A 72,089-nucleotide genomic window follows, 5' to 3' on the forward strand; every position below is an offset into this window, starting at 1 on the left:
TGCTCTCCCCGGGGCGGGTGAAGGGCTTTACCCGCACTTTTCCGTGCCCTTCTACCTGGGCAGCGCGGGCGGTAGACGGGGCGGAGCTGCGAGTGGCTCCAGGCTGCGGGCACCGCGCCATCCCGAGGGCCCAGCCGCCGCCGCGGCCGGACCGCGGGACGCCGGGCCGGCTGAGGGTGCCCGCCGCGCCCCCCGGTAAAGCGCGGCCGGTCCTCGGGGCGGGCGCTCCCCGCACGCCCCTCACCCGGTGGGCCGGCCCGGGTGCCCGCCCCGCCCCGCCGGTAGCATAGAAAAGCGGTGCCGGGGACCAGGAGCTGCTCGGAGACGCCGAGGGTTTTCCCCGCCGACCATGAAGAACCCGGTGCCACAGGCGGCGTCGCTGCTGCTGGAGAAGCTGATGCTCCTCGTCCACCTCCGGCCGCTGCCCGCGGGCTCCGGCGGGGAAACGCCGCCGCCCGCACCCGGCTACTACGACACCAGCTGCTTCAAGCGAGGAGACCTGCTGGAGGTGCCCCGCACCCTCTTCATCCATTTCGGCATTTACCTGGGCGAGAACCGCGTCGCGCATTTGATGCCCGACATCCTGCCCTCCATCACCGGCGACCGTCGGCAGATCCAGCAGGTGGTGACCAACAAGCGGCTCATCCTGGGCGTCATCGCCAGGACGGCCAGCGTCCGGGTGGACACGGTGGAGGACTTCGCCTACGGCGGCAGCATCCTGGTCAACCACATGGACCGGCTCTTCAAGGACCAGGTGCTGGGCAGCGAGGAGGCGGCCCGCCGGGCGGAGAAGCTGGTGGGCGCCACGGCCTATAGCCTCCTCTGGAACAACTGCGAGCACTTCGTCACCTACTGCCGATACGGAGCCCCCGTCAGCTTCCAGACCGACAAGGTACGGCCCGGCCAGCGACGGCGCTGCCGTTCCCCCGGCGACCCCGCTCCCCGGAGCCGGGCCGGCCGCCGCCGCGGGCCCCGGGCGGGGGTGCCGGTACCGGCCGCCGGCCCGGCCGCCGCTGGCGCCGCTCTCTCCGCTGCGGGCAGTGCCGCCGGGACGGCGGCGAGCCTGGCCTCAGCTGGCTTCAAGCGGCGAGGAAAGCGAAGCTGAATTGGTAGAACAATCAAATAAGCTTCTAAAATGCTGTGAAACTACAGGTTCTAGCCGGAGCCACAGGCAGTACCGGGGGTGATGCTGGGAGCGATGCGGTGCCAGCCCAGCTCTTCCCTCTTCCCCTCCCTCTGGGGAGCCCGTGTGAGAGCTGGGGCAGCAACCACTGCTCTGTCCCGAGAGCGGGAATTGCCTGCTCTGCAGCCAAAGCTTTCCTCTTTAAATCTCATCTTTTGCACTTGTTATTTTATTTTTTTTTTTTTTTTTTTTTTTTCCAGTTCTGTGAGACTGTGAAGATGATTATACGGGACCAGAGGAGCGTGCTCGCATCGGTGCTTCTGGGAGTAGCGTCAATAGTCTGCCTAGGTGTGGCACCCTCCACCACACTCCCCACCATCTTCATTCCATTCTTTCTGTGGATGGCTGGCTAACAGCCTTCCTGGAGGCTTCCATCCAGCGTCTGTATATAGGATGTATAGTACTGTATTTATGAAAGCACACATTACTCACTGGCATCATGTAACATTTCTTAACTTTGTGCACCATTTAAAAATGCAACTTTGTCTAGAACACAGTGCACAAGGCATAGCTTACTGTGTAAGCCAAATAACAGATTTCCTGAAAATCTTGGTATATTTTAACACACCTTAAATCATGGAAAAAGTAGGGTTGCGATGCAGTTCTGCTCCTTGTCTTTAGCCAAAAATGATTCTAATAACATCCTTCATATTCTTCAGTTTCTTAGCTGCATACCTGGGTGCCATAGCTATTAATAAAAATGGATGATGGAGTTCCACAAAGTGATGGAAATGGAGAACAAACTGCTTACCTCTCCCTTTTATAGATATAATGTATATTCAGGAATTACTGTCTCCATTCCTAAAATACTCCCTGGTGGAAATGCAAGTAAATTTACTCTTTTTTGAGAGCAAAAAAGGAAAAACCAACCCTGAGCTGGGTACTGCAGGAGCACATCTGGTCCTGCAGATGTGCTCAGTTAAAGTCATTTCCTTTTTGGGAAATGTTCACAAATCTGTAATTTGTATTAATTGTGTAAACACTTGCTACCTTATTGAACAACTTTTTAATTGGGTTAGTGATAAGGAAAGATGGCAATTCCTCACCAATTTCCTTGCCAGTGATAGGGGGTAATATGGCTAATATAAATGGCTACAGAGGGATTTAGGAGCTATAGGAAGAAATTTGCTTGCTTTATGTCAACTAGTGATGTACAGATATTGGGAAATTTCCAGCATTCCTGGGCACATGGCAGGGAGGAAGAGGACAGACACCCAATTAGTTCTTACCATTCCTCAGCAGTGGAACCTGTGTAGGTGCTGTAAAGTATCAGGGATCATTGGAGCAGTTTCTATGGTGGCTATATTGTGATTTTGGATATTGCCTTAAAACACTTTCTCAGTGAAAGACAACATGTCTTCCTATACTCATCTCTTGTAAGTATTCACTTTCAGCCAGTAGCTGGTGCTAGAAATGTTTTATCTTCAATGCTGGGGCCTTTCAGTTTATCGAGAATGTGTAAAGTTGGATTTGAAATCAAGTTCATGTAGGCAATTATTTAAATGCTAGAAACCTTTGCTTTTTTTTTTTTTCTTCTTAGCAAGGTCTTTTATGTATGCTGAGAATTGTTCAGCTTCTGGAATGCCTTGTGTGTGCATACCTGTGCTTACTTGTTCACGTGCTGTGCTTGCCTTCCTTTCTAGCTAAAGGCCAATATGATGGTATTTTCACCAAGGACTCAACCTCAGATTTACTTCTATTAATGGTGGGCAGTGTCCTGCCATCAGCTCTGTTGCCGAAACGGCCGCTTGTCCATTTTTAGAAAGACTCCTTTTAACTGTGCTATAAACCCCCTCCTCCTTCCCCTAGACCTTACAGATGCTTGAAGGTTGGATTTTTAGAACTGAGAGTCTACTTGGCTACTCTCTAATTGTCATCTTCTGGCTGCTCCATCATAACTGACCAAGAATGTTAAGACTGGGGTGAAATTCCAGCTCATAGGAAAGAGCAGCATGACTCCTGCTGCCATCAAATAAGAGGGGATTTCAGCCCCGCTTTCACTACATGTTCAATCGGCAGCCCAGCTCTGAGCAGCTGGATATTAATTACTGCTGGATCCTTGTAAACAACTTCTATTCTGCTTTGAAAGAATGCAATTGCTCTGTGTAACTGTTTCTGGTAAACTTTTGAAATGAAGGTTTTTTTCATTAACATGAGTTACTTTTTCATAGTGTATGCATTAGTAATATTTAAATAAACTCCAGTGTGGTTTTTTACTTGCTGTGAATAAGGCATGAACTGTAGTCATAACTGTAATTGTATAAATAGATTTTATTCATTTAAAAATGTCTACTGACCTCTTGAAATTGAGTATAATGCTGTAGCATTACTCTAAGATATCCCAGTAGGGTGCTGAACAGGCCATTAACATGCAGTTACATGGTGTCTGATTACAGGTGGGTTTTTCTTTTACCTTTTATTTAATTGGGATTTATAAGAATTCCAGTAATTCTTACGATCCACATATACAATAAACAGTGGGGTCATGACCAGTAACCGAATCCCATGTGTGACTTTGGAAGGCAGAGAAATGTTTGTGCTCTAGCTTCACTATCAAAGGACCAGTGCTCCTGCACTGCTAACACTATTGAGCAAAAAGCATCCAGATTGACTAAATTCATAGGTGTCTACATAAGAAATGAAAGCAGTTCCTCCTTGCAGGCTTTCAGATGTATTAGTAGAGAATTTTCTTTCAGCATATAAAGTTCTAAATTTACAAGATGAAATGGTCTAGAATGTCTTGCTGTATTCTTTCATCAAAGACAAGTAATTATGTGGGCATAGGAGCAGAAATTCAGCTGCATATTTAGGCATTTTTCCTACCAACTATAGGTCTAGCAAAGATCTGGAAATTTTGTTTAAGTCAGGCATGAGTAAAATCAGTCATACTCTGAGGAGAAAAACAAGACTAGCAGGCATGAATTTTCATGTTCAGCTCAGCGGGTGGTGTTTGTGCTCTGAAATATTTTGGTAAATGTCAGTGTCAACTTTTTTTTCTGTAATTACTTGAGTAAAAATAAGCACTAGCTGGAGCATTGCATTTCAGACTTGAGCTCAACTGTGATGCCATTGAAATGAAGGAGCTAGTTGTACTAAGAAAAACGGAAAACTGTGGAGCAATTCAGCTGTTGGGGAAATGTGTGTGCTTAGAAGTGAAATTGTTCATTGGTAACTCTAAGTGATGGTGATGGGGAGTGTAAATCCAGAGCCACAGCTCATTTTAGTGGGGGCTGTTTTGAAAAGCTGTGTGGTTAAACCAGAATACGTCATGAAGGAGTATAACCATCACTCTGTGCCACTGGAAAAGGCAAGTAGTGAAGACATCAAGTTTGAAGGATAGATGTTTCGCTTTAGGCTTTCCAAGGAAAACAAAAATAAAATGAGTAAGGTTCAAAATGCTTTTAGAAAACCCTTGTTTAAAAGAAATGAACAAAAAAGGTAAGTTACTAAATGAAGACATTAGAACAGTGTGCTTTCTGGTTTTCTGTTTGCATTTAATTTTAGCCTGGAACATAAATGATTACTCATTCTGCTGTGAACAGTCATCTGCTGCTTGATTTCACTCTGCATTCTCCTGTGCTAAAGGAGAATGCTACTTATTAATACCACTGAGGCTTTTAATGAAAACAAAATCATGGCAATACTTGTTAAAGTCTGAAGGGGTAGGGAAGAGGGAATTAAACTTGTATGTGGCTTGACATCGTCCAGACAGGTTTTAGAATGCAAACTGCAGCAACAAGAAATTAGAACTGTGATCTCTAGAAATTATATGGTGCTGTATTATTTTTTGCATGTTCTCACATTAAATAAAGCATCACATGCCACTGGATGATACAGAACCATGTTAGACAGTCATTAGTTAACAGCTCCTTTATCCACTGAAATTAAAGTTCTCGGGTGACTCGGAGCATTTCCTCATTATGCTTTGTAATAGCTTCGGACTTGATTCATCTGAGTACTTAACTGTCATGAATGAGCTTTCCGATGGGAAGTGAAGATAGAAGAGCTGAGGCTCTTTGCTGTAGTGCATTCCAGTCTCTTGTCTGCCTTACAAAAGTCTTTTAGAGCTGGTAGAATAAACAATCTCCTCTGCTCTACAAATGGAACACTGAAAGTATTCGAAGGCGCTTTTTTTTGGCATAATTTCTAAACAAAAAAAATTATTATGGTGTGTTCTGTGATGTAGCTTCAGTTCTGAAGGCAAGAGAATATTTAGGATGTGGTCCTGAGTGCTCAGAGGAGGCTTAAGTCAGAATTACATTGATTGCAGTACCACAGTTCTCTGTCACACAACTGGGGAGTTGGAGTTACTGGTTTTGTGTCTCACAGGGCAGACAACTTTCTGTAAGATTTTCTGTAGCTTTTTTATGTTTCCCCTGTTTATAAGAGAACTTCGTTTAGCTGTGTGGCTTTGTTTCAGAAGTTGCCTTTTCTGTACTGTGTATCTGTAAACTGCAAAACTGTCAGTGGCTGCTCTGTGATAGTATGATTTGGAGCAAATCAGCTGCACAGTGCCCTACAACTGCATCACAACACCTACAACTTGGTGCTTGGTCTGAACAAAGCACTGGGAATGTGACAGGCAGGTTTATTTTACTTGCAAGGGCAGGGCGTATTAAGTGTGGTGGAAGTCTAGTCAGTGAATGCAGAGTGTGTGCCTGAAGACTCAGATGCTACTTAGTTGGGTATGCAAGGCACAGTGTTGTGTCTGCTTTCCTGTGCCCAGCTGGAGTTTAGGAGGCTTGCAATGGTGTTGCAGGTTAGCACAGAGATTCAAAGGATTAACTTACCTTCCCTCAAACTGAAGTATGCCATCAATGCCACAGGCCGTAATCTAACCTAGTAAATAACATGGGTGGTGGTCCATCTTCTGACTATGTGGTGGTACACTGTGACTCGTGTGTAGCTGAACCACTCCACCGTTTCACCTCTAATGGCTATGAGTATCCCCTCCCGGCCTGCCTTGACCCAAGGCATGCTCCAAGAGAGCACCAGTTGCCAGGCGCTGTAACTGGAATCACGCAAACATGGATGACCGTGTACAAATGTGCAAACCTATTTGGTGACCTTGTTTAGCTGATAACCCTGGCCAGAATTTTAATGCAGACATCCCCATTTGTTACCCAAAACCTTGAGCCCTGTCCTGACTGAGCTGCACTTTGAATGGAAACAGCAATATCTGTTTACAAAGAGTGGAAAAAACTGTGATGATTACAGCATTTCTGGGGATTTGGGAGACCTGCTCCTAGGACCTTCTTAGTCCATCCTGCAGGACTTCATGATACTTTGGATAACGCTACAGAGTTGTTACCCTTCACCTTTTCTATTTTTAGTCTCACGGTTTGGATAGTGATAATTAATTTCTTATTTTAATCAAGTCAGGCAACATGTGTGACTTTGAGTTAGAAGGGCAAAATGTCTCTCTGTCCACTCTGTGTTGGAACAGGCTCTGTTTGGGATCTCCAAAGGAGGTTGTCATTTCTCATGGTCTATTGGCCCCAGTGACATTCAGAATGGGAAACAGATCTCTAGATGCAGTCAGACACTGATAAGATTGGGACATTTGTGGAAGTCATTAATAAAATTTTCAGGTAGAAATAAGAGAGACTATTAGGTTTGATCAGAGGTCTGCTTCTTTACTGCACTGTTGCTTTCATTATAACAATTCCTCTTAGGTAAAGCAGATAACTTGCTGTACCTCCCAAACTATTGGCTACAGTGTCTCCTTTTTAATTCTTTCCCATTTCTGTAACCAGGACGATAATAATCTCTCTGTTCTCTGGCTACCTCCAGGACTTGGTTAATATTTGCATAAGGTTGTAGGTTTTTTGCATTGGACATACACAATAAATTAGATGCATGGTTCCTCCCCAGAAGGCATTTTCTCTGCCTGTGAAACCAGAGTTCTGTGAGGCTAAGAAGGCATACTATAGTATGTAGTTAAGAATACATTCAAATGAGAGGTTATGCTCTGCTAAACTTGCCAAGCCACTTTATCTTCTGTTTGTGCACAGGCTGAGACCTAACTTAGATTTGCACCCATGTTCCTTGCAGTTTCGCAGGAAGTACTTGCACGTTTCCATTTAGTACTGCATGTAAACAGATGGAGGGGTGGGTCTGTTACTCCTACACAGTAGGAAAAAGTTAGTAGTTAGTTCAAATCAAAAGTGAAGAGATGTGGATGTGAAGATAATGAGGAGTTTCACATACTCCTGCTGGAAATACTAGAGTTAGATATTAAACAGAGTAACTTTCGCCATTTATATTTGCAGACTGGATTGTAGGCAGTTCCAAGTGAATATTCAGGAGAAGGGAGGCACCTGGTTTCAACCACTTCATTTAGTGTCTAAATGATGTGATTACGCGCTGTGTAAGTAGCCTGGAGCCAAAGTTGACTTGGTTGCCTCCAGAACCAGAAACAGCATGGCGGTGAAAAATGAAGCAGTGCGTTTAGCCCTAGGGGAAGGTGGCTGTTCAGTTCAGCACCATCTGTATCAGCTCTGTCTCTTTTGGAGCCTGAACAGACAATATTTCATGACCCTGTCCTGTATTGCAGTCATACCTGCTCACCTGAAGCGAGAGATCTGAATCATGCAGATACGCTCGAGACTGTTTCAATTCCATCCCAAGCCTCATTTTATTCATGGGTGAGGTTGCAGCTCTGACAGTATCTCAGGAGTCCCTTCCAATATTTCAGCTTTTGGACGAGGAGCCTGAAGGTCTCACTTAGGGCTGCAAATCATCTCACACTGTCCAGTGTGTAAGGTTGCAATGCCCTGAAGTATACATGAAGATGTAGCCTGTGATATCCACAGTCAAGTTACCACATCCCATTACTCATCTTTTCATCAACCTTGGGATGTAGACAAACCTCAGCTCTTCTGGAAATCCAAACATGTAATAAACTAGGACATGGCCTTAACGAACAGGTAAAAATAACATTTCTTCATCCAGTACATCAGCCATTTATCACAGATGATTGCATGGTAAAGACAGATGTTTGTATTCTTTTAGTTACTACTCCAAATTTCCTTCAGCAAGTAGGTTTGGTCACACTGTATGCAAGAAAGTAACTATTTTAGAATGACAATTTCATCATGTATTGACAGACAGGGTGTAGGCTGGGAATAACATCTTTTCAAAAACTTGCCTGGAGAAAGCACTAAGTCTTCTTGCCTGATGAACTGAAATTCCAACAAGGAACAGAGCATTTCTGTTTCTGATGTCTTTGAGCAATTCCAGTAACTAATACTCTTAAAGCATTGGGAACTGCACAGGCAGTAGAGCTGATGCATAGTCATGAATGTGTTTCAAAATTGTAATGAGGTTTTTATGACTTGCAAAGAGATTTTTACTAGCAAGCTGAAAATATCCACCCAAACCAGTTATAGAAGCTACTTTCCCTCAGTAATTTTCTAGTTTGCATTTTTCATTTTGGGGAATCTTTGCATTAAAAGCTCTCTAACAGACAGTACTAAATGCTGCAATTAAATAAAAATCTGTGCTTGCAACGACAGTCTGTTCTTATGGGAAAGACAGTGGATTTTTTATTTTAATTGTGAGCTCAGTGTATAACTGAGCAAGAAGGGAACCTGAGGTGTGAGCCAGGTATCTATACAAAAAATATTTGACCCTAATTAAAAACAAACAAACAAAACAAAACAGTAAGAGAAATTCCTTTTAAAAAAAGCTGCATCATTAGTAGTGCGTAGTTAAAAGTTATCCCATTACATCTATAATTAAGTAGTATTCCAGGCTTCTTTATTACAATAGCATCACTGGGTTATGTTTCTTTCAGCTAAAACCAACAATAGCTTTGTTACTGTCCTCACAGAGAGCAAAATTAAATATGAAATATTGCCACCAATTTGCTGACTTCTCCAAAATCTTGTACCTGTGAAAATTTAATAATGATGTTCAGAAATGAACCCCCAGTAATAATGAACTTTACATAGAAGTATGATTCAAAAAAATCAAACATGTCAATAACTTTGCAGCCTTTTCTTTTCTTTTTTTTTTTTTTTTTTTTTTTTTTTTTTTTTTCTCCCTTTGTAGTTTTTCAAATCTTTTCAGGCAGCTGTCTACAAATGGTTTTGCACTGCCACCATTGTTTCTTCCAAACCTTTTGTTGGCCTAGGCAATGCACCCTTCAGGTGGCTTCTGAGATTTTCTCTGTGAACAAAACTACTCCCATCATTATTTAGGAAAACTAGACTGTCAATCTAGAGCTGCAACAAGACAAGCAGATACTGTTAGCAACTTTACTACCTTTGAGCACTTTGAGCCAAATTTTTACCATCAGAGGAAAGAGGGAATGACCTTGGCAATATCTGAAAGTCAGTTTAGCAAAGTATCATTCTCCATCAATGAGCAACAGTGAACACTTGAATACAGGGTACAGGTGCAGATGGATTCTGGACATGTTCTCAGAAGTTTACAATTTACAAACTTCCAGCTTTAGGGCTTGCATTCATTTCATCATGTTTAATACTCTTACCCTGTGTGAACTTATCTTACTCCATTTTTAGTTTATCAGCATTACCTTTGACAGGCTCTATGGCAAGAAAAATTATGATATATGAAAAAGCACTTTTAAAAAATTTGTTTTCCTTACATTAGCTGTCCCTCCCCTTCTTGTACTTCAGGGAACAGTGAATAATCATTCGTGTTACTTTTTTTCCACTTAGAGTCCCACAGCTCAGATACTCATGTGAAAATCAGAGGTTTTTGCTGTTTCCACAAAGTTGTACTTTGGGAAATAGCTCATTTGGCACCGTCTTTCTAGTATCATGGCTTCCCTCCAAAATTTACTACACATTACTCTTCTTGGTCCAACAGTATCACCCTGGATCTTTAGAGCTGAACACATATATCCTTCAGTCATTACTTGGAATTTAATCATCTGTGCTAAAATTCCTTTTATTGTATTCTCAGTTTAGGACTAATGCAAGGCTCTGTTCCTTAAAACAAACAAACAAAAAAAACAAAACAAACAACACACACACAAAAAAACCACACCAAAAAACACACCAAACCCTAGCTTACTTTGAAAACAGCTCCATCACTTTTGTGTTGAATATTGCTATAAATTTTTTTTCCCTACAGCCTAATTCCTCAAAACACCCTTTCTTAATCACCTTTCAGTTCTCTCTCTGGCAAATGCCTGACTTTTAAATATATTTTAACAAGGCGCTTTTTAAAAAAAAATATTATTATTGTTATTATTAGCTTTTATGTTAGCAAGGTGATCCTCTGAATCTTTTTTCACCTGGGTCCTCGGGGCTTCCTACGTAATTAGCTTGTGTTCCTTGTCTGGATATGAGATATACTTTTTGAAGGGTGGCACTTGTAGTATTATTAGAGAGTGTCCAAAGAAGAGTCAGGAAGATGGTGAAGGGTCTGGAGGGGAAGTCATACAAGGAGCGGCTGAGATCACTTAGTTTGGCTTAGAGAAGAGACTCAGGGGAGACCTCATTGTGATCTACAGCTTCATTGGGAGTGGACAAGAAGGGACAGACACTGATCTCTCCTCTGTGGTGACCAGTGACAGGACCTGAGGGAATAGCCTGAAGCTGTGTCAGGGGAGGGTTTAGGTTTCATATTAAGGAAAAGGTTTTTCACCCACAGGGTGGCTGGGCACTAGAACAGGCTCCCCAGGGGAGTGGTCACAGCACCAAGCCTGGCAGAGTTCAAGAAGCGTTTGGACAATGCTCTCAGGCAGAGGGAGTGACTCATGGGGTGTCCCGTGCAGGGCCAGGAGTTGGAATCAATGATCCTTGTGGGTCCCTTCCAACTCAGCATACGCTATTATCATTCTATGAAGTCTTTGCCTTTGCTTGACCCAGCTCACATCCTCCTGGGCCAGAGGTGCAGTGAGGCAGGCAGTGTCTCCCCAGCGTCCAGTGTGGAGATGAGCGCCGAAAAACCCCAAATCGATCACCACCAACTCGCCAAGGTGTGAAGAGAGTTGCAACATCTCCCTGCTGCCAGGACAAGAGAGGAGAGGAGCTCCTCCAGAATGTCTACTGCCGTGGCTGACCAGGCGCCTTTTAAGATAACATACTCCCACCTAGTGGCTCTCTTAGAGTCAGGAAAATGCACCGTCTCCGGCAAGTTGTGAACTGTGGAACTCGCATTTAAAGAACGAGTAAGTCAGATATTCACTAAGTCGATGTAACTGCTCAGTAGGTCTCGAAATCTTGATTTTGAATTCCTGTTTCACCGCTGTGACATCTAACCAGAAATGGAAGGAACAGTTAAACTGCATAACACCGATTTGATAGTTAGTACTATAGTTATTACTATAGTATATAGCTGCCCACAATGTAATTAGTGATTCTTAGTTTAGTTTTTCACCACAGTATTTTGTCACTAGGCTTCATAGGAAAGACAATATCTAGATACAGAAAAGCATTTAAAAACTATTCTGTTGGCTGTACTTAATACCATAAGAAACCTCAAAGAGAAATTGCGGGATTCTATGCGTGTAAAAGTGACAAATATATAAAAATGTGTGTATATATATAAATGAAAGAAACACCCAAAACTACAAGTGGCATTGCTTCAGGCTTTCTTAATTTTGTCTCCAAGCAGAGCACTATATCCCTAATACAGAAAATTACACAGAAGCACTGTAAGTTGTTCAACTACAATTGGTACTGACAGTTGATCTTCTTGACTTAAAAGCTAGCTAGCAGCTTACGATGATTGGATTGCAAATTAAGAGGATGTGAACTGGATACATCGATGCCTTTTAGGATTATTAGTATAAGCAGGAATTCAAAACCAAGTATAGGCAACCTAAAGAAAGACTGAACTCTTTCCACTTTTCAAATTACTCAAAAGGTATTTTAAATATTTCAATTTAGGAAAAGTAGAATGAAATCTTCTTGTCCACTGTTGCACTCAATAGAATTTATTTCCAGAATTATCTAATATTCAAAAGCTAATGTGATATAAAAGTCTTCAGACTCCCTGATAAACTTCCACTTAATGTCTAGGTCAGATCTGGTATGACCAAAGACTTTACCGTTTAACACTTGTTGGGTTTCAATGCTAAGATACGGTCTAAGATTTTCACAGAAACTACCATAAATTCAAGTATTTTTGACAATATTTGCAGAGAAATAAAAAACTGAGCAGGGACTGTGTCTGATCTTTCCAAGCCCTTCGGTGAGGACTGACATACCAGTGGTGTGAGGAAGGAAGCCAGCTTCCTTCTTTGTGCTTCACATTCATATGTGAAGAAAACTCTGGTTTCAAACTTGTTGCAGCAGTAGCCATTTTCTTGCCAATCCTCTTCAGTTCTTCCTCCACTGAGGTGAAGAGGATATATCTCTGTTTCAGAATGCTGTTGAAACATCTGCCTAAAAAGCAGACTGGAAAGCATTCTGTGATGGTGGAACATGGAAAGATTGCAGTGGTGTAGGACAGGATTCTCTGTATCTCCTTGGCCCTTCCCTCCTTCCTGTCCTTTCCTCACTTTCTCTCTCCTGACATTCACCACTTCTTCCACCAATGCTTTCTGGTGCTACTTTTTCAGAAGTTCTCTTCTGCTCCTTCCCTCTCAGGCTTAGCTATATTGCCAGAAAACTGCCGTTTTGCTAAGTGATTAAAGGCATGGTTTTGTCATGAAGGGCCCATGTTTTTAGAAAGAGCAGAAAGCAATAGTTCTGGATGTAATGAGAGGAAAAACAAGAAAAGACATTTTATATAAATTGTTAATGCATATTTTACATCACTCCACACTCAGCAATATTGACTTAAAGTTGATTTAATTCAATTTACATCAGTGCAATTGATGACATTTGTACTCATTGATGTGAAGAAAGAACTAGCTCCAGGATCCATTTTTTCATTTTCATTGCATATCTTTTAACACTGCGTGTTAAAATCACGTGGCATGTGTCTCAAAGTGGTTTACCAAAAAAGGAACTCTGAATTACGTTTTTTCTATAATTAATATTCTGTTGCCCCAAGTGCTCATTTCAGCAACATTAGATGTTGTCATTTTATAATTAAAAAAGATTCCAACTTTTTAAGGCAGAAAACTGAACGAGAACAAACGGTGCTTTTCAAGAAAAAAGATCCTAGGATGCATTGTTAGGAGGATCCTAATAAACAAGCATTGCAGTGCTTGATAAAGTGAAACCCAAAACAAAATGAACTGATTGACTGAAATGAAGTCTTTCCAGACAGCTTACTATAATTAGATTTACAATCATATTATGTCCAGGTTTTCTAGAGAGAACTTTGTCTAAACTTCAAAGGATGTCTGCTTCCTTTTAAAGTGTTTCTACTACCTAGATATCAAACCTGTTAGAATGCAGAGAAATACTACATACCCTCTTTTACTGCTGCAGGCCATAGTAAAATTTACACAGAAAAAAAAAACCAAACCCAACAAAACAACAAAACAAAACAAAACAACCCCCCCCCCCCAAAAAAAAACCCAAACAAAAAAAAAAAACCCTACAAAAAACTAATGCTTCTATTAAAGTATATTAAAAATATATTACAACTGCAGTAATAGCCCACTCCAGGAATATATATGGTGGGACTTGCCAGCATTCCAATAAAACAGAAGTTAAATATCAAGGGCTTCTGTGTTACAGCTACCTAAAATAACTTAGAAGGGAAAGCACTGTCTGGTGCAGTGCTATAAAATAAAATGTGTTAGAAAAAGACCTCTTTCACATTTTCAAATCTAGCCAAAGGAATCTATGTGATAAACTTGGCAAGAGTCTGTCCTCATTCCTCATCCATCAGATTCATGAGAGTTTCAACTAGACATTAGTGAGGAAACTAACTCAGTGTTAATACGAGCCCTATAAAGCTTTGGGGCAAAGAGTATATTATTTGCAATTTAAGGTAATTTTCTAACCAGAACTGGTGCCAAATGCTTTTTAGTAAATTATGCTGTAATTCTTGTAAAATAATCCTGAAATAAGTTTCTGTTTATCAGGTTCAAAAGTTAAACAGCTATGTTAACTAAGGTACTGATTCAATAGAGCAATAAAGAAATAAATGTTGTGATAAATACCAAAACATGTTTTGGGCCAGGTTCTTTTTCCCATTCTTTCATAAAAGTTCATGAAAAACAAGTGAAAAAAACTTTCAGAGTGTAAACACTTTCAGGTGTGTAAGATCTCTTCTGAAGACCTGAAGTTATCTGATACAGTTCTTAATTTATTAAGATAAAAGATATTACATGCCCCTGTAAATCATGTCTTACTAGGAAAAAGAATCCAAATATTCAGCTCAGATTTTAGTATGAGTCACAGCAAAATCCAAGGAAAAATACAGGTTATAAACAGTTGTTCTTAGTAAAACCTAATTATAATGAACACTCAGATCGTCAAAGAGAAGCAGCTTGCACCTGTGGGCAGGGGTGCACTGAGAACTCTGATACCCAATTAACACATGGAGAACAAATAAAGAAAAGGATCATTAGTTTCTTTTAGAAAGGTAGGGTTGTTTAGCCCCTATGTTCACCTTTGACGTTTAATAAGAGATTATAAACATTGATTACTTTTTTGTTATTTTTGTATTCTCTTTAATTCATGCCACAAAGTGAAAAACCTGATTGCAAATTTGTATGTTTCCCTTGAGAACTTCTGCTGTACTCCAGAAATGGCTGTACATGGCAACCTATCCAGTAAGGTGTCACTTACATGAAATACAAAGGAAATGCTAAGGAATTGTGGGTTTGAGTGTTTTGTTTTTTGTTTTTGTTTGTTTGTTTGTTTGTTTTTTCATCTAAAAGAGATTGCCTGCATCCCTGGAGTATTTCCCACCACCAATAACAACTGAGGCACATGGAGTTTTTGGCCAGGAAGAGAGCAGTCTCTAATGCAACATGGACACACAGCTGCAGTCAAAATGCCACAAACCTTACTTGACTTAATATACCGCAAACTGATTCCTAAGAGAGGCTTTGTGGCTGATTCAGATGTGATGGAAAAAAAGTAACCAAACGGGCACCTGAAATGAAAAGGTGGTGAAATTTAATCTTGAAGGCAATAGCTTTGGTATGTTGGCCATTCAGAACTTTAAAATTGAGACTTACTATCTGTAAATTACACGATGAATGTAACATGCCATTATTAATAAAACACGACATGCATTTTCTTTGAAAAATAAGCAAACTCAAATGACTGAATGTCTAATATGACGATGTGGCAATTCTGTGGCAGTACAGATTTAAAATGAGATTGCTAAAAGCTCTGGAACATATTACTAATAAAGATGAATTTGCATGTCCTGAAGGTAAAATTGCAGGGATTCTCTGCCTCAAGTGCAGTTGAGCATGTAAACCTTAGGAAAGGGGAGGGGAATAAGTTCTTGGTGAAAATATACTGGTTTTGAAAGACTTTAATTTGCTAGATGGGGGAAACAGGCCTCAACATTATCATAACAACTTGAAGAACTAGCAAGCTAATCCCACACTGGCTATTAACCCTTGTACATTTGATGTGTGCCTTGCTATGTGAGCCCTAAGGAGTTGTGATGGGAGTTCAGGAGTAGTGCCAGAACCGCAGGGCCTCCAACTCAAATGGCTTGGCAAGCGGCTGCAGTTGTTGCGAGGCTCCTGGGGTTCATTTCTAAGAGACTCAAATATTAACTGAGCCAACAGGGATCGAAACCAGACACATCTTCTCCCAGTCAACGAGCAACAGGATGTATCCTTGAGCTGCACCCAGGGGAGGTTTCCGTTGGACATTAGGAACGACTCCTTCACAGAAGGGGTCACTTAAATATTGGAACAGACTGCCCGTGGAGGCGGTCAAGTCACCATCCCTGTGTAAGACTGGAGGCACCACTTAGTGCCATGGTCTAGTGGACATGACGGTGTTGGGTTGTAGGCTGGATCTGACTTTTTCAGAGGTCTCTTCCGACCTCATTTATTTCAGTGATATTTCACTTTGGTAACACTGGCCAACACAGACCTGAACAAGGGACTAAACACTCCCTAAAGGACGAGTGCATGCCAGAGCACATCCTAAAAGCCCAAATATGCCATTTCGGAGCAGATAAAAGCCGAAGGACGCAAAAAATGCACCAGCCAAGTTCTGAGAGCCGTGAGGGCCAGCTCGGGATGGGGCGGGAATGGAACGGCGGGGAGCTGAGGCGGCGCCGCGTGCCCGCCCTGAGGGCGGGAGCAGCGCGCGCCGTCCCAACGGCTCCAGCGGCGGCCGCGGCGCGCGCGCGCCGGACACGTCCCCACCACTCAACCGTCGCCCGCTTTAAAGAGCGCTCGCGTGCCGGGCACGTTTCCCCCGCTGCGATTGGCTGGCGCGGCCTGTCAATTGTGTCCGTGCCCGCCCTCCGCGCCCGCTGATTGGCCGGGTGCGTTGAGAGCGAGGGAAAGCTGCAGCCGCGGGGCCGGGCGCTTGAGGCGCGGACGGCGCCGGTAGCTGGGCGGCGTTCGGCTCCCGACGGGACAGCGGGGAGTCATGCCGTGGCCTCGTCTGCCTTTGGATAGTGGTGGGTTCGGGTCCTTTCCGTGCCATGGGGAAAGGCGGAGGCAGCGCGATGAGGGATGAAGCGGTGTGGAGAAAGGGGCCTTGATGTGTGAATCGGCGGGAGTAGCGCGGGGAGATTCCGGGGGTGTTGAGTTTATTCTCTTCCCTTTACTGTCCCACATGCAGTCGTGCCTCCTCGCGCCTGCGGCCTTTGTGCCCGGGGCGTGCCCCAGGTTGGCGTGCGTCCTGCGTGGGCCTCTTGGAGCTCCCGCGGTGCCCGTGTGGTGCCCGCTTGCTGCCCTTAGGGCTAACGACGTTCTGGCCCGGGGTTTGAACTCACCGAGACAAAGCGAAAATCAGTTTGCCTCTCCCTCGCTCTACCTTCGTTGACATCTCCATGCCTTGTTAGGCCTGAAGCTGCCAAAATGTTCCCTAATTAGGGAATTTCTGTACATCTTGTAGGCTGTGAAACACAGTAAGTGTAGTTCACTGCTGGAGGGAGATGGGACACCATTTCTAGCAGGTGGGAGCCATGCTATTTCTGCTCGTACCTGTCGGGGATAATTTTTTTGTGCTCTGCCCTGGTGCTTGTCTGGAATCTCCTTTTAATGAAGCCAGGAGTTTGTTAAAAAGTTGGCTTTTTTACTGCACTGTGATAGATGTAATTTAAACTTCTTGAGAGTGGTTGCTTGCGTGGATTACTGTCCCAAAATGAATACTGGCTTGATGAAAAAAAAAAAAAAAAAAAAAATCCCCACCAAGTCTTTTTTCCCTACAGTGGGAAAAAAATGCTGTTAATACTATTCTAATTAAAGGATTTGTGGAGTCTGTTAGAATGTCATGTGAAGGCTGTCGTGAAAAAAATGCACTTAGAAATAGTAATTACATTGATTCAAAGTACATTTGAAATGACAAAGCTGGGGCAGGAGTGGAGGAATAAGCTGCAGCCCCATCTCTGGATAGTAATATCATTGCATAACATCCATAAACATATTAGGGGAGCAGGCACTTCATCACTCCATAAAATTGTCTAATATATTTAAAAACTAGTTTTGTTCAGCAAATAATAGTGGGTAGTCAAGGAACGTTTGTGTGAGCTTCTAGCCATTTCTAAATGTTTTTCGTATGAAAATTAAACTGCTGGTGTGTCAGGACATTGTTTTTTGGATCCTAAGCCCGAAGACGAAGAAAGCTGAAGGTATAAGGGGCACTGAAGAACAAACAGTGGTACCTTTATTTTCCTGGTGGTGACTTTTTGGGCAGCATTTCTCGAGAAGCGGCATAGCACTTGGAAATGGCATTTGGACAAAGGATTGAAGTGATGAAAAAGATTGCTTGCCTAAGCAGACCTTTGGGCAGAAAATACTGGAAAAAAAATGAATTGGAGAAGGAAAAGAGGCAGTGAAAGTAACATCTGACTTGAGGGTTTTTTCAGTGGCTTGGCTAGTAAAATTGGTAATTGCCAAGTGATGTGATTGTTTTCCATCACCTGAGTGACAGAAACCTAAAGCTGTTGGGTGAGATCTTGGCGTGCCAGAGAAATAGGAGATAAGGCAGCAGCAACCTATTGATAAGGTTCAGTTTTTGAAATTGTGAAAATGGATAAAGCCATGAAAATAGGGATCCCAGAGGTGGGATTATTCCAAACCCTTAGTTTTGCCAGACAGTTCTGCCTAATTTTATTTTATATTGGTATTAATTAAATTATGTTCATGCATTCTTTGAGTTCTTTAACTGGGCATGGACTCAAGGTGTTCCTCCAGTATTGAATACAGTTTTGAAATAATTAGTATTTTTATAAATGTAGTGATAAGATAATGGAACTTGTCACCTCAAGTAGCTTATTGGTCCCTTACACAGCTGTGATGACATGGTTTATGAAAGAATTCATTCTTCTGCTTGAAGGGCAGCATTCTTAAAAATAGTTGTGCTACTTAGGTTGTGATAGCTGTGATAGCATTTAGGAGAGTTTGAATATAGATTATGTAGTTGCTGGGTAAAGTTCCAGATTATGCCAGCTACAGAGCAATGGTCTGAAAGCAAGTACATAGGTGATAGTGGTTGGATGTAGGATTGAAGCTGCATGCTAAACAAAGTTGCAGTAAGTAGGCAAGTACAGCCTGAGTGGTTTTTATGTATTTTGGTCGCTTCTGTAGGCATGTAACAATGTAGAATTTGCTGAATGAGTATTTACGATATTCTGTTGAAGCTGTTGCAGATATGCACGAGGAGAATAAAGCTGCGGCTAATGGATGTGGCAAAATCCGAAGGGGTGCTCAGAATGGGGCTGCCTTACTTGCCCTAATGGAGAAGACTGGATACAGCATGGTTCAACAGAATGGGCAAAGAAAATTTGGGGGTCCTCCACCAGGTAAGCATTTCTTTAGAGATTTCTTTTGAGACTGAAAGTTGGTGTAGCCTCATGTTGTGTATCCTGACAGTGACCAGTGGTAGAAAGCCTAAGGAAACACAACACATATGGGGAGGATCCTGATGTGTTTTACAGTTTCCAGCAATTTAAGATCTCTTGAGCTAGACTCTGTTGAGCATTTGCTTTTGGTGGACTTAAAAAGTCATACCTTAAAAACCAGCTAAAATTGACAGGTAGCAGAATAAATGTGGAGCTCACAAAGCCAAGTGCTTTCAATATGACTGAGAACACCCTTAAAAACATTTAGGGACAAAGAAGGGAAAAACAAGTTGGTGGTAGGGGCATAACCTAGCTAGTGTCTTCTCCTACTCCTTACCACTTACACTGGCCAAAGCTTTTTTTTTTACCAACTTTTGTTCTCTGCAGAAGCACCAGTGAAGATTAACTCATTTTGTTTTCAGAGACGACTATAAAATATTTCTTTTATTTTGAATAATTTTTCCAGTCTTGTTGATATCAGCAGTGTACAAGAATTTTGCTACTAAGCCTAGTTGTATGACACAGAATACAAGAACTCTTCTTTCTAGATCAGATTATGCACTTAGACAAGCAGGAAAAAGGCAAATTCTTTTACTGCTCTTTCAGTTCATTCTCACTTGTGGCCTGTGATCCTGTGCCTTTATAAGTTATGCTCATAAGCATGAACGTTATTTACTCATTGCTATATGTTGTTTAAGTTAGAGCTGCATCAAAATTTTTTCTCTGGAAGTTTTTCTTAAATTTTGTCTGTACTTTTATTAAGCCTATGCAAAATAGCAAAAGGAAACCCTGTGAAACTATTTTTAAAATGGCCGCGGAAAAATAACTGCAGGGCATCACTAACTTCAGCCTGTTCTTAAATTATTATACATCTTTTGCATAATCCTTTTAATTAGAACCTTAGATGGTATTAAGTGTGTTTGTTTAGCAAAGCTAGTTTTACTAACATTTTCTGAAATTAGGTAGGTTTGACAAGGTATCTGTTCTATCAACCTGTTACTGACATTAGGTATATATATCCTTCCTTCAAATCTCCATGTATTTTCGTAGGACATTGAAAATACTTTTTTTTTTTTAGGGTTGGAAATTACCCTAAGTTACTATAAATGGCTCTAGGCCAGGTGAGACTTAAATGTTTGAGGTGGCTTGTAGGAAGTTACAGTATCTTTTTAAATGAAGGGCTTCACTGTGAATTTTGCTTAAGATGTGATTTCTATAAACTTGTGTTGCTGTCAGTTCTCACTGTCAGCTCTGTTCTCAGCAGATGTGGCTGAAAATTGCCCTAAAAATTATAGATTTTTTTACCTGGCATAGTTCTTGTTTAGTGTATGCCGTTTATGAAAAATGTACAGTGTTTAAAGAAAAAAGATGAAAGAGAATTTTCAGTTTTATGTCTGCAGCCATCTAAGGAGTGGACCCAATGGTATCCCTAGGGATGTGAGTCATTAGAATTACATGGAAGTTTAAGATGGCATGGACAGTACCAGTAGGAGGATTATGACTAATGTTGACTGAACTGCAAAAATAGGAGTCCCATTTTTTTTATTGTCCAGCAGTGTATCAAGTATCCAGTCAAGGAAACTCTCTGGTCAGCTACTTATGGAATGATTTTGACTAACTTTCCATGTTTGCTCTTCTAAGTACATGTCCCACATTGGCAAGTGTGGCACAAACTGGTTTTCTTTAAGTCAGAAGTTGGAGGCTAATTCCAGTTGGCAGTAATGTGTTGTACTGCTGAGTTACTATTCAGCTTTAAAATTAGAAGTGGGGGTTTTGTGTGGCCAGTGGCTTTTACTTACTGAGAATCACTTCGATCAGTTACCGGGCTGAGAAGGATGGTGAAAGTTTGTCTAGTTAATAAATAAATAAAGCTGATAATTTAATTTCAGGACTCCTGCACAATCTTTTCTCGGTTGAGGTGTGCAGTTGCCTTTGTCTTCAGAGCTCCTAAATGGTTGGTTTATTGTTTCTATGTGGGAAGGCCCTGGCACGATGTGAGTGATGGCAGTACCAGCCTGCAAATGGTGTTAACTGCCATGTCCAGTCAGACCTCAGCTGAAGTGCTCAGAGATGTTTATAAAGATGAAAATGATAAAAATGTGGAATGCTGTATGGAACAGAGCCAAGCTTTTTCCTAGTTAAGTCATGGCAGTGTGGCTCCAAATGCATGTCAGTTCTGATGCCTTGGTAGCTTCCCTGTGTGCCATGTAGTTCTTTCTGTACAGTTAGTGTACAGTTTATAGATGAAAAATGATTCTGTGACAAGGCAAAAATCTCTCAATTCTGTTAATTTTTTTTACAAGTAAATTACAAGTTCTCTGACAATACCTTAAAGAAAAAGTGCTAATTACAAAATCATCTAAATATTATTTATTCTGAACTTCAAATCAAAGTACATTATTTAATTATCTTTTTGTCTTAACTTGTTGAGAGTAGTTATTTTTTCGCCTTGCCTTGTTATGCTTTGTCATTTCATACTAGTACTTACTAAGTTTTGTGTAAGTTTTTTTCTACCATCTTTGTTCTCCCGGCTTTTTCTCCTGTAGAAAACCTTTCTTGTCAAAAACTTAAGAAAAAGCTTTTAGTTATGATTTGAGTGTCTGCGTTTGAACATTCTACCTAAGTTGTCTAATTTAAAAAAAAGAAACAAAGCCAAACAAACATTTTTTAAATTACTTTTTTATTATTTTGGGAAAATGGAGTGCCATATTTGAAGACCATAGCTCCATAATATTAAATGCATAAATACAGCTTTACATTATCTGTTGAGTATGTCTTGCAGTATATATGGCAGAGATATAAAAGAATGTTTAAAGTCCTTAAGGAGAGGAGCACAGATGTTCTGCAGCTTTCAGATGTCAACCAAAGACTGACCTGTTCTGTGGATTTTTTTTTTTTTTTTCCTTCTTTTTGTCCTACCATCCACTGCTGCCTGTGAAAAAACTGTGGGCTGTTTTTAGAGTAAAAATGTTGCATCTTTTTGGTTGTTGCAGAAAGTTTTGCTCTGTATCCTACTTTCCTTAGGGAGTCCTATATTATTAGATGAATGAAGGTGGAAGCAAAATGTTTAGACTTTTTGAATGATGTCAAGGAAGAAAAAAAAGCACTGCACTGCCAAGAAGTGCAGAGAAACATTTTGTAACTTTAAAGCCTTGTAGTAGAAAATAAAACTGAAGTTCTTACCTAGGTATCTTTCTTAGGTATATCGGTTTTATTAATAACTGAAATAAAATTGTAAGGAGCATAAAATGATTGAGATAGAGGGTCTTGGTAAACCTGTCAGTGTTTTTGATAAACAGGTTCAGTGTGTTGTCATACAGATTCCATTGGAAAAAAAAGCCCAGAAGGTGGAATTGAAAGAAATGCAAACTGTGGGTTTCTGGCTTTTTTTTTTTTTTCTTTCAACATAAAAGAAATAAGATGGAATAGAAGAGAATGTGCTAGTTGTCAGTTGAGACAAAAAATAAATAATTCCCACATTTGAACTAGGTGTGAGGGAAATGTGCCTTTGTACTAAGATTGCTGTTGGATAATTTATTTTAAGGTTGGGAAGGTCCTCCACCACCTCGTGGATGTGAAGTTTTTGTGGGTAAGATTCCTCGTGATATGTATGAAGATGAATTAGTTCCCGTTTTTGAGAGAGCTGGGAAGATCTATGAGCTCAGACTGATGATGGAATTCAGTGGTGAGAACCGAGGCTATGCTTTTGTGATGTACACCACTAAAGAGGAAGCCCAGCTGGCCATCAAGATTCTTAATAATTATGAAATTCGTCCAGGGAAGTTTATTGGTGTCTGCGTAAGCTTGGACAACTGCAGACTGTTTATTGGAGCAATTCCTAAAGATAAGAAGAAAGAAGAAATACTGAATGAAATGAAAAAAGTTACAGAAGGAGTGGTGGATGTCATTGTCTATCCGAATGCCACTGACAAAACTAAGAATCGTGGCTTTGCCTTTGTAGAATATGAATCTCACAGAGCAGCTGCAATGGCTAGAAGACGACTAATCCCAGGTAAAACTCTTCTGTAATTACTTGAGTTTTTATGGGGAGTATCTATTTCCAGGTTGTGGGTGGATGAGATGGTGGATCATCCCCGTTTTTCCTTCTTTAAGGTGTTTTGAGAGTTACAAAACAAAACTGTAGCGTTGTCTTTTGGCTAAGGATGATTTTATTTTTTTATGTTCTGTTGTTGTGGGGTCTTTTCAACTTATTTTTTTAAGAAGCTGCAATTAAAGTAGTTCTGAGAATTAAAAAATAGACAGCAGTTTTATGTAATTTAGCTATTTACACCAATAGGTATTTGCATGGGCACACATTCAGTTTTCATTTACATGTATAAGGCTCTACACTCAAATTTTCCTAAAAGTGAGGTTAGAAAGGATAATGCCTTGAATGTGCCCCATATTTTCTGTGGGTTGTCCTGGGTGATGTTATGTTCATCACTATGAAATATGTGAATGTTTCATATTTAAAAAATATCAAAAAGTAGGTCTTTAATATTTTACTAGAAAATAATTTTGAAAGAAAGATAAAGAAAATAAATATGCAAAAGTATATACAAAATGCAAAATATCAAATATATAATAAATAAATTTCAATATAATATGTAATATATTTAACAAATAATTGGTATATTTTACATATATGTATGTGCAAAGTGGTTGGATCACTGAATAGAAAATAAACCTTCATGATATGCAAAATGATGTGTTGACATGAGTAACAAAGCAGGTTGGATTTTGTTGTTTCTTTTAGTTTGGGTTCTGGCGTCTGCTGCAACACAAGAGTAAGGGTTGTGCTAGAGATACACATTTAGATTACTATTTCCAGGTGTTGCCCATGCTTTTTCAAGTGGTAATATTATTGAAGAGGCTGTCTTTAGTTAAGTACATTACTTTGGTCTCCTTTTGTATGTGTGTGTGTATGTGCCTGTCACAAAGTCTTTGTTTTGACACCTTATGGTGTTTCATGAACCCAAAGGTAACAGAACGCATAATTTTTTTGTAGTCTCATTTACTTTAACAATTTCAAGTAACTTAAGCAGGTGTAGGCAACAAAACCCAGTTTCTTGTGGTATGCATCGTGTTTGCTTTTTGTAGAGATAGGTGGTAAGAATGAGTCTACTTTCCATTGCATGTTTCTTATTTATATAATGCTTCTTTGCTGTAGGAACGTTCCAGCCCTGGGGTCATACTATTCAAGTAGACTGGGCAGATCCCGAGAAAGTGGTTGATGAAGAAACTATGCAGAGAGTTAAAGTATTGTATGTGAGAAATTTAATGATATCTACTACAGAGGACAAAATTAAAGCTGAATTCAACAAGTTTAAACCAGGAGTAGTTGAACGTGTAAAGAAGTTGAGGGACTATGCTTTTGTTCATTTTTTCCACCGTGAAGATGCAGTTGCTGCTATGTCCGTAATGAATGGAAAGTGCATTGATGGAGCCAGTATTGAGGTAACACTGGCCAAGCCAGTTAACAAAGAAAGTTCTTGGAAGCAACATTTTAATGGTCAGATAAGTCCAAGTTCTGAAAATCTGTTGGGGTTTCCTAACAAAGAAGATAGTACTCAAAAATCCTTGGGGAAGCCAGCAAGTCTTTCAATTCGTCTTAATGGTCAGCACAGTCCAGGCCCCCCTGAAGTTGAAAGAAGTACATACCCCATTTTTCCAGGAATAAAGCTTACTCCAATTAGCATGTATTCTTTAAAGCTGAGTCACTTCAGTTCTGCAGTAATGCATCTGGATTATTTTTGCCATAAAAATAGCTGGGCACCACCAGAATACTGCTTGTATTCAACCACAAGTCAGGATGGGAAAATACTCTTGGTGTACAAGGTGCTTATTTCTAGTATTGCAGATGATTCCCAGAGTTACTTCATGCCAGAAAAACTCTGTACAACAGTAGAAGATGCAAAGGAATTGGCAGCACAGTTCACACTTCTACATCTAGGTAAGCATAAACATTTTTGATTATATATGAGGAAGTGAAGCTAGAGAAGTTACTTTTAAATTGTTCTTGGTACACATGTCTTGGTGCATATGTGTATTTTCTATAAAGTAGTCTACAGAAGACTTGGTTCTTGAGTCAGTTGGGTCTGGACCATTAGATGAGAGCACTGAGGAGACATCGTAAATATCTAAACAGTCCAATGCCAGGATCATTTTTCATTATATTTATCAACTGGAATGGTGTATAAGGAAGAATTAGATGACATATAAGTAAATGAGGTTTAAGGTCATCTGTGAGATGACTACGGTGGTGAAAATTTATTTGAAAGTCTGTTCTAGCATTTCATTTATATATGTTGCTTTTTTTAACATTAGAATGCAACTACTATGTATTACAAATATTTATATTATAAAATCTGGGGAGGGGAGGACATTGGGATTTTTTTGTTTGGTTGGGTTTTTTCCCTCACTTGTTCTAATTTTGGTGAATTGGAGAAGTGGTTGCAGTACGCTGTTAAAACAGTGTTGCCATTCTTCTCTTCCTAGTACTACTACTTAGCACTTGTTCTGCAGGTCTCTTGAGACATATGTAGGCTGTGGTGAGATTTCTCCTTTGGATGAGTTCACAGCAGACTTATTTCAGGCTTGACTATGATGGCTTTTTTTTTTTTTTTGCAGTGCATCACTAAAATGTAAACAAGCTTTTTCTTCTTGCTTGCATTCTTTCTTCTCCTTGTGTTTGGATTTGGCATGGCCAAAAGGTCTTAGAGGAAGAAGAACCTCTGAAGCACAAATTCATTGTCTCCACTTCAGCAGTGGTGTGCTTGTTTTACACCTCCAGAAGGTGATGCTTTCAGATGGCCAAAGTGATTTTGAATAATAAATGGCTAAGTATCTGTGTCTGGTTTTGTACACACAGCATTTGACTAGTTGAGTGTCTATTTGCGTATTTTTCGAGCTAGGAAAATTAGGGCCACACCTTTATAACCCATGTAGACCTGAACACAAAAGATAACATGGTACTAAACTCAAAAGAGTGGTGTAAGGCTCTCCTTAAAAGAAGAATAAAGTCAGTTGCAGGTTTTATGCTTGACCGTATGTCTCTGCCCAGTTCGGTTCTTTCGTTACCTATTTTCTCTCCCGTACTTCTCTGGGAAAAAATCAAAGGAGCAATTAAAATTAGATTAAGAGTAATTATTCACAGTTGTGGGCAAATCGTGAATGCAGACTGAAAAAAAGAATGAACAAAGTATGTGTTGAGATTTTTATCTCCTCAGTTATAATTACAAGTGCTACAGGGAAAAGGTTTTAAAGTGGATTTAAATTAATAGTATTCTAAATTATTTTAGCATTTGATTGTGCCATATAATCACAGTTAATGTGAACTGGTATTTAGCGGGATTCCCAAATACCAGGGTTTTTTTTTGGCAGCTATCTACCTAATGGCCTAGTGCTAGTAATGCTGTCTTTTTATCTTTGAATAACCTTTTTTTTTTTTTTTTTTTTTTTTTTTTTCTTTTTTCTTTTGATGGCCTCTGTGCATTCTGGTTTGTGAGGATTTGGGCCTGCTGAGAGCATACAGAGCCCTGATTTGAAGCAAAAATACAAGGCTGACTTTTGAAAGATACACATCTTTCATATTGATTAAAACCCCACTTTTTGATGTTGGCCTTGCTGTGATGCTGAAACGTAGCCCTAAGGAGTCTAAAAGTACAATTTCTTTTCCGTGTCTAATCTAAAGTAGTTGTTTCTCTTCCAGTTTAATATATATTCCGTGATGAAAGAAATATCTGCAGGTAAAGGAGAGTTGCTAGGTGTGACAGAATCCTTCTCATGGAAGTGTTGTGTAGTTTTATATGTTGAATGATGCTGATGCTGCTGTATGGGTTGTGGTTTTTCTTTGGGGTCTAGGGGTTTTGTCTCTTTGGGGTTATTTTGATAACTAGCAGTGATTTGAGAAAAGTCTGACTGTGTTTCTTGGAAGGAACTTCCTATAAACACAAGTGTATAAAGATGACATAGGGACTAATTCTTTCTGGTAAGTAACTTCTTTTACAGGAATCTAATTTTTTTGACCACTTAATTTTTGATGAAGTGTACAGGTTGAGTTGTGCTGTTTTGTTTTTTGTTTAAAGCATATAATTAGTCTAAGGTAAGTAAATGAGAAAGGGCTGCGTTGATTAATAATCTCAAGTCATCCTGGCTTTTTTTTTTTATGTGGTATGTATTTCTGTATTTACTTTCACACATTACAGAATACTTGCTTTTTACACAAGTTTATATAGTACTGGTACGCAGCAGTCCTGAACAGATAGCAGTACAGCAACTAACCACTTGGTGTCACCTGAATATTTTGAAAATGGTAGTTCTTAGAAAACACAGAAAAAGCATGCTGTGAGGGAAAGAGTAATAAGCTATATTATAATGTTACTAGATAAATTGCCAGATCAAGGGAGTGAAAATGCTCAGGCTTAGCTAAATGTGTGAAAATCATGTTTGGGGGTCCATTTGTGAGAAGGGGAGGAGAACTACATGTTGAAATTTCAGAAGGTGAATTTTGTCAGGGGGAAGAGTGGAGGAATAGGGAACAGAAAACACCTGAATGTCCTGTAGAAGAATTAATACCTCTACCATTAATTTGAATTGCATTTCTGAACAAATAAGTCTGTGCCTTCAGAAGTTGCACAATGCCTTAATGTCAGTTGCAAAATGGTGCTTGGCTGTTACAGGTGGCATCCAGTTAGAAATACATGTGAGGCTCCCTACTCTCACATGTGCTGGAGGCTGGCTAGATGTGAGGCAGCTCCAGCTGAGACTGTGCAGTTGTGTGATTAGCACACACTTGGTATTCCACCTGTGGTCCAGAAGCAGTCTTAGTGCGGAGTCAATCCCGAAACAGGAGGTGCTGTTGTCATTCAGGTCCTTCGCATCCGTAATGTAGGCTTGTAGCTTATGGAATCAAACTGGCTCATCCACGTCTGCAAAGTACAGGCAGAGGAAAATGTGAAATTGCATAGATGTGCTCCGAATTGTTGGAGAACTCCCAGCTCCCTTTCTTTAGTAAGAGTAAACATCTGAAGTCTGGAAAAGCAGAGCCTTCTTTTGAAAACTGTTTTTTATTTGGTTGGTTGGTTTGTTTTCACTTGCTACTGGTGGAATTCCACTGGTTTAAGGAAATACCAGAACATGTCAGAACCTATTTCTAGTCCTTAAGATAACACTCTCTATAGCAAAGGCTGAGTCCTGGGAAATTCTCTCCCTACTGAGTTTAGCTTAAGGGTGATGGGGAGAAATGGGAGACGTTTCAGTAAAGTTTCCTGCTTCAGGAATCTGCCAGGTTTTAAATGGATATTCCACTATAGGGTGTTTGCATTTCACACATGCTATTTCATGTTACGTGTCTGTGAGACACAACTTATGAAATTAGTTTTCTAGGTAGAAGAGAATATTTTAAAAGCATTTATAAGAAAAATATACTGTTAAATCTTCAAGAGAAAGCCTTTTAATAACTAACTATAGCACATAAGTAATAGTTTCTTTCCAGTTCCCCTCATTAAGTTTTATAGTAAATGATACTTAAATAGGTGGAGCAGGCATTGTATCTTACCACTGTGAATTCACTTGTTTAAACGTCTTGAATACTGCATGCAGTAGCAATTTACAAGTCACAAATAAAACTTTTATAACCTAGTTCAAGAGTCTGTATTTAGCATCTGTGTCCCAGAACAAATGTATCCACAGATTGCTGTTCTAGATTTTGGACATTAAAACTAAAGGTCAAGTGAGGTGGTTTTCACATTTTGTTTTAGGAATTTTCTTTACTTAAACACTGCCTTGGTTTCCTTTATCAAAATTAATTATATTGCTCTTGGAACAATCAACAGGTATTAATTGTGAGATATTTGAAAAAAATACAGATGATAAGTAGTATTTCATGGTTTGGGGGTTTTTAATGATCTTTAGAAAGGCTCTGAATGTAGCATAATAAGTTTTTTAACAGTATGAATTTAGAAGTCTGAATATATTTACTAGATGAGTTACACATAATGGTTTTTCTTACAGCCCCTGAGCAAGCATATATAACATTGCTGTCCCTGAATGCAGCATGGTGGGATAATAAAGGTGAGTAAGCCTCTCAGGATTGTCCACTGCAGCCTTTTGCCCTCTCAAACACTGTGTTAGCTGCACTTTTGCACTTTTGTTAGAGAAGTTGGGCTTTCCCCACAGACACAGCTCTAAGAAGGCTTGTGGAGGTTCTCTGTTGCTTTTTTTTCCGAAGGAGACCCTACCTCTATTGCCCTGTACCTGCTGATGGATCACAGTCTGATATTCTTGTTGGTTGTGCAGCACAAAGGAAGGTTACAGTTTTTACACCTAAAATGAGTCATTTTTCAGTCATTTCTTAATTATTTGCCTTTCCAGTTTTGGTTTAAATTTATGTATGGAAATGGGAGCTCTTACTACTCTGGGCACTTGGACTATTTTTTGGCTAGTCAGTTTAATGTAAAAGAGACTATTGTCTCCCCTGATTGATTTTCTTTTTTTTTTTTTGTTTTGTTTTGTTTTGTTTAATATGCTGTTGTGGATGAATTTACGTGCATATATCTGTCACTTCTGAGGCCTCAGTCTTTTTTTTTTTCTTGAATTGTGTGAGAATGGTTTTTGAAAACTTGCAAGGCAGTTTGAAAATGACATTAAATACATACTGTCTTAACTTTACTGCTGGAAGCTTCTAATCTCAGGCACACAAAATATTTCCCAAAGATTCAGTTATTTTTTGGCCGCTGCTAATGGACAGGGAACACAAATTTGTAGCTCTTAGCCTATGTAAGAGAACTTGGGAAAGAATAAGTAAGACAGATACAATGATATTGGACTATATTTATCTGTGAAATAACTTGTCTGCCTTCTGTAGGGTCAGTCCCTTCAAAACAGGATATAATTAACATGGTTTTTTTTCTACTCCACTGATGATCACAGTGAAGTTAGGTTTTGTTTAGGTAGTGTCTATCAGGCAGAACTTGGTGCTTAGTTGAGTGTAGACTCTGGCCTAAAGAGTTAAATATACAATATGAATGACTGCTGCTAGGATATGTGTGATTTATCTAGCTAATACTGCTTGGAACAATGATCTAATATGCACTTGAAAGCTGTCTGTGTTAATATTTTGCATTCTTTGAAAAAAATGGTTATTATTATGAAATTCAGTTTAAAGTGTGTGATTTTATATATAGAATGAGAAAATGTGTTCAGTACAGAAGAACGGGGTGTCTTAAAACTAGGAAAAAAAATCTTTTAGGAAAAAAAAGCCCCTTTAGCAGTTGGCTAAACACTTTCTTAATTATTTTGAGTTAGTGTTAGTGCTGCGGAGGAAAGGGAAAAACACAGCAGTGAATGCTTTCATTATACCATTATCTTAAGTTCTTAACAGTTAAGTCTATCTTGAAATGGATAATGCAGTATGCTTGTTGAAATCAGTCTCTTTTCATCCCCCTCTCCTTCTCTTTCTGCAGCCAGCTGCACACCCTACTTGGTTTGAATTTCCCCAAAGAAGAGAAGTTTGGAATTTACTGCTTTGGATCTTGTCATGAAAGGAAAAGGAACACCCCACTGATACATAATTACTGGAAATTCACATTCCATGTTTATTGATGAATAATTCTTCGAAGCATGTGTATTAAGCATTTCAATTTAAAGATTAGTGAAATTGAATGTTAAATTTTTTTGGTTAGTTTGATTAAATTTGGGTTTAAAAGATAATTTGTTTAAAAGATTTTTATTTCCTATAATAGTCTATACAGCAGTAATTTATATTTAGTGTTGAAATAATTTGCCAGAATTCCTACTCTTTTATTTTCACACAGAATTTTTACAGCTTCTATTTTATGTAATTTTAAACAAATGTTTAAAAAAATGACCAAAAAAACAATAAACACCATTCTGGCATCCTTGCCTTTTCATATATAGACATGCATAATACGAAACTTAAGTATCATCCTCAAGTTTGCTTCCATTAACTTGATGCAAAATTTTATAGGAAGAACATGTCCAATAAAATCTTTGCTTCTGATATAGCAGTACATCAATGGAAAACTGGTATTTTGAAGGACTTTCATCAATATACCATCAGGCTACATTGCTGTAGTTATAACACTGAGGTTCAATAACTTAGTTAATTCTTGGAGACAAAAACAGGCAAAAAAGAAAAATCTTGACAGATAGAGATTACATGTATTTTTATGTACAGCTCAGTAGGTTGTAGTTCCTGTTGTTAGCACCTCTCTGTTGGGACACACGTGTGCTTTCATATGCATAGTGGCCTTACTTTTATCCGGGCTCTCCCTTGAAACCAGCACCTGTGCTTGCCTGTGGAACAGCAGCTTGCTCCCTATAATCAGACCATGTTCTTCTTAAAAAACATTGTTTAGCATTAAACTGAAAACAGCTTTTGATTTTTAAAATGAGATATATGTAATTCATTTTGAATGACCCATCTTTATTTTTATTGTGACTATTTTGCATTTCTCAGTCAAGTGCTTTATTTATTGAATGACAAAAGAATAACAGCCTTTTTTTTAACCTTTTTAACAATCTGAAACTAACACTGTAGACCATTCTTATTTATAGAATTTTATACATAGTTTCAGTTCACTGACAAGGAATGGGCCAGGTGGTTAAAATATCTAAGTGCCTCACCTATGCAAGTATTGTTTGTAAGCTGTTGTATCTGAAAATGGTTTGTCAGAAAGGAATATTATGTAGACAGAAAACAATGCAATGGAAAGATTACAAGTTGAATAATTTTTCTTAAAAACAATCAACTGTTGTGGTCCAATATGTATTTTGGTTCAGTGTACTTCATCACCATATTAAATTCTCCTTTTTGCTGTTAATTTAGGTGCAGTTATAGCAGTTTCATTTTATTTGATATTAGCTACATAATAATTCTTCTACATGTTGCAAATTCTAATGTTAAAATAATGTGTTTGACTTCTGTACACGAATTAACATTTATATTAAATTTATGCTGTTCATATTTGGTCTGTGTAAAAGAAAAATAAATTATTATTTTAGACATAGTACCTTCACTAACTTACTTGGGAGGATTCACTTCGCTTTCTGTAATAACAAGCTTTGGATAGAGGCTCCAGTGCTTTGCTGAACAAAAGGAAGGGTAATTAAGTGGCTGAGTGAAGACTGGAAAAAAGAAAAGTAGTAATTCTTGAAAAGCAAGTTACTTGATTAGCTTTTATCGCATATGAGTCGTTAAAAGGTTAGGATTTCCTAGAAAACCCATGCATAAAGGGAACAGGGAACTTGTTTAATCCGTGTTTAAACCAAGTGGTTTCTAAGGCCAAGACAAAAATCAGTGTTTGAGATAGAATGATACAGTATAATGCTGATAAGACATGGGGTTGGTAATTTAAAAGTATTTTCCTGGGAGCCTGAGAATTCTAGTCTACAGACTGCTGAAATAAGCTTAATTTTATTTTTCAAGTGTCTTGGTGTTTACATTTCTTATGGAAATCTGGACCAAACAAACCTAGGTAAAATTGATATTGTTAGCTAATTAAGGGAGCTGTGGGCTAAGGTGCACAAAGATTGCATAATATTACAGTGAATACTGGAAGAAGAGCTGCAAACAAAAGTACCTCCTCTGAACAAAAGGAGGTACTGCCCACTACTGTAGAAAACCAGGGGATTGCATTTTTTTAGGTGTGTAGCATCCTCCTTAATAGGATTTCCAACTGAGGCACACCCCCCCGCCCCCCCCCGTTTTCCTAAAAACTAGCAAATCCCATCATTACTAACATGAGCATGTATCTTTGCAATTATCTGCAGTATTTCTAACGTGTGACAATACTAGACCCGTATCAAAGATTTCAGTGTAATGACTACTAGGTTGATGCCAGCCAAATACAGCCCTCGGGCAGAATTTGTCTTTGTTCTACAGCTAAGTGCAGTGTTGTAAGGAAGAAGCAGCTGAAGCAGCAGCAGTAGCACGCTGTTGCTGTAATTCAGGCTTTTTGCAGTTTATTTAGAATACATCATTAGAAATCTCCAATCAGTGTGCAAAATTGCAAACATATTTTTCATGCTTATAAAAATCTCACTGGAGCTTATTAACCTTTGGAAAATAAACCATCATGTATTTATTCTAAAAAGGTTGTGACAGAACACCGTGTTGCCTTTTTTTTTTTTAATTACTTTTGTATAATGTAAAAAGTAAAGTGGTGTATGACCCTGTTCTGTAACTGGTGTAGAAACTGAAAGTCCCTCAGAAAGTAGATGTCACTGACTTTGATGAAACAAGTTCTGTTACTTTGAGCTACACCCACTGCATCAAAAACTTGCCCCCTAAATAAGAAAAGGAGGTCCTTATTCTTACAGTTACCATTTTATCTATTTGCCTTTCTATTATTTTCTTTCTCCCTCTGATATTATTACTAACATGTTTTTTCATGGGAAAGAAACAGTAAATTGGGATTGGGGAACCAAGACTACTTGTCATCCAAAGTTAGCATCCTGTATAACAACGAACAAGAGTTAGTAAATTAATGGAAAATTTGTTAAATATAAAACAGCATTAAAGATCAAGTCACCTGGAAGATACTGGCTTAATGCACACTTTGGAGGTAAAAGCAATCCCCAAGAAGTCAGTAGTTCTAAGTCCTCTCTTTCAGCAAATTTTTTGACAGCAGTTGCTGTGTATGACAAAGAATGATCAGTTTTATCACCTCTTCACAGTGTTCAGTGGACAACCAGCGTAAAGAAAACAGGTAATGATCCATACAGCTTTCCTGCAGTTGGAGCCTGGACAGGCCCCAACCAACCAGAAGAAAGGGAAGCCCTGAAGCAGTCATTGAGAGCTCCTTTCTCTACCACCCAGTTGTTCACCATACAAGGAGCCCTTATGGCTAGAAATCGTTTCAAGTTGTCTGTGGCTAAACTTTAAGAGACAGAAAGAATAAAATGGCTTGATCACAGACTGCATAAGCAACCCTTACCCTCCTGAGGAGCCAGGCCCATGCTGCCATGAAAGCAGTGCTCAAGCCCCCAGGATGGCATCTGCTATCAGGAGTGGCAGCAGGCACGTGGGACCCAGATGGGACAGGCTCTTTCCAAAAATGCAGCTACTGCACAACTACCATGGAGGAGCATTTAACAATGCAATCACTGTCAAACAAGGTCAAATTTTTAGAATTCTAGAATGTAGATAGCTGCTCATGGGGATGGAAAGAAAGGCTTACGTACTGCTTGAAGGTGGGTGAAATTTCAAGAATTATAAGAGCACAAATATCTTCCATAAAATCCTGCTTCAGGCTTTGAGCATTTTTTTCTATGCTGTCAGAGGCTGTGGCTGCTATGGGAAGCTTCCTGCAGAGGGAAGTATTTATTCACTAGTGTATGAAAACAAAATTCATGCAAATACTGGTCCGTGCAGCAGCCAGGTCTTTTGGTCTCTGTTCTACAGATTTGACAGCGAGGGAGGGGAGAACAGTTCTTCCCATTTCCCAATCCCTTTTCACAGAGAGAATTTAGTACTTGAAACACATTCCTAGGGAAGGCAAGAGTAGGAGGTCGATTCAGACACATGAAGGAAGATGGAATTTGACTCTTCCCTACTTGGCGCTTTTTTTTTTTTTTTTTCCGCTTACGTGATAAAGATCACTCTGTTGTTTGTAGGTACCTAATTTAACATTGGCAACTTCATCATAATTAAGGAAGAATAGAATCTCTTGGGAAAGTGTATCTGGACAGGGGGTAGGAAGATATCACAACCAACCTTCCAGGGATTAAGTGGTTCTGACTGAGGAGGAGATTCTTCAGAAACTTCAGTAGTGAAGAAGAGCTTGTGTGCAAGCAAAAAACAGCAAACCAACCCAGGATTCCTACAGGACGACAACAGATTTGCAAGACTAAACAAAAAGGTCTAAGTGCCAAATTCCATTTATCTCTTCTTGAAAACTGAGGGTCATATTGTTCATGGAATCTGAAATGTTTGGTTTTTGATGTGCTGTTTTTATGCCAGAGATAGAGGTAGATCAGAAAATGGTTAACAGCTGGTTTGTAGCACAAGCTTTTTAAGGAGGGGTGGTGAGCAACTTTCAAAGTCTTGGGGTGAAAACAAGGACCACAGGAATATTGATGAAAGGGTTTGATTTTTTTCTTTAAACTAGACACAAATGTAAAAAAGGCAAACTCCTCCATCCTCCAAAAGCTCACCTCTCCTATCTAAAGCAACATTCATATCATAGAAAACTACCTGAATACTCTTTAATATATTTTGATTAAACTTTCACTACATATTTTTCCTTAAAAAAACCATACAGTTTTCAGCTACCATGAAATCATATTTATTTTATCCATTCATCCTAGTTAGGAATTTAAGCTATGGAAGCAGTAGATTACGGCCAGAGGAAACAGTTAACATCACTCAGTTTGTCCAGCAATCCAAACAAATCATCCCATTTCATATACGGTCCAGGAGCAAGCCCAGTAACAGCTGATGAAGGCCCATCTTCCAGAAAGGCATCAAAGTACACAAGGAGTTGAATCTTGCAATATAAATTGGATCAGTGTCCCAACTTTAAACAGGCACAGTACTTCACTGCAAAAATACTTGATTTCTCCAGCATTCAGGGAGTATTTCCTAAGCTCTTGTTATCCAGTCTGGCTTTGAGTTTAAGAAATTTTCCAAGCCACCTCTTAGTACCACTTGCTCTTCATACTGGCAATAGCTATCTGCTGTATTTTCCTGCTTTTCTTTTTCACCACCACAGGTGGCACTTAGATAAATAACTAGTGGATAACTGTGAATAATACTATAGGGGGACTCCAGCAAGCAATGGAGCAGATGGAGTTCAACTCTATTTAGCTCTGGTGAACCTGTGCAACAGAGTTCACAAGCTGGTCCTGGTGAGAGTTGGGTGTTAGCAGAGCTTACTCCCCTGATTCTGATTTCTCTCACCTGAAGGAGGGATGTGGCCTCCAATTTACAGGACCTCAGGGGCTGAGCTGCTGGTGGAAACACCAGTCTCAGGTTTCTGAGAAGAATGAAGCCAGGTGCTGTTACTGAAGAGTTCAGGATAAATGTGGATACAGGCATTCACAGGACAATATATACATCTAGCTGTCTGACAAAGTCATCTGGACAAATACTTGCATTAAAAAGTCTAAGAATATGAAATATTTTCATCCTAACACAGAAGAGGCATTCTTTAAGTGCTCAAATACTGTCATTTGTGTAACCAATTCTTATTTAGGCTCTTCTAATGCTAGGGAGTAAGGAAGGTGTAGTGCATGCTGTACTAGTTAGGGCAGGCATTTAGTGAACCCTCAAATGCTTCTGTATGCAGCTGGCCAACGAGTTAATGCTACAGTGTTTGGGAAGCTCAGCTTCCAGTTTTCTTCACCCATATTACAAACCCTGATAAAATCAAGCAGGCATGGCTGCTTTTAGGGCTGGTGTAAGGCTAGCAAAAGATTCCTGTTGCAGTAGAGAGTCTGCTGAATTTTGCTGTCCTTCTCTAGAATTCTTTGCTAGAAAAGTATGTTGTTCCACTTCATGCTGAATTTGTGCTTGTTAAATCCATTTCAACTGCATGATATGCCAGTATTTTGTAATGAAAAGAAGTTACTCTACTGTATGAAGTATGATTTCATTTTTTCTAAACTATTCTCTTAAGTTTTCATGAACCCACTGAGATAGGAACATGTCAGACAATTAAGGATAGTGAAAGCCTTCAGTGTGGAGGACACCCCAATCAGACACCCCACAAGGTTTCAACAGCCTCGTTATTTCATTATTACAAGCTAACCAGCAGTAATTTAAACTTTGCCTCCTTTTTTTTTTTTTTTTTTTTTTTTTTTTTTTTTTTTTTTTTTTTTTTACCAGCAAGAGTGAAAAATTTCTTTTTTATGTGTTGACATCCTAGTGTACTGTTTGCCAAACAGGAGTTCAGAAGAGATAGGAGAGGCATCTAATGAAGGAAAAATATATGTACTAGCAGCCTGAAGAGGACAACCAACATAACTCAAGGAAATTTTATGTCAGCGTGGTGTTAAAAACTTTATGAATGATTTTTGGGAAACATTTTATAAATTCTACTTTAATTAAAGTTTACTCATATTCTTGGTAGTTTAACAGTTAATTAAAGAAGAAAATAAAAGGCAGTTTAATTACTGTTGCATGAGAGAAAGCTGCAGAGAATATGAGAAAAGTAGGGATAAAGATCTAGAGTACCAGTAGGCATTTTCAATTGCATTACACGGATAACTATTTCGTAACATTGAAAACCTGTTGGATTATTAGGATTCATAATGCTAGGATAAGCAGATGTTTGACTATAAATGAGAATATCCTACCCAAACAATCTAAGTCACTGTAGATAAGACTTGGATATATCACATTTTCTGAAATTGAACTATGATCAGCTTTTTTTACTATATTGCACGTTTTCTCTTTTTGGCCTGATTTCCAAGACGCTTCACCAGGCTGAAATCTCAAACGGCCTTTCTCATCAGCTTCCTCTAAATTCTCCTCCCCTCATTCCTATTAATAATATTGTGGATCTTTCTTGGCATTTTTTCCCCCCTCAGATATTTTTCTGTGTCATAGATTCATTGAATACTTGGGATGAGAAGGGACCTTTCAAAGGTCATCTAGTCCACCCTGCCCTGCAACGAGTGGGAACCTCTTCACTTAGATCAGGTTGCTCAGCACCCCATCCAGCCTGACCTTGATACTTAATTATTCTTTCACAATAGGCTTCAATCTACTACTGTACTTAAGTGAAAATTATTTGATAGTTTTTCCTTGCCAACTGACATTGTTTTTTCCTTTAAAAAGAAAACCAAACCCCAGCAGAGTCCTCAAGCATATTTTTTTCTGATTCTTTAACTTAAATCAGTACCATTTTCTCTTAGTTACACTGTTTCGTATCAAAATATTCTCTCGTGTGTTTCCAGACTAATTCAAACAGACTGTGTCCATCTTTAAGAGTGCTTTTGAGATAAGGTACTGGAATATCACTTTGAATATGAGTTCAACATCACTAGCATATGGGCTCCTGCCAGTTCTGCTGTGCCTGTCGCTTGTTATGTTTTCTCATATCCTTGAGAGCCTGCAAGAGTGCTGTTGGAAGCTTACATTACAAATTTCTGCAAAATATCCGATGTAATCTAGTTCTTTTCATGGTGAGTAATCTTTTACAGATGTTGTTTTACAAATGAGAGTTTAATGCATCTACCACTTCTCTAAGTCTTTGGCGAGTGGAAAAATGTCCCACACAATCTTTGCATATATTTTGTATTAGTGTATGTTATAAACAGGTGCTGTGATAGTACAGTGTCTGTAGAATTATTTTAAGTGTGCAAACACAATTGATTAAGCACCTGATGAACTTTTAGTGTTCATTATCTGACCAGTTCTGGAAGGTACGAGGAGTGGAGGGATGGAGGAATGTATGAAACAAACTCAGGCCAAAGGCAGCCAAAGTCTCTATTGAAAATGAAGTAGGGGATTGCAAAGAGTTAGAATCAAAGTATAGAGGAAGTATATGAAAGGTCATGGTTAAACTGGTCTCCAGGTGGCAGAGGCATATTGGGTGAAAATCCCCAAAGTGAAGAACAGCTTTCTGAAATGAGATTTCAAGCAGAAAGACACAGACCATGCAAGTCCGGTTCACTGCTAACGGTCCCAGGCTGCATTCCCTAACCCAGGTCCCACACAATGGGTTTTCCCCAATGTTCAGGTTAGCTGCTCTCACTAAAAAGCTCTTGCTGCACAACAGAAATCCCTTCTCCAGAGAACCAACCTGATGAAGGACTGTCAAACTTTAAAGAATTTGTAACAGAAAGAAGTGGCCTTTTAGTTTTATGTTCTGAACTTTGCTCCTGTATAATCAGCCTCAAAGTGGTAGCCAATTGGAGTTTTTCAAAAGGAGATGTGGAGCTATGACAGTAGGACATATCTGTCCTGGTTATGGAAGAGGGGAAGCTTGGATTTCCTTTCCCTCACTGCAGACTTCCCTTCCATCTTGCAGAGCTTCACCTGCCTGAGCTGTCTCCACCACAGTGTAAATGCCTCTGCTGGTCTCTTGCTTAGCCCGGGCAAGAGCAGCAACACTCTCTATCTCCATCCTATCTCACATCCATTCCTTCATGATGTCCAATTAGTCAGAGCTGGATTTTATTTCCAATGTACAAATTGAGAATTCAGTGCACATTAAGACATGCTTCTTTTTGCCTCTGCATTTTCATTCTTTTTTAGCTTCCAGTCTTCTTGGACATGCCTGACACTTCCTGATGCCCAGAGGCATTAGACTACCCAGACCTGGTTAAGCACAGTCCTTGATGCACCACAGAGTTCAGAGAAAGGGGGAGAGAGGTTTCAAATATCTGACTGCAGGAAAGTTAGGGCGTTAAGGAGTTGGGATAATTCCAGATCCCCTGCTGAAAGAGAGAACAGAGGGCCTGCAAAAGTCTTGCCAGCCCTCAAGGTAGATCAGCCCCTGTAATTGTTCTGCTAAGCAGTGGAGAACCAAAAGGGTTGCAAACAAACAAGATTTAAAGCAAGCACCAACTCAAACCAGAAATAAATATTTGGTGTGCTTATTTGTAACACACATCTAAAGTCCTGACTTAAATGAGAAAATGAATGCATTATTAGGGCTACAAAGTTTCCTCAACCTGGAAATGTTCCAGTCATCAGTGAGAAAATTTTAAGGTTGCAGGTCAGACAGTAACATGATGCCTTTGCCTGAAAATATGAAAATGTTACCTCTGAAGAAAAATAATCCAAAACAAAGACATTCATATATAGCTTGGAGAAAAATGTCAAAGGAGTGGTAGCTCTAGAGGGACTCGAGAAAAGATTATGAAAGCTAAGCATGAGTATTTGCCATAGCACAAATTTAGTAAGAGATAGAGATAATTTTACAACTATTTTTTCCGGTAGATACACATCAAAATTTTGGAGAGCAAAATGAAGACACTGATTTCTTACACATCCCATCAAAACACAAAAGCCAATTCTTAAGTCCTATCTGAATCAGAACCTAAAGTCTTGAGCAATTATCCTATAACATGGGAAAAAAACCAAACCAAAACTAACAAACAAACAAACAAAAACTCCAAGAAAATAGGCTTGCTTGTGACTTCTGTGTTATGTTCTTCCAGAAATTTCTACTGGATTGTTTTCTGGAGCTAGAGGTTTCACACCTCATGCTGACTTGTGCTGAAAAAGCACATTAGACCTCAGCTGGGAAGAATGTGAGTGCAAGTCTGACAGGGGAAAACCCATCTTCTAGTTTCAATCAGTGTAGCTTTCAAAACCTTGTTAGTATTAAACTGAATTTCTGATATGACCACACTATTCCTATCAAAAAATCCTGATGGAAATCACGGGAAAAAATGTCAGTAGCTCAAGCTAGGCTTTGAAGGTAGCTGAGCTCAGCGACAGGACTAAAAGCAGCAGTTATGCGAGAGATAAAACACGGTATCATAATGAATCCTTGTATGTGCAAGGTACCAGACTGAGAGCAAGATGCAGCAGTCATTGCTCATATCATCCAATGGTGACAGGATAACAAATGGTAATTTAAATTAGGGAGACAATGAAAGCTCTGATTATTCAATCAACATACAGCTTTATGAAATGGAAGAGATCAATTTTTTTTTAAATGTTGGTTACTTTTGTCTCCAACTTTGCAATGCCTGATAATAAGTGAAGAATTTTAGAGGCTTTCAAGAAACAGACTCTCATGTGAATATGAGCTCATTTTATATATATATATATATTTTTTTTTTTTTCCCCCCCGCAAAGTACTTTTACTATCATAATCAAAGACACTCACTGTGATAACATTTCAGAATAGATTTTCACTGGACAAAGCCTTGTTCTGCAACTAAGTCATCAGTTTTAGCAAGTGAATGTCTATCATTCACTAAACCTAAAGGATGACAAAGTCAGTCTCAAGTCTGCCATAGCTTTGTTTGTCTGTGATGGATCAGAGCCTGCATGCAGTAGAACACCTCCAGAGCCAAAACTCAGTGTCAAATGTTTAAAATAATATCTGGTTTTGAAAAATGTGCACACCTAATAAACCTCAGACATATGCTTATATTTCCACACCCTGAAATATCCAGTTAAAGGGCAGAGAAGCAAGGCTTTGCTTGAAGATTTTTTTATGAGTTTTTTATTTTTTCTGTTGAGGGCAAGTTTAGTGGAAAAAGCCAAGGGACAGAACAGTGCTAGCAATATCCTGACCTACACAGGTGAAACCCAGGGCACAGAGAAGGGTGCTGTCCTCCTGAGCAGGGTCTGGGGATGCTGCTATTGCCAGGTCTCCAAGGCAGCCAAAGGCAGCTCTATGGAAATACCTGCCTTAGCGGGGAGCCCAGGGACAATAAATATGCAAAACCTCACAACTGCACAATGAATGCTCAAAAGGTAGGGATTTGGTTAACTTCCAGTTTTAAAACAAATTAAGACTGCCTTTCAAGTCACTAAGGCAGCCAGATTCTATCAGTTCTCACTGCATTTTGAATAACTCCCCTGGCTTCTCTACAGCAGGAACAACTTATTACACTGTAACTGCTTTGAACCGAGGTCTCAATACACAGGCACAGAAGATGAACTTTTAAAAGATTAATGAGAAAAGTAGTAATTCTAACTCTTTGGCTAAGGGATTCATCTGACCAAGAAAACAACAACAAAAAAACCCATTCTAAATATCAGACTTAACTGGGCTAGACAGATGGACTATAATTTTGCAGTAGCCTGGGATGTGAAAAATTAGGCACATCTGGGTGCTGGGCTGGGCTCCTTTGTGCTCAGAGTGCCAGCTTATTCTAGTCAGGGGCAGGAAGCAACTCCCAACAGATAGCCCCACAGCAGCAGCACCATCTCCTGTGTCTCTTGCCCCTCAGATTTCATCAGAAGTCTTTACCCAAGCCAAAAGGGTTTGATTGATAGGTTTTAGCACAGATGCTTCAAATTTCAGCCTTCAGATGTAAGCAATCTTGGCTAGTGATAGCTCTGTGCCCTTAATAATTTACCTACTAAAAGTGTAGTCTGGTGTAAATAGGTTACCAAAAACTTATCCAAGCTGTTGTACTCTGAGGGACAAAGCCTACCCCTGCCTCTTTTCCTTTCCCCAGTTTTCAGTCCACTGTCCACTCTACTCAGGCTTGAAGTCCATCCAGTTGTGGAAGAAGACAGCCACTACTACAACATGGAGGAGTTTACTCATGAGATGCAAGCGACAAGGAAAGAGGAGTAAGATTGCTTCCTGTGGCAGGATCCATCCTGCAGTATTTCTCTGCCTCCAGACACTCCCCTCTAACTTGTTTAGGGAATTGGAAAAGAACCTGCCAGCCTGACAGAACCATCCCAGTGGTGACAGCCATGTTCACTAGTGGAAGCATCCTATAGTCTAAGTAATATTGCCGCTGTGGAAGTGTTTCTCTGATGCCACACCTGCATAATGTCAGATCATCTATGCAATTGAAATAGGCTAAAATGTGTTCAGAAGAGAAGGGAAGACATTATTCTGTCTCAGGGGAAGGATTTCACTGAATTAAATTGGATTCCCCACAGGCATCATACTCATATTTCTGACTGATTCAACCTTCTTCCTTTAGTGAAAAAGGAGTGTAAAAAAACCTCAGCAAGTAAATAACTGTCATTGACTTCAGTGAGCTGATATTTCAATGTTGAAATTTTGATTGTAATATTTTTAAAGAGGTATTGGGTTAGAAATATGCTCTTTGGTGTTTTTTTGCTCCCCACCAAAAAGGATAGAAGCAATTGTTTTAAACTTCCCATGAAAAAAAAAATAAATTAGGAGAAGCCTACTGGAGAGTATTTAAAAGCACTGTTATTTTTATCAGTAGTCACTTGGAGTTCAGAACTAAATAGTAAATCAATAATTAAAACTATAAATAGTATGCATCTTTCAGCAATAACTTGTCAAATGTTGGCTACATTAGGAAAGACATTAAGTCACAGCCTGTTGATCTACACAGGGAACATCATGAAGTTAGAGTATTCAAGAATGGTAGGTCAAATGCATATTATTTACACAGGAAATGCCAACAAGAAGATGGAGGAGGTCACTCATCCCAAATTACCCCAGTATCACTCTGAAGTACTTCTCTATTATCAAGTGTCATCCTCAGCAAGATGTAGGCACTGATCTTGCCCACACAGAAATGTAGGGCATGACTGAGAAAACTGTGGGTCATGCAAAAAGGGATTCATCACGTGGGGGAAAGGGTTGCACATGAAGCAGGAGACCAGCTGTCCTGCTGGGTAGCTGCAGCACGCTGTCTGTGCCTGCAGAGGAGAGAGGGGGCTCAGTGGGGAGCTGCTGTGAAGGTCGAGTGCTGGAGCACTCCAGGCACGAGGAGCCCCAGAGAAAGCTGGGCATGCTCAGCCTGAGGCAGGACCTGGGGATAGCTGCCACCAGCCCTAGGATGGGCAGGGCTGGATGGAAGACAGGCAGGTCCTTCTCAGAGGTGCACAGTGAAAACACGAGAAGCAATGGTCGAGGGTAGGAGCAAGGGAAATTCCAACTAACGTCTCTTTCTCCTCCAGGGAAGATGGTTAAGGATGTAAAAGGATGCCTGGGGAGTATGTCAAATCTATCCCTGCAGATACTCAAAACTCCCCTGGACAAGGTCCCGAGTGCTTGATTTGACTTAGATGTTGGTCCTGTTGGAGCATGGTTGGACAGCCGATCTCCAGAGGTCCCATCTAACTTGAATGAGGACACACAGAAGAAAAATCAAATAAAATCCATGGTTATCCAGATGGAAGATGGCAATGGCTGGCCATTACCGGCATCACCAGCATTTCCAGAAGGTAACAAAGTTTAGAAATAAAACATTTGTGAAAGGTGTGAGATTGAAGAATGTTGTCACATCCTTCTCTTCAGTTCAAGCCACAAATTACAGGGAGGGGAAACTATCAGGCACCCCTTTGCTCCCAATTTGAGATACCTCCTAAGGTTGTTTCTCAAGGACAAAAGGATGTTCAGCACAGCAGGAGTCCTGGCAATGCATGTGGAGTAAGTCTGCTTTTCATTGAGCTGTGGGAAGAGAAACCTTTAAAATTTGTCTCATTTGACATCTTCACTGCATACAGTTTCCTTTCCTTCCTGTCCTGCATCTTCAAAACCCTCAGTAAACTGTATGAGTTTTGTAAGTAAAATATTTATTTGCTTTAACCTTAATCTGGCTTGAATTGAAATGAGTCTCCAGTGTTTAAAATCAAGATACTATGTAAAATTGCATTTTTTGCACTCCTCCTAATGTATCTGAGAAGGTATAAATTGCATTCCTGACTAAGTGCTCTGGGGGTTGCAGAGTTGGCTGTTTGTGTGGAATTTTCTGGTGGAGGACATAATGTAAAGAGCTTCAAGGGTGTCCCTGCAGTAGGCTGGCATGCCAGCAAGCAGTACACCTCAGCCCTGAAGGCTCAAAGACCTGCACGAATTTTTCGTAATAACTTGTTACGGCTTGGTGACAGCTTGGGGTGAGGAGAAATCAGCTTATATTTTTCATTCTAGTATGTCCAGCAAACACATTAGCTTTTCAGAGCAGTACATTTGTGAGAGCAAGCCTATCTGCTGGAGACTAGGAAAGGTCACTTCTGAGTCACATCACAATATTAGTTGCATTTACTACACTATAATTTGTGGCAAGTAATTGTACAAGTCTTCATTTGGAGAGCATAGCTGAAATCTAGTTTCTTCTTTCACAAGCTATACCAAAGAACATTTGTTTGATATCACCAGAAAAAAGGAATCTGTGAAGTATTTAAGGATTTGAATACAGAACAACAGCACTGCCACAAGCTAGAATTAAACAAGTTAAGATTATTTTTCTTCTGTCTTTTTTACATCTCCTGATATCATGCCTGATCAGAATCCCAGTGCGATCTGAGACATGTGAACAAAAGACTCAATCTAGCAAACCTAATTATGTCTTTTATTAAATACATAGTTAAGTACTGTATAGATCATTATTGGTTTGTATCTCAAAGAAACTTTCAGTCTCTTACTATGGAAATAAAATGAGACAGTTGTAACATTTTGGGCTTGATTTAGCAGTCCTTTGCTCTTTTCAAACAAGCAGCACCAGGGAGCTGCCAGAGTAGAAGTTTCACTTTTTAGGAAGACCACAAAACCTCTAAGGATGATAGTGAAGGGAGTGTAGCACCCAATTCTGTTCCCTCTGTGAGCCAAGTCCTCTTCCTCTTCCTGACCATCACTGCTTACTTACTATGACAAGGTTTGTCCCAGAGTTTAGCTCTTCCGAGTTAGGACCTTCTCACATTTTCCTACCACAGTTAAATTATGGCGAGTTTTACTCCTCTGTGCTTTCCTGAGAGGGTTTACATAGCTGTCTGTTCAGTGAAGTTCACAAGCAGTAATCTTGCTCCCACCTCCTTTTACTAAAAGAAAGGGCTAAACTTTTTTAAATTTTTTTTTTCCTAATACATACATAATTGATTCAAGCCCCAGCACCACTAGCTTTTATCAATATGTTGAAAATTTTTGTTGTGGGGTTTGCTTTGAGCTTTGGTTGCTGGAGCTAAAAACAATTCCTCTCTAACCAACTAAGGAATGTTTTCATACTGAACTAGTTACAAAGGAAACTTGTAAATATGCCTCAGAGGAACTCTGAGGAAGAAAAATAAAATTCTATCGAGCGTGCTGAGTATTATTTTAGTGCAATTTGAGGTGTCTCAGAAGTTTGTAATATTCAAGTGAGTGCATGGTTTGATGAACAGAGGACTCTCTGGGTATTTTTCATCCACTTAGTTTTCCTCCCACCTTTCCAAGACTGTTTCTATTTGTCTTTACAAGTTGTCTTAGCAGAACCATCTGTCAAATGTAGCAGCAGAGACACACAAACACAGGGAAGTTCCCAGGCTCAACCTGCCCCGGTCAGCAAGGGCACTACTTCCGACTCACCAAACCTATCACTCCCTTCAGTCTGTCCCAAGAAAGAGCAGTTGGCAACCCCCAGACCTTCTCCAGCAATGCTGCCCATCTCATCTCAAGCAATGCTCCCACTTTCTTAAGGAAAATCTCGAGGGGAGAGGTGGTAATGGTATATCAGATAAGCTGTTCTTCAGTGCAAACAACTTCCAGCTGTTTTCTTCCTTTGTGACTTCCTCAGTTTCCCCACTCCACAACTGGCTGTGCCCTTGTGTTTATACAGTCAGAAGCCTCCAGGGTATCCTGCTGCTCCAAATGTGTCACACGTGGATCAGAGCCTATTTGTGGCAGGTCCAGGAAAACTGGCGAGCTATCCTGGATAACTACTGAGGAGCTTTGTTCCAGGAAACCAGCTATCAATCTCATTTACTGGCACAGTGTTGCACTGTAGTGTTGTAAAAACCACTAAAATGAAAACTGCTTGGATGGAGTTACCTGAAGTTTGCTTTTCAGCTTGTTTCTGTACTCCTGCTCACTGAATGAAAGTATCGCAAAGGAAGCAGTAGCGATTTCATGCCACATTTGTACTGGGCACCCCTAATGTATTCTCCCCTTCCTCTGTTTCCCCAGCGACACCCATTTCAAGCCTCACCTCCTAGTGGCATTTTTAGTAATGATTTGCCAACCCTTAACTATGACACATGCCAAAACAGAGTTCTCACCATTTTCACCAATATTCTATTTTATCAAATGGTGGGGGCTGGTGACATCTCAAGTGGACAAATTTTTGCTGTAGTTACATTGCATGACTCAGTACTGGTGTAGAAATCCCAGATTTTTCTGTGCGTGTGATTGTTCTCTCGTCCTCACCCATCACCGCCAGCAGGATGCAAACAAATTTTTATCTCACTTCATGTTATACAATGCCTCCTGAGACACAGAACTGGCGTAAGGACCAAGTGAATACACAAAGTAGAACCTTAAGTACAGGCATGATGCCCTGTGAAATCTGCTGCAGCTATGGCATCCTTTTCCAGCACAGACATCAAAAGAACTGCACTGTGCTGGAGGCCAGCTTGGAAGAAACACTGACTGCATATAACCAACGCCAGGATAAGAGAGGGCAGAGGAGCTCTGGCTCAGAAAGCAGGAGTGATGCTGGAGCAGGACGTCAGTGGTGGTCCACATGGGCCCAGACACTCAGTGTCTCTTGGGATCAGGTACACAGCGAGCCTGATATTATTCGAATGAGGATTTATACTTTATTAGTAAAGCAGATGAAATGGAATGAGCATTAGAAGATCCCATCTAATCCTCTTTGGAAATGAGGTTTTTTTAAGATGTAAGACTTGTATATGATTTCTAACATTCAGAATTAAAGACAGTTATTTCTGATTAAGTTTTATTGCTACATTCAAAGTGAACTTACTCATGATGAATATTTTTGGTACTAAAAAAGACATAAAAATGCAAATCCAGGGATCTTCTTCAGCTTCTTAGTATTAGTGTCCAACTATGAATTGAACTGAGCTAAAATTGAGTTAAGGGTCACTGTTTCAGGAAAAAAGAATCCACAATTTAGGGAAGATGTGAGTGTTTTGTGTAGCACAAAACCTGTTATAACTCTCTTGGCTAGTTATTTAAGATGCAAAAACTATTATCTCAACAATCATTTTCAAAGAGAGAAAGGCTTCACATGAAAACAACTGAAAGAAAGACCTTAACTTTAAAAGTATATATTTACTGAAGTTTGTTCATTTTGGTTAAACTGATAGTTTAATAATAACAAGATAATAACAAGAGTTTAAATGGCAAGGTTAATGTTAACTTTTCCTTTTTTATGCTGGCCAGCATCTGCTATAGAACAAAGGGAATGTCTGCTGGGATTCAAATGTGCAGTAAAAATCCCTGTTTAGGGTTTATATCTTCTCACGCATCACCCAGCAGCAGTGAGTCTGAGGTGACACCAGGGAGAAATACAAAATACTGCAGCTTGCTCATCCACAGTGTGACATTACCAGAGACACCATTAAACAGCATTAATTTTCAAGTTTGACTTCAAGAAAAAAAAAAAAATCACCACCTACCCTTGATGTTAATTGGTCTTCTAGGGTTTTTAACTGTGTTTACTGAGCACAAGTTACAACTGAAGATTAGTTAATCTTAGCAGAAGTGAGTCATAGAGATCTGCTGGAACCAGCCAAATTCAGCACTTGACTATCTTCTTTGCTTATGGGAGGCTCTAGAGGAAAGTGATGGCCATTCACATGGCTATCAAAAAAAAGTTTCTGTTTCTGTTGTGTGACTGAGCTGAGAACTCCACATTTGCTCCTGTTCCCTGCCTATTCTGTGCCATCAGTTTGGACATCTGCATAAATAAATGCTTCACACTCACATTTACGCAAGCTCTTTTATTGCAGAAAAGTCTTAATGAAAACTTAATCTCTCAGGTTCGAGGTGGGGAGGTATGATGTTGCTGAAAACCTCCACCTTCAGACTAGTTTTGTGTCATAGCCGTCGACGGTCTTAGGTATTAAAAGTTTTGTACAAAAGCTGAATGCAAAGCATTAACTATCACCTCTTTGATTAAGAGTTTTATGAAACTATTCAAAACTACTGACTTCATTCCTTGGGAAGTCTTGCTTGGGAAGAAACTTCACATTCACTAACAAATTAATTATCTGGCTATTACTAAACACAAGTCTTCCCATTTTGGAAGACTCATGTTTAGTTATAGCCAGATAAGCTGTCACTTATACACTGAAACGAATGCCCAAACGGTGCCACTTTTAATCATGAAAACTGCCATGCAGCAGCTAATGAATGAAGAAAGCCAGACACTGGCCTACCATAAATGAATCCCCTGGCCCAAAACACAATTCCAAACATTACAAAGTTCAGCCTCATTTTCGACAGACCATTTCCAAATAAAGCAGAAGAGATGTGCAAACATATCTTGCTATAAATCTTTTTCTCTCCAGCAGTTTCCAGAAACTGTAATTCAAACAGGGACCAGCTCTAGGAGACCAGATTGAGGCAAAGTACAATTTTCATTTAAATCAGCAAGAGCTACTGGTGACTAGCATGCAGCATTAAACCACGTGTACTTATTAACGCCCTAAGAGAAACATGAATTTTAAAACAGATGGTAGAATTTGAAAGAAATTGAATCACAAAATAAGATCATTAACATAAATGCTTCCTCTTCTAATCAGCTACCACTGTGGTACTATCAACTGGAGTGTTGGGAAATATCATTCATTTCCTTGTCCCAAAATATAAATATATAAATTATTTCACTCCCTACTTTCCCCCTGCCCCCACACCCCCACACACCCTTTACACAGGCACTTTATTTTCCCTCAGTTAGAAAAAAAAATTGGAGTGGACCATTTTCTCTCCTTCCCAACAGTGAAGTTTTCTGCACCTACTGAAAAAACCCTAGATATTGACAGAGAAGGATATTCTGGGACGATATTTTAGACTTATTCCTCCTACACTAGAGTACAACCTGTCAGGTGCAAGCATAATAGCTTGGAAGAACAGCTAAAAAAGTACAACCATGTAAGGAAAAGAAAACCGGGCTTGGGCATTCATATTTATCAGTTCACATAGCAAGTAAACAACCAGTGCCTTGTGCTCAAACCATTGAGCTACAAATAAGTTGTTTTTTTCACCTTCTCCAACAGGATTTCTGCAGGCAGAATTCAAACCCCAGTTTAACCATATTATAGACCAGAGCATTGGTTAAAATGCTCTTCACTAGCAATAGCTTTGAAAACTGACTTGGTGGGACACAAGACAAGTAGGGACTAGAGCACCAGTAAAATCCAGTCATCACAAGATCCAAGGATGCTTAAAGTACAGTAGCATTCTGCAAGGCATATCAAAGCTACCTCAGAAAAAAGTCACATAAAAATGGCATTCCCTTACCTGACAGAGCTCTCAAAAGTGCACATCCATCATAAATCCCCAAGTGCAATAAGAAAATGTGCTTTTGTGGCTTCTTTTCCTTGAAGAACACAACAGCTCAGTGCAGGGTCCTGGCTACCCCGCCCTGTTCAGCTGTAAACTGTTAGTCCTGTCAGATCCCTGCCCAGGTCCTGACCTGCTCAACCCCAGCTGACAGCAATGAGTAGCTTGTCCTGTAGGACCCTTGGGGAACTTAATTTTGTTTTGGTGCTGGGGACCTGGTGTAGTGCTCTTTTTCTCTGGAAAAAGGAGCACACTCCTGAGACTATCACAAAGTTCCCAAAAGGGCTGCTAGGCCTGAGCTGTAGGAGCACCAGGTGCATAATTTTTGTTTTAAGCATGCTTAGTCTGAGCCAAAACTCTGTGAAACTGTTATAGGCATCACCTTCAATTTTTGGGCAAGGCAATCACATGTTATGCTCATTTCCAGTGTAATTCACGGGAGCTATATAGGGGTTTGATCTGCAGTAATTTAAACAGATTCTAATGGGCCATGGAATTTAAACCCAAAACTTTTGTTTCTCATTCTATCTAATTTTAGGTGCTGCCAATGCTGCAGCAGCCTAGAAATAAGTTTTCAGATAAAAATGCTTACTGTGGTAATTCCTCCACTCTTCTGGGTGGAAGGAGTAAGGCTAATATGTGTAAGAGGCCAAAAGATTTAGGCATACTATGTTGCAGGTACAGGGCTGAATTTCAAAATCATTACCACCTTCCCCTACATCAAGTTATCATCAATTATTTTTACACAGAAAAGAAATTGCTATCATTTTATGTAGAAATATCCATGTATTTGTTCTCCCATGAATAAAGGTACAAAACTTCTACTTATTATTTTCCCAGCTGGAAGCTAATCCACGCTAAATTTTTCTGCAGTGTTGAAAAGCTTCACAGATGATTGAGTTGCGGCTTCAATACACAGGATCTCTCAGTAGGCAAAAGAGTATCATCCTCTGTTTGTCATCAGCCTTTTTAAAGCTGGAAGAAGATCAAACAAAGAACAGCTGAACCTGTTGAGAGGTTCTTACAGCATTACTTTCCCCAGCAGTGTTAATAACTACCCTACAATTTTGTGCGGGTTTTTCAAGGCCTTAAGAGTTGGGGACTGACTTAAATTCAGCGGTGCTGTGCAGCAAATTCAAGTGAAATCGAGTATTCCCATTCATCCTGGGACGTCTGTGGAGCCTCTACATGCAGCTGTTTCCACTGACACCTGATGTTCAAGGTGGCCTAACAGGCTCTCACTGTCGCAGGGTCTACAAGGCAGACACCTGCTTAATAAGGACCTGCACTATTTGTTCAGGCAAACTCTTGTCCGGTTTGGTACGGGTATAAACTGAGTCTGGAGTGGATTTGTCGGGTTTTTTTCTGGAGCTTTCTAGCACAGTTTTGAGCCATTTGTTCCACTGGAGTACTGATGCAACAGAACAGAATGAGATGTTTGCAACCTAAATGTATGATCTTCTTTTCTCTTTTGTTTTCTAGTTCACATGAACTTCTGAACTGGTATCTTTTTCTTTTTTTTTTTTTTTTTTTTTCCCAGTTAGCCTAAGTGACTGTTTCATGGCACAGTGATTTGGAAAATGCTCATTTTATAGAAGCTTATATTTCAGTCATCTTTCAGCTCCAGAGACAATTATAACACTGAATGTTATAAAGCTAAGGCTGTTAACATACAGATGGCAAAAACTGTCGGTGCAGCAGGAAAGGAATAGTAAGTGTTTAATCCTACCAGCTGCTCTGAATCCTGTGCAGGGGCAAGAAAACACACTGAAATCTTCTCCTTGCACAAGACTAGCTGTGAGCTCCTGATTGCAGGAAGTTCCACAAATGTCCTTCAAGCTGCCTTGTTGAGAGTCCAGTCTCTCCTGTAATCTCTCTCAATGCCTTCCGGTGAGGGATCCCCTCTTTTAGGACAGCAGTTCAAAGCTTTCTCTGAGAATGGAAAGCTGAAGGAAACGACGTAGGATGATCTTGTGCTCCATGAGGAGAGCTGCCATCTCCCCAGGGCAGGTGTTGCAGTTCACTGCCTGGGGGTTTTGCTGTGCTCGACTTTGCCTGCACACGTTGACCTCTTAAACAGCTGTTTCTGGAAGAAAATAGCTCCCAAAACCAAACATCCAACCAAAAAAATCTTAAAAATATGACTCCTGCTTTCAATAAAGTTATACAAGGAACGGAATGAAACATTTGCTCACTGATCAAAACTGATTGGAGCCGTGATTAATTGGTTTTTGAATCCAAAATGGCAGGCTCGTTCCTGGCTAAGCAGAAAAAGCACAGCAGTTATCTCTCTTCTCCCAAACAATTATGATGGTAAGTTGGATGTGATATCTCATTTCTAAATGTTTTGCTTTCCCAATGTCCTGAGCTGACACAATAAGAATAACTTACACTGCAGAGGAAATATTACTGGACACAGCCTGAATCCTGTGCAGCTCAGGCCAGAAGTCTTCACTTTCCCTGAGTGCCTTGCTCCAGATGGAATTACCTGAAGTACCACTGCAGTTCAGACCTTGGGGAAAGGCACTAAGGAGAAATGAAGCATCTAAAATTGAGAGAACAGATTTTTTTGCATTGTGCATTTTCTTAGTGAATTACTTTATATTGCTGCATTACTTAATACTCTCGGTTTTCTGAGCTTATGAAGTGTGACTGCCATTTAGCAGTGCTGAGCTGTCCAGAGAGACATGCTATAGAGGGATTTATTGCAGTAAGATGGCAGCTTTTGTGGAAAATATAAAAATGGGTCCGTATTGATCTTCACAGGACATTTCAGACAGGGACCATTCAGGGGCATTTTTTGTCACACAGGGATGTTTGGAGTCAGCGTTGGTCTGAAAAATCTTCCTGCATTGTCAAATGTCACTGCACACCTCATTGCCATTATTATAATTGCTGCAGTTATTAGATTTATTCTTCCCATGAAATACAGAGCTGTAAACTGTATATGGATTCACAGTGCAGCCACAGCTACTGAGCTTCTCCTTCTGCTGCAAAGCAAGCTGTGTGTACCAAAGGCTGCCACTTCCTTCATGGTGAAAAAGTTATCAAGACAAAACAAATGAAAAAAAACTCCTTTCTTCTGGTAAGGCAGAGCCAAGGGGGCTGTCAAGAGCATTGTGGAAAATTATAGTAATAGGATAATGGAAAAATTACAATTTGTGGAGAATGAAGTGTATTACTTCTACATTTAAGAGTCCTGTGGAGAATAGAAACAGCTTTTCTGCAGGAAGATTTGATATAGTGCCAAAAATTTGAATTGACACCTTAAAATAACCTGCTGAAAGAAGGGAAAAAAATAACCTTTCTTATTGAAATCCTGTAGGAGAGTTAGCTTAAATGAGTACATTTTTGTAGTGCTGCCCAGAGTAATGGGTTAGGGAAAGGGTGACTATTAACTGTAGATTTTGGTCCAAGTTCATGGAAAAACTGGAGAGTTATTTAGTAGGATAGCTGTTCTTGGTAGTTTGTTTGGAAATTCTGTAATACTGACTAACACCCCCCCCCCCCCCCCCCCCACACACACACCCCCTCTAAGCTTCTGCTCACATGTGGGCAATTTTACTTTCTTTTACAATCTGAAAGTTCTGGATGAGAACTTTTCAAGAAATTCTGGAGGGGCACTCATTATTTTGCATTTATTAAGGCTGAGTTTTAAAGTTGCATTTCTGAAAAATAAAGATGAAACAATGCATCAGTTTCTGAATGCCTGAACTAGTCTCACACATTTTGATGTTTAGCCCTGAAGTACACCATCAATATATTCATATTTGTTTTTTTTCCAATAGAGATTCATATGTATGTTTTTAATGTTGATGACAACACTGAAAGTGTATATTTGCTCACAGTACAACTGAAAATAGTAATTACAATTACACAGGTTCCCTTTGCATTCAGTATATATGCTTCCGTTTGAAAAAAATTCTGTAAAGAAGTATGGGAAGAAAAATGAAGCTGGTAAGGTCTATCAACATGTGTTTCTGGGGAAAACAAACAAACAAACAAACAAGCAAAAAAACCCCCACATGTGAAATGGTACCATCCAGGTCTGATGAAGACTCAGCAGGTAAGTGGACCCGTAGTCTTTGAATAAGGAAAACCTAAAGATCTTTTGCTATCCAGATCATGCCTACCAGTATTGACACAGGGAGTTTATCTTCATGGCATTTGTTATAGAGGAAAATGATTGCTTAAGACTTTCATGTCTTAATCCACATGAAAATACATGAAAATTGAGAAATCTATCAGTGCAAAATTCAGAAAGAAGTTAACTCTGGAAGTGTTCTGTTAGTGTAAGCTGTTTGCCAGCTCTGCCACAAACAGTCCCAGCTCTTTCCCCAGACTGAGAAATGCCTCCAAGTTGTGTCCAGGACTGTCACACCTCTGCCGGTGGCTGCAGGGGTTTCGGTAGCTCTACACTGTGTCTGAAAAATCTTCCAGCAGGAGAGGGAAGTCCCAGGTGCCCCATGCAGCCAGACCATGGGCATGTGCTGGATTCTGCAGTCTGCAGAAGGTGTGGAAGCTCTGCTTCAGGAGATCAGTTCTGAGGCAGAGCCAAGCTGCACTTTGGTCCCATCACTAGCAGGAGATATCTGGAACTATCTGTGAGTGGCCAGCAAGATTTACTTCTGAAACCATTTCTTACATTCAGATGAAATCAAATTTTTGGAGAAGCCATGAGTGGCACTGAGTATAAACAGAAGTCAGCCATAGAGTGCTGTGAATCTTTGGTGAAAAAAGCCAATTTTGAACAATGTTCCCTTTTTCTTTTTTTATGACAGAGCTTCTGTTCCCCCCTTGCTGTGCGGTGATCACACATCCACATCAGATATCGTATATCAGACTAATGCTGGAGAGCAGAGTGGCTCAGGAATGGATCCTGGATTTTCAAAAGGTGCTTTGTCTCCTGACACCTGACTTGACACCCATCACAAAGACTCCTCAGCACTTCAGAAAATACACTGCCTGACATACTATGGGCAACAGCCAAGCATCATTATTGCTGTCTCTTGGTTACGATTAGAAAGTCTTTGCCAATTATTGTCACTTAGTAAATCTTCTAATAAATGTGTAGATACTTAATAGAATATTTTGGCCAGAAATTAATATGACTAATTACATTTTGCTACTTACATTTCCCCTGAGGTATCAGTATTTCCTGCTTCCTTCCCAAACTGTAACATAACACTGCTTCTACTGGTTATGTAATTTGTTATTAATTTAAATATTACACAAATTATATTTTGGTTTCTCTGGGGGAGAAAACATCACCCTCTTCTCTGGCATGGTGGAAAAACCCTAAACTTCAAAACCTTAAATTTTAAATGTGTTTATAAAAAAATCAGCATTAATATACAAGTTGGACTAGCTTTTAAAAGTTTGGTGAAAATGTTTCAGATGTAACGTTTCTTTATCTGTGTTGCCTTTGTGACAAGGTTTTGGTTCCTAGGGTGGGGCTGAAGGGGTGACTTCTGTGAGCGGATACAAGAAGCTATCCCTGTGTCCAGGGGAGCAGCCAACTCCAGGACAGACCCGCCACTGGCCAAGGCCATCACTGGTGGTGGTAGCACTTCTGAGATAAGGTGTTTAAGAAGGGGAAAACCCCATCAAAATATTCATGAGGGAAACATTGGGATTGACCCCAAATGCATCTTTGTCTGCTTTCTGTTTGCCCCAGGAGCCCAAAATCAATACCCCAAGCCAGGGCACTGCTGGGGAATTGCAGCATGTCACACTGCAGTGCCCCCCGCCACCGCTCCTCTGAGCTGCACTCTTGTACTTTGTGCGCACAGATAAAATTACACAGGAGGATTTGCCGGTCTGGCATCTCCTCTGAAAAACCTGCTGATGGGTTTAAGAGTGCAAAAACTTTGGCAGCTCTGTTGTTATCAAAGTGGAAGAGATTTGCTGGTGTGCAAGGGGACAATTTCTCCTGTGAGTGACTCAGCTGAGGCAAATTCACCTCAACAACAGACTTGACCCCAAAATTTCAGTGACCAGAGAAGTTGCTTATAGGTTTTGGTGTTTTATTGCTAGAACAGCTTAGCTGAGCTAAAAACCAAGATCCTAAAGACGGAATGAGATGATGCCTTCAACAGAGGTTGCATTTGGTGAACATCTCCAGCCACTGCTTAGAAAATCTGAAAGATTGATGTAACATACCATTTTTTCTGTTGTCTGACTGCTAATATGTGATGTCTGTTTGTTAAGGTCCATTGTTGGGGGAGACCTAAGGACTGTCTAAGGCTGAGTTCCTCTCTGTAGTGAAAAGTTTGATTTCTTTCAAAGTCCTGTGCTCTTGGAATGAGCTACTGATAAATGTGGGAGATCATAAAGCCTTGTAACACCATGAATATCTGTATATGAATATCTGGAAGTGACTTATTTGGACATACTATATAATGATTAATTTTCAAGGATTTGCTGCTGTGGCCACATGTAGAGTTGTGTCTGTGCTCACACAGTGCTTATAGCCATGATCACATTCTCTGTTCTTTGACATGCTACACCATGCACTTACTCTATCTTTAGCATGGGAAGGGCAGTGAACTCTCGTGTTTGTAGCATTTGGAAGATGGTTCGCAGTTTATTCATTCAAGAATTGGGAGGAGGAAATACAGAGGAAACACACAACTATTTCCTGTAGTCTCGCAGACTTTCATATAATTAAAAAACCAATAGTATCTTGCAGCCTGTGGGAGGGTTGACTCCTTTCAGGTCTAAGTCCCTGTTGACCATTTTGGCACAGCACAGGGTTACCTTTCCAGGGGTACTGTCAGTTCTTTGGGTTCTGTTACAGAAAATCTAGAAGTGCTACTATTTTTAAAAGGTACTGTACAAATAATATAAACACTATATAAATATGAAAATGTAGTGTTACCATTTATCACTCTGCAACTATTTAGCTCAGACTGCCAAATCAAATTACTTTAGTGTATGTTACCTTCCTACTAAGATCCATCTGAGGTCCTATGAAAATGCACTTCACTCCAACAAACCAAACAGTCTGTTGCCAAGAAACACAGAGAGCTCTTTTAATGTCTTTTTCTATCTTTATGCAGTTTAGACGAGAATAACTTAAATATTTGATTGAAACAGGTCATTAATCAACAGTTGTGTTGAAAAGTTGTCTCTATCTTTGGTAAAAGGATTTTATTTCTAGCATTTTTTAATTCCACAGAATTTAACTCTTAAAAATTTCTTGTCTTGTCAGCCCTTTTGATATGATATTCTGTAAGTAAGCAAAGGGCTTTAGTCTTAGTCCAAGGTACAGGCAAAGCCCAAGCCCCTTTGTTTGCCTCCCACAACTGCAAATAATTTTCTTTGTTTTAGCAACAGGTCTTATGTGAGGTCTAATCATTATCCAATCTAAAATATGGATCTAGAGTGCTCTGATAGTTCCCTAGTAACTGCTTGAGTATGTTCTTGACCCTGCAGTGGCATGAAACCTGCTCTTCACTCTCTTTTCCTCTCCCTCTTCTGAACTTCAAACTTCTGTAGGGTAAGAATGGATGAAATCCTCTAGTCACTCTTGCTGGTCATTAACAGTTGTGTGGGGAGTTCATGTTCCTTGCCCTCCAGGTTATATCACTCCCTGTCATTGAGTTTATCTGAGCCCTTCCGGTCAGTGGATTTGTGACTTGAGAAACGACTAACTCACTCTTGCAGGGATCTGTGGATGGATGGATGGATGGATGGATGGATTTCTTTGGCACTGGATTGCAGGAAGGGACTGTGTAGTAACTCATATTTTACTTTAGTTGTAATGGGATATATGCAACAAAGGGGTATAGTTTTCAGTGCAGCTCATAAATACTAAGGTTTTGTGTCTTATACCAAATAATAATGAAATAAAGAGATGGCATAAATATAAGTATAAATAAATATATAAATATATAAACATATTTTATATTTCTATATTTGTATACAAATATAGAAATATAAATACATTTTCTCTAAGTAAAAATATAGCTGTCTTAAATATACTAAGGTTTTGTGCCTATCTCAGATGGCTGAGATGGATCTGAGAACAGCTTGTCTTCTCTTTTCATGTTCTTTCTCTTGGAATTCCTTTTTCCTCTAAAGTGCATCTGTTTCGGCGTTTCATCAGAAGAAGAGGTGGTAGGTAGCTATAATAACTCTGAGTAGCTCATTTAATAGATCTTAATTTGAAAATTAAGATAAACTGATCACACAAAAAGCCATGTCAAAAACTTGGAGTGCTGCTGAAGAAAACTCAGATTCAGATGCCAGTCCCAGGAAATGTTGGTGTGTAGCATCCTATAAAGGCCAGCTGAAATGGTATTTATAATGACAGTATTTGCTAATGAACTTCTTAAACAGTTTCCTCCATGATTCTTCCAACATTTCTGTGAAAAAGAATAATCAACACAAAAATAATCATGTTTTTGGTACCTGTAGTGCAAAGAAAGCTATTTTCATAGAATCATAGAATGATTTGGGTCAAAACAGTCATCAAAGATCCTCTAGTTACAAGCCCCTGACCATAGGCAAGGACACCTTTTACTCAGTCAGGAGTTATGCCCTTTGTAAGAACATAGTCACTTCTTGAAACCTTCCCTTAAAACATTTAGAACTCCCATACAAAATCTGAAACTTTTCACTAGATACATTTACTTCTTTGAAATCACTACTGCTTCTAGAAAGCCAGTGGTGTAACTGTGAAGGGAACTAAGGAACAAACTTACCATAAAATAACACAGATTTGATGTGCAAGATTATTGTGCAAGGCAACAGAGATTTGATATAATATTCTCTTTGTTAAATGTTTTAGTCTCTAGGGTTGCCTTAGGTTTTTGTTATGTTTAATAAATGATGTGGACTTAGGCACTAGATGTCAGAGTTAGATAAACTAAAAAGTGTTCATACTGCCAGATCAAAATAAAGGATATTAAAATAATCTGCAATTTTGTTGGGGAAAAAACAAAAAGAAAAAAAAACACCAACGAAAAATGTCATCCATATCCCTGGGATGCAGAAAAGTGCTTGTATATCCAATATCCTAGTGGCAGCCCTTCTTTCTCTACAGCCTTTTGGAAAGGTTAAGTGTGTGGTAGCAGTGCACATGCTTTACTCAAAGACACAGAACTCAAGCAGAGCTTCTGTGCCAAAAGCCAAGTAACACTTAGTGGTGTTTTTCAGCCTGTCCCCTGTGGAGTTTAGTCCTTTTTAGCAGCAGTCAGGGAAGGCACTATTGTGATGGAGCAAAAGAAATCATTTAGTGAAATAATATTAATGCAGTTATTGTATTTCCCATGCAAGTTGCTGCTGGACTGAATTTTTCCTGCTGCCTCAGGTGTTTTGAAGTTGTGTCTGGAGCCAGAAAGGAAAGGTGGGAGCTACGACCTTTCATCGCATCAGTCCTGGTTGCACCATTGCCCACCCCTGTCTTTCCTCTCCTCTTGCTGGTATCCCATTGCCTCCATCACTGTCTTTTACTGAATAAGAGAATAGACAGTTTCAGTGTGGACTTGAGGGTTGTAGAAAACTTGAGTAAAATTCCACTTTGGTCAATAAAAAGTCTCTTCCTTGTCCTGTTGCTTCTGGACTGAATCCAGCCTTCACATCAGGAGGTTTGAGGGAAGGGAAGTCCAGGAGTGTGTGTGTGAATTGAACAGCTGTAGAAGAAGAAGAAAACACGATTCTGCTAAATTGTATTTTTGGAAGGCTTGAGAGCTGCTAGAAATCTTTGAGTGGTTTGAAGCTTGTTGTGCTGTCCATGGCTGGTCCCGTGGATTAGGGACACGGGTGAAGGTATAAGGTGAAGTGTAGATTATCGAATTACTCCTATCTAATACTAATCTGTACAAAAGTAAAAGCACTAGAAATTTGGATGATGTATCTGTAATTGTTCATGTATTGATATATGCATGAAAAACCTCTCAATTACTGAGAGCAGTGATGAGATATTTTGACAGAGGCTTTGGGCAAATCCTACTAGAAACACCCTAATTAATGGTTGGCTTGGTCCCATTATAAGAAGCCTTCAGAAAAGAGCATCACATGTTGCTCTGAGCACTGCTCTTTGTCCAGGACATAGAAAGTGAATATTGAGCCCAAGGTTAGTACATCTCAGAAATCATTTTGTAAATCACACAGTCCTGTTGTTCTAGCAGCTGCACTTCTATTTCATCTGGATGTGACTAGCTGCTGTCAGAAGCCTAACACATCTTGAGCATTTAATGGATTTCTTGGAAATATCTTTAGGACATTTTAACCATTTTAGCACCATGTGTTTTGTCCTCTTATGTTTAGACCTCCTTGAGATATACCATGGGGAGTGGCCAGGCCTGGTATCATGTTTCCACTGGAGATACAGGGACAGGTGATATTCCTGAGGGTCAGGTGTTTGATGGCATGCAAATGTCAGGTGCTGTTACAACCTCCCAGCTGTCACATCTGGAGTTCAGTGTGGTACTGCTTTTCACGGAGGGTTGGTTATCTGCATCGACAGTGCACTAAGCAGAGATCAACCCTCAAGCAAAATACTCTCGTGGCAATCTTTTTCTTCAAAATTTCTCACAAGGGACTTTCCACAGCTGGAAAGTCTTTTTTTTTGTGTATGACTGTAATTGGTCTGCTTACAGAACAAAACAGAATGGAAAAAAGGCAGGAAAAATTTTTCACTCCTTTTCCCACACTGAGCATAAAATGTACTGTCTGGCCTTGAACCAAGAGTCGAGAAATAACCCATTGCCGTGTAACATGTTCAGCTGGGGAAAGTGCCTTGACATTTAAAAGAGATGTTTTTAAATCATCTCCTATTCAACTCTGTAGGGACGCAGCAAAAGCTGGGCTCCTCCCCAGGGGAAGGCAAGCTGGGAGGTGAGGGCAGCAGTATGGTGAAGCCAGGGCAGACAGGGCCAGGCATTGCCACCATGGCAGAACTTGGTCCCACGGCACCAGAAGCAGCCAAGAGCCCTGACAAATCATTTCCAAACACCTGTACTAGATTTTTAAGCATCCAGATAGATCCCCAGGCTATGTGATGAGTAGTCTGTTATTAGATATTTTGTTGAGCTTCATGTGGTGGTAATCAATACATGCACTGGCTGTCAGTAGAAATCCTCAGGGAGAAATTGCCTGCCACTGGGGTCTGTAATGCGTTTCTCCACCAGGGAAAACACGAGGGTATTGGAAGAATTTTATTTTCTTCTTCTCACACCTGACATTTTTTAACTAGGAAGATGGATTTCAGCAGCAAGCTCTCACTGAGGTTAATGTTAGAAAGCTTATTCTTGATGTAAAATGCACAAAAGAAACTCTAGAAATGATTTATACTGTCAGTGTTTTTATTCCTGACATTAATCCAAAGTTAAGATACAATTAAGCTGCTTCTAGAAAAAACAGCATTCAGCCAGTTGTTGCTGTCTTCTTGTTTGTTCTTTTTTTCTTAGAGGAGTACTGATATTTATGAAATGTTTCAAAGGAGTGGCTTTTGCTCTGGCTTGTCTGATTTCTTCCAAGTCTGCATTAGGGATAGTTTATGTCACTGGTTTGTCTGCATTGATCATTCTGAGGTGCTTCATTTGGTCATCAGTTGACCTGTCCTTTGTTTACCATGTTATTTTAGGTGATATATTGAAGTGTTTTTCTGATATGGAACTGATATTTGTTTCCTTTGTGTGGGCCATTGTTGGAGTCCGGGGCATTCCTTTGGTTGCCCTGGAGGGTCAGGGACCTGGGCAGGGGGGTCTGGGACCCCAGCCCAGAGCCCAGGGCTCAGAGAGACACTGGATTATATTTCAGTCCGTGGGAGAGGCTTCTTGCACTGCAGGAAGCATTGCAGGCCACAAGAGTGTGAAAAATAGTAGTTTAGTATATCACAGGGTGAAAAAACAGTGTGTTTAGGATTTTTGGCATTGAAGTGATTGGGGCAAGATGGAGAATTTGGGGCGTTGTCTCCTTCTTCTTCCTTCTTGTTCCCTCACTCCATTTCTGCGGTGACGTTGGCACAAAGTAGTTAGTGAGGATTGGGTCAGAGTAAAGATGACCTTTTTAGTAATAGTGATAGGCATTGGCGAGAAATAGTAAATAAGAAATACGTAGCAATTAGTATAAAAGATAAGGACAGCCCAGATCGGGGGGAGATGTGAGAAGTCCAAGCCGCGGCAAACATCTTGTTGGAATGAGAAAATTGTAAGATAAGAGCTAATAGATGAAGTATGCAACCTTGAAAAATCTAAACCTGAAGACTCCGTCTCTTCCTTCGGTTTGGCACAGAGCTGTGCAGAGGGCAAAAAAGACTCTAAAACCACCTGAATGTCGGTGAATTTAAACTCCTGAAAAGGAGCCCCCAAAAGGCCATCACTGTAGGCTGTTAATTGCAGCACTTCTAATAGATTAATTGTTACATGTAAAAATACATGCGTACATATATACATATGTGGTTTAGTAATTGTTTAAAAATATAGCAACAAAGAGGGCTGAGATCCTAGATAAAAACACTGGAAAAAAAAAATCAATGAGTTAATGTAATCAATGCAGTATTGTAATTAAAATTTGAGTAGTCTTAGTGTTTACTAATACATGGTGTTGATTCTTACTTAGACAAACAGTTTTTCAATTAAAAAATCATTATGTAAGAATTAGTAGTATTAAGATAAATATATTCAGAGCAATAAAAAGGTGCTTTGATTACTGTGTAATTCTGAAGGAAATCAGCAGTACCTGTGAAGTATTTCTGGCCTCCAAAGGCTCTCTTTGTTTTCTCTCTTGAAAACCATATACACAGGTTCAGACATTATTAACAATACTCCCATGTTAGCATAAGTAATTTTACTGCCCTTGCTGTGTTCCGCTCCCATGTGAGATCAAGGAGCTGAGCCCGTAAGTAGAAATCAGTCTGGGCAGCCTCTCGTGCCAGCCTTATGAGACTCCTCTGAGGTGAGGTCCAGGGATGGCTACTAGCTTTTCAGAGTGGAGTGGTATTGACTCAGCACAGGACCATTTCTGCTTAGGTTTTCCCCTAATTACTACCCACATTTTCTGAAGAGGCAGCCTGACACTTCACAGGAGGAGGAAGCAGGCAAAATTCTTCAGTCTGAAGGTGGTTGGTATGTCAGAAGGCACTTTTGCTGTAGAAGCAATTGCTTCCACTTCGCTACAATCCGGGAAAGTGCTTATTCAACCATTCAAAGCTGGCTTCCCTCAGGAGCTGCTGTCACTTCAACACTCGAACAGGTAGGCAGTAATTAATCATGTGAAAGCAAGATAAAACAACAGGAAAAATTTTGGCCCATTCATAGCCTTCAGAACATTTAATGAATATCTGCATGAACCACATAAACAGCGTTCACAAAAGACAAGTCCCTGTAGGTGCTTCGCACAACAGTCCCTAATTTATATTGTATCTTTTGTGTCTATACATATCTCCAGCTGCATCCAGGACTTCTCTGTGCTCAAGTCATTGCTGTGATACTCTGATGCTGTTCTCTTCTATTAAGGTAAGGCTTTTGTTGAAGGCACGAAAATATAAGGGGGATCTGCTTCCATGGCTCAACTAGGACAGGGCTTGGTCCAGCTACCAGTGAAGTTAAGGAAAGACTGAATTAAACCTCTGGGGTTCCTCTTTTGTCCAGGATTATTTTTCAAATGAGCCTGACTCTCTGACCCCTCCATGAAAATGAAAGAGTAAAAAAGTGTTTCAGGTTAATCTTTAAAGTAAGATAATTCTTCCCCTAGATAAAATGTCATGTTTTATTTAAATACCCTGAATTCTCACTTATAAAGCTAACAATCAAATAAAACCACCAGAAACTACCAAATAGGTGAACTTCCATGTCCAGAAGTTTATTTTTCTTTATATGATCCAGAAACTGATCATATAAAAATAAAATTCTGGACATGGAAAATCATCATGAACTTTGAAAAGGTGTTCCAGGGCAAATCGATTAACTCCAAAAGACACAGCCTTATTAAATCATGGAAGCATCACGCCACTTTTTTCATTTCAATTACGCTGCTTCTTTATTCCAATTATTTTACATATTGTTGCAAAAATAAATTGTTAACAAGGCCATTCCCCTGAATGAGCAGTGGTAGAACTAAGGATGTTACTGCTGCTCGTTCTTACCAAAAGGTGTGGATCATACAAAACAGGAGAGGATTTGAAGAAGTCTATCCCTTGAAACGTCCTGGTACCTCCACTGGGTATCTTGAGTTTGCAGTGTCTGACCTTCAGCCTTCCTTTATTTCCTTGTACAAGCCAGGGATGCTCATCCACAGGTCTGAAAAGAGTGCATGGTTCTTGGAGAGTGTAAGTGAGGGTCCTAAGCTTGGCATGGACAGAGCTCCTCAGCTCTTGGCATGGACAGAGGTGCAACAATGCCCAGGCTCCTTCTAGAGCACTCCAACCAATTACAAATAATTAATATCAGATCAGGAGGAGACCTGAATTTTGTTCTCAAACACCAAAGTTTCAGAAAATTGGAGTGGGAAAAAAATGGAGTATAAATCTCAAACATGGACCAAGCTCTTCATAAAGCAGGTTTCAGACCTAAGTCACAAAGTTGAAGAATTTATTTCTGCCCAAAACACCGTTTTCTGCTGACAGAAAAAAAAAAAAAAAAAAAAAAAAAAAAAAAAAAAAAAAAAAAAAAAAAAAAGACTTCTGCAACAGAGTCTGGGGAAACTGGTGGGCATAATTGATTGCTTCCTTCATGCATATTGCTAGTGTCTGAAAGCACTGAGCCAGGAGCTGTGCATGCTCTTCACATCCACACAGATCCCATGAAGCACAGAACTGAGAACAAAGAGTTCACACAAGGAAAAAAAAAAACCCAAAACCCAGCGAATCCATTATAGCTAAGAGTACAGTAAAAATCAATTAGCAGAAGTGATTCCTTTGTAAACCCTCAGAATAATGATGACTTTCACATTTTTGAGTTTTATTGCTAAATTTTTCATTTGTAAGTGTACTTACTGGTTACAAGAACTACTCTTCTTAATTTTTAGGTGGCTGAAAAGAAAGATAATATTTGACAGTGAATAACAAGATATTCAAAGTAAAAGATAAGGGAGACAATGAACTGATCCAAGGAGGCATTGCTGCTGTTGAGGCATTGTTACCATCTTTATAGCAGCACCACTCAGCCGTGAATGTTCTTAGAATTAGTTCTTTTTCTGATAAAGCTGCACGTACTGAAATTTTTCATTTTTTCAGTGTAAGTGAGTTCTGTGATAATAAGGATGCTGGTGCCATGCTGCACTGAGCATACACTGCTTTGCCTGGTGAGGATTTGACCTTAAATCATCTCACACCAGGAGAGGGAAATGTCTATAAATGTGATTGACTTTTACATCTCTCTTTTTAGAATTATCTCTTCAGAAGCTAAGTATTATGATTTACTGTGCCAGACTGGGTTTGTTGCTTCATAGCTGTAAGATCGGTAGGGGAGTTTCACCCTATGGTTCATTAACAGAAATGATTTAAGGTTGAGATTTGTAGGAAATCTGTTGAGACCAAATAGGAAACTATGTGCACACACAGGAACAACAATCTTAAACATTGTCTGTCTCCTTGATCTTTATGCAGATTGCCAGTCTGGGTACTTGACAAAAATGGGAAGTAGATATCACTTGGATTAGTTATTTTCACAGCTTGTAGCGAATATATGTTTGCAAGGTACTTGCCAATGGAGATAACTATTTATTTCTGACAGTTCTGAAGAATTCCTAAAATACACTCTGAGTAACAAATAAAAACTATTTGTTAGAAAATGTTGGTGGTATTTTGGGTTTTAACCTTTCCTGTGCTAGAAATTCAAATATCTGTGCCATATTTTATTTTAAACTGCCACTTTACACTCATAAATTCTTACGCATTACGTTTCTCCCTCAGTCACAGAGGAAGCCTTTTTATGCTGCTACATCTTTTTCTCATTTAGAAGTGTGATATTTTGAAAATCTCATTTTAGAAGGTCAATGTGGGAACCAGAATAGCACAGACAGATGCATTTTCCTCATATTTTACTGGACACAGAAATACTTTCAAGGACAGACCTTGTTCAACTGCAAGGATTTTCATTCAATGAATGAAAATGTACTCCCTCACCCAAGCCATCTACCACTTTTCATTTTCCCACTATCTTCACCTGCCACCCACCCCTGGCATAGATGGACTATGTACCTCCACATCTTCTTACATGTTTGTTGTTGTTGTTGTTTTGGTTTTGATTTGGGGTTTTTGGTTTTGGTTTTGGCTTTGGGGGAGGGTGCGAAGGAGTGAAGGGGAATGAGTTTGGGTTGCTTGGGTTTTTTTCCCCTTCCTTTAAATTCTGACTACATTCCAATTTGGTTGTTACAAAAAGTTGTTTTAAACAGACCCACATTCAATGTCATGGATAGTGTAATGAATACCTTTTAGAAATTACACTATGAAACAAAGTGGACACCAAGGACTCCGCCTAGGGAAAAACTTCTGGGAATCCCTGCAGCAGCTTCCCAAGGGATATTGGATATGAGACGTAGCCTTGAAACAAAACCTGCACACTCTCAAAAGAATAAAGGTGCTCCAGAAAGCTGAGCAGGTGCTACACACTGCATGCTGCTACACTGCTCTCACAAGGAAAGACAGCAAAATCTCAGCCAGTGTGAGCAAGGAGTCTGTGGCTGTGGAAAATATTTACCACTGAAAGGGTTACTAATGTGCACTGAGTTTGAGGAGAACAAATATAACACAGAGGATTGTGATGTTTTGATGTAGACTTTTAACTATTGAATAAAAAAAGCTATACAACAAGAAATGCTTATATTACTTAGCAAAACTGTTCTTTGGTAATTGAACAGTGACTCACCTCACAGCAAGAGGTTTTGTCTGTGAAGTCTCACAAAGACCAACATATAAAAGATGCAATCAAGAAACACAGTGCACTGTAAGCTGAAACCTAAGTATGAAAGACAAAAAAAGTGTTATTTCTGATGATGTAGACAATATATTCCCTATTAGCAGCCTAAAGCCTCTTTCGAATGAAGGATTAGGTTACTCAGTCAGATGCAAGAGTAAATCACCCACCAGCACACATCTTCTGAGTTAACTGTGAATCAGGAAAAATAACATTTCTTTGAATACTAAGGTAGACTAGAACACTATCCATCTGCTAAAATAAATAGATAATTGATATGGTCCTTTACCTCCAGGAACCAGTATTGGCATCAGGCAAGACATGACATTGGCACAGTTGCCCTCATGCAACTGGCTGTACCTGGAACAGTGGTGGCAGACCTGAGGACAGAAATTGGTTCATTGCAATGGAATTACTGCTCAGCCTCCAATGTTTGGATCCAAGTCTAGAAAGAGCCTTGTTAATGTTGTGATAAGTAGAGAGCAGCCAGTGTTCATGCACCTTGTGTACCACATGAGTAAATTGGAGCATAGTAGTAAGGAGTAAGTCATAAGTAGTAAGGAAAATTCATGTAGATTGACAAAGTAGCATGTGCCTCCAGACTGATGTCTAAAGTCTTCTGACAGACATATCAATTATTTGGAGTGTGAGAACGAATGAATGCATTGCTCCTAAAGGCAACGACTGTTTTCAGTGAGGTCCAGAATCTATTTTCCATGTCAAAAGGTTGAGCAAGTTTCTGCTGTAGAATGTATGAAGAATTAATTTTTATATCCTTTGATGTAAATCCACTGTGCAAGGTCAAGAAGTTGCGGCTGATGCCAGCAGGAATTGGGACCTTTGATGGATGCCTGGATCAGCAGTACCCAAGGCTACCTTATAGCATGAGAAATGCAACCAATTGCTCCTGTCTGAGTTGCAGCTCTCAGGGGCTTTGTGGACTAAAGAGCTGTAAAGAATATGTGTAACCATATAAACAGTGGTGGTTCTAATAAAAGGGATTTTATAGACCTTCATCATTTTATTAGATTAGCATTTCCTTGGAGAGGAGTGAAGGAAAGTTTTTTTTTGTAAATAATAAACTGGAAAAAGAGGGATGAGCATGGTCAGCACATGCAGGGTAAGAGAAGGACATAAGTAGGATTTATACATTAGTAGTAAATGTTCTGTGGAAAGGATTAAACCACCCAGACTAAGTTAAAGCTGTATTCTTGACATTGAAGAGAGCACTTGGATGTGTGTATATGGAACAGGGCTTCATCCACAGACAAAAAATCTAATGCAGTGGATGAGAGAAAGACAGTGAAAGGGTTTGAAGAGGGACTTGAGATTTTTAAGACAGCTGAAAAGGTATTTAGTTTGGTTTAGGCTAATAGGTTTAAACAAGGACAATTTAAAATATATCCTTTGAATATATTCTTTGAAATATAAAAAACCCTCAAAAAAAGCTCCTTTTTTCAGAATAGTCTCATTGTCCTTTGGTTGAAGAAAAAGGTATTGAATGACTTTTGGTGATGAGAAACTCTCCTGGTACTTTTCCTGATATATTCCAAACTAAGGGAAGCCTTGAAAGTTTATCATCTCAGCTGTGTTTTATATTTTAATTTTGATATGTTCAAAGAAGTTCCAATAAGAAAGGAAGCTGGCTGGTGGTAGCTAACTACATAATAAATTTATTTGACAATGTTAATTAATGACAATGTTAATACCATAATCCTTTTAATTATTATGTATAAAAGAATTCAATATAAATTGCCTTATTTGCCCTACTAAATTATACATTAAAGTTGAATGTTAAAAACTTTAAAGATATTTTTAAATTTATTTCTCTGTCTACTAAAGGATAGGCTTAAGACTATTTTTCAGTTTATTTTCCTGAGGACAACAGTCCTAATTAAATGCTAGAACTGCAGACAATTGCACACATGCCTGTGATAAATTAGGTTCACTCTGAATCACCAGTTTTCCTTTTATTTCTTCCACATAACTTTTGCAGTTCATGTCCCCTATTTAGCCACTCATAGGCAAGATTAATGTTTTGCACTTTAGTATTAATTTTAATTTATGATGTCATAATCGATTAGTATAAGTCAAAATGTCCATCTGATATATACCCAAATAAGCACAGAAAAGTGTAAAGCACACAGAAACAACACAGGATTAATGGCTTTTGTGTGAGACCTCTTTAATACTGTTACACTTTCCTGAACCTGATTCTTGCAGTGAAGGAGGGTCTGCTCTAGGCTGGAGGAGAGAGTGGGGCTTGGAGTTACCAGCTGTGGTAGGTGTTTGTTTTGGCTAGGACAGGCAAGAGACCACTGGAACAGATCACTGAGCTAAAGCCTTCTGTTCCCTTTCCCAGAGGAAGTGGGCAGCAGGGAGTTTCTCTCTCCAGGAAGACCTGTTTTAAAGTGATGACAGATTAGCCATTCCCTTAAAAAAAAAAAAAAAAAAAAAAAAAAAAAAAAAAAAAAAAAGAAAGAAAGAAAAGTTGAATGAAAAGGAACAGCCAGAATATTCATTACCAACTAAACTCACGTATGTGAAAATTCTGCAAGATTTCATACTGCAAAAAGATCTTTGGAGTGGATACAACATCTGCGGGATTGCTTCTGTGTTGATTAGAGAGCTGGCCTTATACATAAAAAGAATGACCGGCACTAAACCTGGATGTTTGTAATAATTATAGTAAGGCAGATGTTTTAATTTTTGATGTTGTACTGAAGGATTTATGAGTTTCTTGCCATTCAGTTGCTGGACTTAATCCTTTGAATAAATTGCTTTTTGTTCTTTCTGCTGGTGCTTGATTTTCAGCAGTGGCATTTAGCTTTGTGTTTAAACCTCTCCTTTTCCCATCTGTTACTTTCCATAATGTTGGTTTAATTTTCAATTTGGCATTTTTAGTCTAGGCTAAGGCTACTCTGAATTTCAAATGAAGACAACAGAAAACAGATCTTCAGAACCTGAGTTTAATATCTGGATAAATGTTTATATCTTTGATTAAATGTTGTTTCTACAATATATTATTTGTTTCTGCTTAGTTATTACTCAGAAATGACCTTGGACCCTATGAATGGAATGAATTATTTAAACAGAAAACACACAAAATGTATCCAACTTGAAAGAGATACCATATTGTCCCTTAATTCTGCTCATAGCACAGACTTGATTAGATTCCAAATTAGTGTAATTTCATGCTGATGAATTAAAAAAAAAAAATCTGTCTGATTCATTTCTTTTTATATAACATTTTCCATTTCACTGTTTACGTACTTCTCCATGGAAGGTGAAGAAATTCAGCAGCATTATAACTCCTGTTTCTCTGAAAAGAAAACGCACTCTTGAGGAATGGAACGGTATAGTTATCTTGAAATACAGTGGAATCTGTGACTTAGTTTTAATCAATGGTGGCAATTCAGTTTTAATTTTAATTATTAGCAGACAACTGAAAGCCGTGGCTTTTCTTTCTGCAAAACCAATGATTTACTTTCTGCAAAACCAATGATTAAAGCATCCCTTTAGCATCTGCTCTTGAGCTGTTTTACTGGATGTGAGAAAAACTTAACTTTTGCATGGCTTTTGTGTAGCTTATCCGATGTATAAATAATGAGGTACAAAATAATGAGGTTCTGCTGCATGCAAAAGCAATGCAGTGTCTTGTGAAGTAGAAGATAAAGTGTACTTGTGTGCTCGTGGAAGGACTCTGGGTAGTTACTTTTCTTTCCAGATGTTTCCTTTTAGGTTCCTTAGGTAAGACACTGGGACAAGAATACATGCAGTGTCAAAGTAGTAAAACACTAAAATGGAGGATTCTTTAAGAGAGGGTAAATTTTTTGTGAGTAGATATCAGCACCGAGTAGATATCAGCACAAATATTGATTTCTAGCCTACATTACAGCTTTGCAGTCTCACTGGCATGCACAGCTTTCTGCCTTGCAACCAGAACCGCTGTGTCTTTCCAGGTTGGGCGGCGTGGGGTAACCACCCCTAAGAAGTTTCAGCTTTCACTCACCACTCTCTCCCAACCCTGAGTATGGCAGTCTTAAGACATGTCATGTGAAAAAACCAGCAAAAATGTGGAGAAAGATGACAAATGACTGTGTAAAGTTTCATTCTAAAGCTAAACAGGGCACACAACCTTTTCTTATAAAAAGCAATAAAGGCCAGAAATAAAAAGTTAATAGCATTATTTTTGGCTTGATCAGACAAGGAAAAAAAAAAAAAAAATCTGTGGGGGGGTTATAGTGGATACAAACTATTTGAATATCTTGCATTTTGTAGGGTCAAGTGGTAGTCCTAATTAAGTATATATTTTCTCACCCAAATGTCTAATAATTTAGTGTCTCAGTGACTAGAGTACTATTGCTTTCTCTTGGTAATAAAACTTTATACATCATTTATGGAAGAAAATAAAATAATTGATTGCATGATTATATGGCTTTTATCACTACATAACTTGTATCAGAAATGCTGAAAACTTGTTAATAGAGCAGAACAAAGTTTTTCTTTGAATTTTTTTTTTTTTTTTTTTTTTTTTTTTAGTCAACCTGATAAGTGTATAATTGCTGGGAATAAACAAAGATGCTGCAGATGAAATCTGAAGCGCCTTGAAATGAATGGCTCAGTAAGACACTTTTGCAACTGTCAGAGGCACAGTGAAGGTCATGACAACAAAAATAATTTTTCTCTTCCGATTCCTTGCAAGGCCAGTGTAGAGTGCGGGTCAGCTGAATTTAGGAATTTGATACAGGTGGTGTGTTAAATTTTAAAATAATTTATTAGTCATTTAATAGTAGAGTGGTACAGTGGTACAAAGAAATCCACAAGCATTTAGAAATAAGAAAAGATCATGTCAGAAATATGAAACTGAAATATGTGGGAAGTTCCTTTGTGATACTATTAAAACTTTAAGCAAAGCAGCACAGATTTTCTGCGCTAGTTTGTGTCTCTGTGGTGTAGTCTCTTTTCCCTGTGGTGCTGTAATTATGCATGAGAAACAATTGATAAAAACAACAGTTTCAAATCTAGATTGCTTTTTTTAATATTTTGGTTGTGAAGTTCTAAATACTCAAGAAAAATATGTGACCCAAATGCTAATCTACAGCATCTGTAAGTGGGAAACTGTCTTGGTTATGTTTGATTTGACAATCTAATACTACTTTTGAGATTTTCACATCATGTGTTTTCCTTTGCTGAATCACAGCGAGCTAAATTCATTATTCATTTGTCAGTCAGAGAGGCTTGAAGATGTTCTCCTTGTAAGGGTAATGAAAAAAAAAGAAGGTA

General features: G+C 39.5%; 1 protein-coding gene across 4 annotated transcripts; it reads left to right on the forward strand.

Annotated features, from left to right (window-relative positions):
* Nucleotides 1–308: 308 nt before the first annotated feature.
* Nucleotides 309–32,049, forward strand: LOC120753503 (probable RNA-binding protein 46). 4 transcript variants are annotated; one of them, XM_040065784.2, is made up of 7 exons: nucleotides 309–892; nucleotides 1,384–1,471; nucleotides 18,857–19,018; nucleotides 22,602–23,069; nucleotides 24,228–25,010; nucleotides 29,072–29,131; nucleotides 30,523–30,751. In XM_040065784.2, exons 1-7 carry the CDS (start codon nucleotides 350–352, stop codon nucleotides 30,546–30,548), a joined length of 2,130 nt encoding a protein of 709 aa, XP_039921718.1. In that variant the 5' UTR covers nucleotides 309–349; the 3' UTR covers nucleotides 30,549–30,751. The 4 variants fall into 4 exon arrangements, with proteins under 4 accessions (XP_039921718.1, XP_039921719.1, XP_039921721.1 ...); XM_040065785.2 differs by lacking the exons at nucleotides 309–892; nucleotides 1,384–1,471 and adding an exon at nucleotides 16,536–16,669 and having other exon boundaries at nucleotides 30,523–32,049; XM_040065786.1 differs by lacking the exons at nucleotides 309–892; nucleotides 1,384–1,471 and adding an exon at nucleotides 16,588–16,669 and having other exon boundaries at nucleotides 18,866–19,018.
* The last annotated feature ends 40,040 nt before the right edge of the window (nucleotides 32,050–72,089 follow it).

This window comes from Hirundo rustica, chromosome 5 (genome assembly GCF_015227805.2).
Source record: "Hirundo rustica isolate bHirRus1 chromosome 5, bHirRus1.pri.v3, whole genome shotgun sequence".
In the NCBI taxonomy this organism is placed as follows: domain Eukaryota; kingdom Metazoa; phylum Chordata; class Aves; order Passeriformes; family Hirundinidae; genus Hirundo; species Hirundo rustica.

Coding starts and splice junctions, on each gene's coding strand:
- LOC120753503 (XM_040065784.2), top strand. CDS start 350: ATGAAGAACCCGGTGCCACAGGCGGCGTCGCTGCTGCTGGAGAAGCTG. Junction 25,011..29,071: donor GTTCACACTTCTACATCTAG/GTAAGCATAAAC, acceptor TTTTTCTTACAG/CCCCTGAGCAAGCATATATA. Junction 29,132..30,522: donor AGCATGGTGGGATAATAAAG/GTGAGTAAGCCT, acceptor CTCTTTCTGCAG/CCAGCTGCACACCCTACTTG.